The 72,089-nt window shown below is 37.1% G+C and overlaps 1 protein-coding gene across 1 annotated transcript; it reads left to right on the top strand.

Moving 5' to 3' along the window:
• The first annotated feature begins 18,917 nt into the window (after window positions 1-18,917).
• Window positions 18,918-52,406, top strand: ELOVL4 (ELOVL fatty acid elongase 4). Its single transcript, XM_039216421.1, has 6 exons — window positions 18,918-19,235; window positions 43,288-43,475; window positions 44,611-44,691; window positions 46,283-46,454; window positions 47,735-47,862; window positions 50,358-52,406. The coding sequence occupies exons 1-6, from the start codon at window positions 19,136-19,138 to the stop codon at window positions 50,631-50,633; spliced, it is 945 nt and encodes a 314-aa protein (XP_039072352.1). The 5' UTR covers window positions 18,918-19,135; the 3' UTR covers window positions 50,634-52,406.
• The last annotated feature ends 19,683 nt before the right edge of the window (window positions 52,407-72,089 follow it).

The following is a 72,089-nucleotide window of genomic DNA, read 5'->3' as shown; positions in this document are numbered from 1 at the left end:
AGGGTACCACGTAGTGTTGCATACATGGTAGCCTTTGCAGTGCATCACCTCAGAAGACACAGGGCATCACTTTGTCCCTTATTGGTCATATAAACTTGATTATTTCATTAAGATACCATCTGTCAATTATCCATTGTAAAACTTTCTTATCCTTTTTGTAATTAATGTGATCTGTGTGAAGTGATGTTTCAGCTTATGTGACTATCCTGCATCTATTGATAGCTCTAGCCAGAATAGGCTATTACTACAGCTGCTGAAAAATCATGACTTTTCTACTCTTATTATTCCTTCTGTATTTACTGGTGAGCATTTGTGTCAAAAGATACAAAGACGTCCCTCATTTATGTTCATTTTATGGAAGTTGTAGGAATTTTACTGTGCTACCTCTGATGTAAGCTCCTTCCACTCATGTCTTATCATTATTATAATTTAATTAAAAGCCCATGGAATAGGAAGTGGTATGGTGGGAATACCCAAATGGTAAGTATGGTGGCATAGCTTCTTCTTTTCTTATGACTCACCAGCAGTGTTTCAGGATACACGCCATTCTTGTTGCATGATATCAAAGGGAACAGATGTTGTAAATTCATATTCAGGCAGGGCATAGAGAGGATCATTCAGAAAATGTACATAACAAGAAATCATTGCTTGCTTCTAGTTTTTCCACTGTCACAATGTTTTGGTTTTTTACCTTCCTCTTCTTTTTGACTTTGCTTATATTCAACTTTACTCTTTTGCCCCACATTCCTACTCAGAAGAAATATCTGCTCATTTACATTCGTAATGATACAAAATTTTGAATAAAAGGCTTAAGTATCAATTATAGTGAATAGAAATTTTTATAAATATTCATCACCCACTATAATCTATCTACTATTTCCTAGTAAGCAAATTAGTAAAGCTCAGTGCATAATAAATAACAATCTTTATGGTACTTTGGTCTTATTTATTTTTGCCAAATGATTATTAGGAGAGTGGGGTCTGGTACTGGTGATTAGAGAAAGACATAGCATGCCTGGAGTGTGCACGTATAGGTGCCTGGCTGTTATTCCCACCCCTGTCTTCAATCCTGCCAAGTTAACAACACTGAAAGAGATTATGATACATTGCTTTAGCCTATATTTTCTTTTCAAAAAAATGTTTACTTATTTATTTTGAGAGGGGAGGGGCAGAGAGCGAGGGAGAGAGAAAATCTGAAGCAGGTTCTATGCTGTCAGTGCAGAGCCCAGTGGGAGGTGTGGGGAGCTCAGTCTCACAAACCATGAGATCATGACCTGAGCAACAATTAAGAGTAGGATATTTAACCAACTGAGCCATCCAGCTCTCCTAGCCTATATTTACTGGGTAAATCTATTGTATCTACTTGTCTATTCATGCATCCATCCATCCATCCAACATTTGCCATCTACAGTGAATATCTACTCACTGTCAGGCACTGGTTACAGCATCACATATATAGTGATGAATAGGACATAGTCTCTACTCTTAAATAACTCCTATTACTATATAGGAATCTATCTACTTCTAAGGCCTTCTTTCTTTTCTGTCCCAGTAATTTCCTCCAAAATGTGAATACCTGCTGTGTTTCTCTCCTCCATGCTGGTGCAGATCAAGGTTACTTTTGCGGACTGTTATCCACATTGGCTTCATCTAGGAAGCTAAAAATCACTGTGCAACACCTCTTGAGCCATCCTTTTAAGACCACTTGTTAGAGGAATTATATATTTCTCTCACCTCCTATGAATTACTGAAAAGAAAACATAATAGAGAAAGAAGGGACGGAAGCATTTGTCATGAGAGGACAGGGAAAAATCCTAAAGAAAACTGAAGTTCCCCTTTCTCAATATACTCCTCAATAGCTCTATGAAAGAGAAAATAATATCTAATAAAAGATTAGAGAATATAACTCATGTTATTCTTTTTAAGAACAGTAAAAATAATTAAAAATTCCAAGTTATCTAGGGGATGGGGCACCTGGGTGGCTTAGTTGGTTAAGCATCCGACTCTAGATTTCAGCTCAGGTCATGATCTCATATGGTTTATGAGATTGAGTCCCATATTGGTCTCTACACTGACAGCACAGAGCCTGCTTAGGATTCTCTCTTTCCTTCTTTTTCTGCCTCTCTATCTCTCTCTCAAAATAAATAAATAAAAATTTAAAAAATAAAGGTATTGGGGGAGGTTTTTTTCAACATGAGAAAATGTAATAGAATACCTATAGGGATATACTTTTTCCACGTGGAAAGAAATATCAGTTATCCGTACTTATTTCCTTTTTGTACAAAGTAAATTTTTAGAACATTATTTATGATCTCTTAATTCAATTACTAATGAAGAGAGATATATCTTAATATCTTTTTAAAACTTTTTTCAGTTTTCCATGAAGAACTTAATTCTCTTTTAAGTACACTTATTAGTAACAATTTCAGTAGTAATAATGTTATGCTTTAAATATACTTTCATATTCATTATCTCATTTGACACATACAACAATTATATGAAGTAGATAGAGAATGCAGTATCTTCATTTATCAGATAAGGAGAACCATAAAGTGACTAGTGACTTGTCCATGCCCACACATCTTAAAGCCAGAGATAAAGACAGAAGTACGCTCTCCCTGATTCCTGGTCCAGGATGCTTTCCATTATAAGCTCTTAATATCTATGATCTGTTGCAGACAAAATGCCAAAGGAAAATTCTTTCAGTAAAAAAAGGAATCTACTAGTTAGGATCTAATAAGATGTGTTCAGAATGTGTGGATTTCCTTCAGTCTTATCCTTATTTACTCTAGATCAGAAATTTACCAAGAGACTAATTATTGCACAATTTTGTTAATTTTGTGGCCAGTGCTAATTCATGTGTCATCCTTTACTTGGAAATCTTCTGTATCATTCTAGACCAAAATCATACTAGTAATATAAGAAATGCTGCTGAATCTAATTCATCTTTGGCAATTATAGTTTGTGAGTTTGCTGATGAGTTAAGTTAGACCACATTAATTACAGATTTGACTTAGTTTCTTGGTTTAATGATCTTCTCAGTAGAACATGAGGCTTAATATTTCTTTCACTTTCCACTTTGACTTTATAAGTAGGGAGAATTTTATGATCACTAAGGTCCTATTCACATCCAAACCCCTGCAATTTACTTCTATATATGTCTGGGCCAGGAAAACACTTTCCAATTTACAGAAAAAAATTTTCTCCAAAGAATGCCCACTGGTTCCCGATATGATACTAATTTCATCTATTTTAAAGAAAAAGTACAAGTTGTAGAAGACAGCAATGTCATGGGGAAATCACTTTGATTTCTCAAAAAAAAAAAAAGAAATGATGGAGTAGTGCTTGACCTATATAGTAGTAACTCAATGAATGTTTGTTGAATGAATACATGAATCTGTTAACATTTATGCATGACATACATCTTAGCTATTTATCTTTTCTACAGAGCCACTGGCATTCCCAGTCTAAGGATATCCTCTCATTTCCATTGCATTCCATCATACTCTGGTCTTAAATTTGTCATCAAGGCTGTTGTGGTTAATACCATTATTACTACTATATTTACTGGGTGCCAGAAGCAGAGGCAGTAGATTACTCATTTACTTATCTCTCGATACACTGTCAGTTCTTTGAGGATTGTGCTTGAGTCGGAGTCAAAACACCAGCAACCAATATTTATTGAGTTCTCATACTACTCTATATGGCTGACCTCATTTAACTTTCACAACAACCTTATGCTATATGTACTACTGAAATATCTATTTTACCATAAGATAACCCAGTAGCTATTTCTTTAAGATAGATTCCTAGAACTGAAATTTCTGAAAAGGCTGTAACTATTTTTCCATGTTTTAATTATTTATTTTGAAAAATTTTGTTTAATGTGTATTTTTGAGAGAGAGAGAGAAACAGAGACAGAGCGTGAGTGGGGGAAGAGCAGAGAGAGAGGGAGACACAGAATTGAAGTAGGCTCCAGGATCTGAGTGTCAGCACAGAGCAGGTTTTGGGGGCTTGAACCCACAAACCACCAGATCATGACCTGAGCCAAATTCAGATGCTTAACTGACTGAGCCACCCAGGTGTCCCCCATGTTATAATTACTTATAATTTTTAAAAATCTTTATTTTTTAGAACAGTTTTGATTTAAATAAAAAAAGAAAGTAGAGTCCCATTACCCTACACCCAGTTTCCCTTATTATTAACATCTTACATTAGTTTGATACGTTTGTCTCAATTATTGAACTAATGCTGAGATAGTACTTTACTCAGATTTCTTTAGTTTTTACCTAATGTTCTTTTTCTTTTCCAGGATCCCATCCAGAATAATGCATTATTTTTAGTTTTCAGGTCTCCTTAGGCTCCTCTTGACTATGATGGTTTTTCAAACTTTCTTTGCTTTTGATGACCGTGGCAGTTTTAAAGAGTTCTAGTTAGATATTTTATATAATGGCCCTCAATTGGAATTTATTTGATGTTTTCCACACGATTCTACTTGGTTATGGGTTTGGGGTAGAAAGACCATTTTCATTACATCGGGTAAAGCACCACTTTCATTACATCAGAGCAAGGTATGTACTATTAATGTTTCTTATCATTGTTGATGTTGACCCTGATCACTGGGTTGAAGGAGTGTTTGTCAGATTTATCCATTGTAAAGTTACTCTTTTTTTCCCCCTTCCCATATTGTGCTCTTTGGAAATAAGTCACTATGTGTAGCCCTTACTTAAGGAATGGGGTATTCTGCTCCACTTCTTTGAAGGGTGGAGTATCTACATAATGATTTGGAATTCTTCAACAAGAGATATTTCTCTCTTCTTCCCCATTTATCCAGTCATTTGTTTATATCAGTATGTACTCATAAATATTTATTTTAAACACTACTTCATCTGTTTTGTTGCTTTCAGTTTTTAGTGATTATGAATAAAGCTATTATACACATCAATGTGAAACCTTTATAAGCTTTTAAAACATGTTTGTTTGTTCGTTTGTTTGTTTTGAGAGAGGTGGGGGGCGGGGAGGACAGAAGTTCTGCGCAGAGCCTGAGGAGGGGCTTAAACTCACGAACTGTGAGATCACAACCTGAGCCGAAGTCGGGCACTTAACCAACTGAGCCACCCAAGTGTCCCAAAGTGAAACTTTTTGTCGGAAATAAGTTTTCAAATTATTTGGGCAAATACTGAGGAGCACCATTTGTGGATTGTATGATAAGACTATACTTAGAAACTGTCAAACTGTCTTCCAAAATGGCTGTACCATTTTTTTTCCTCTTGCATTCATGTCAATGAATAAGAACTTCTGTTGCCCTGTAACTTTACCAGCAAATGGGTTTGTCAGGATCTTTTGGAATTTAGCCATTCTAATAGACATGTAGTATATCATTGTTTTATTTATTTTTTATTTTTCAGTGCTTATTTATTTTTGAGAGCAAGAATGCATAACAGCAGGAGAGAGAGAGACAGCAAAGAGCTTGATGTGAGGCTCCAATGAGCAAGTTGTGAAACCATGGCCTGAGCTGCAGTCGGATGCTAAACCAACTGAAACACCCAGGCACCCCCTCATTGTTGTTTTAATCTGCATTTCTCTATTGGAACTGCAGTGGAACTCTAATGGACAATGGAAAATGACATTGAGCATCTCATGTGTTTATCTGCCATCTGTATATTTTCTTTGGTGAGGTGTCCAGATCTCTTGCTCATTTTTAAATTGAGTTGTGTGTCTTATAACTGTTGAGTTTTAAGAATACTCTGTATATTTGTGTTTTTAAATGTTTATTTATTTTTGAGACAGACAGAGAGACAGAGTACAAGCGGGGGAGGAGCAGAGAGAGAGGAAGACACTGAATCTGAAGCAGGCTTCAAGCTCTGAGCTGTCAGCACAGAGCCCACACAGGGTTTGACCTCACGAACTGTGAGATCATGACCTGAGCTGCAGTAGGATACTCAACCGACTGAGCCACCCAGGTGCCCCAAGAATACTCTGTATATTTTATTTATTTATTTATTTATTTATTTTTAATATTTTTATTTATTTCTAGGAGAGAGAGAGAGAGAGAGACAGCGTGAGCAGGGGAGGGTCAGAGAGAGAGGGAGTCACAGACTGAAACAGGCTCCAGGCTCTGAGCTGGCAGTCAGCACAGAGCCCGACGCGGGGCTCGAACCCACCAACCGCGAGATCATGACCTAAGCGAAAGTCGGACGCTCAACCGACTAAGCCACCCAGGCGCCCCTACTCTGTATATTTTAAATATAAAGCTTTGTCAGATAAATGTTCTGCAAATATTTTCTCCAAGTCCATGGTTTGTTTTTTCGTTCTCTAAACAGTCTTCCACATAGCAGAAGTTTTTATTTTAATGACATCAATTTTTTTCTTTTACAGATTGTGCTTTTGTGTTGCAGCTAAAAAAGTCATCACCAAAACCAAAGTCACCTAGATTTTATACTATGTTTTCATCTAGAAGTTTTATTATTTTACATTTACATTTAGGTCTATGATCCTAATTTGAGTTAATTTTGATGAAAGATAGATGGTCTCTGTCTAGTTTTTTTGTTGTTGTTGTTTTCTTTTGTTTTGCATACGGTTAAGGACATACCATTTTTCTAGCACCAATTATTGAAAAAACTATTCTTTTCTCACTGAATTGGCTTTGTTCCTTTGTCAAAGATCAGTTGACTATATATGTGTGGGTCTATTTCTGGGCTTTATATTTCTTCCATTGTTATGATTCCATTCTTTCAATACCATACCATCTTGATTACTGTAGCTTGATAGGAAGTCTTGAAATCAAGCAGTGTACGTTTTCCAATTGTGTTCTCCAGTATTATGTTTACTATTCTTTTGCATTCCATAAAAACTTTATGATCAGTTTGTTAATAGTTACGAAAGTGTTTGCTGGGATTCTTTTGGTACTGCATTGAATGTCTAGATCAGTTTGGGAAGCACTGACATCTTAACAACATTTAGTCTTCCTGTCAGTGAACATGGAATATCATTTCTCTCCATTTACTTGTATATTTTCAAAATTTATTTTATAAGGGTTTTGTAGTTTCCATATACAGATCTTATATATAAATTATATACCTAAATTAGATTTATGCCTAAATATTTAATTTTCCTAGATACGATTGTAAGTGATACTATTTTTAAATTTCAAATTCCAATTGTTTTTTACTGGTAAAGCAATTGACTTTTGTATATTTTTCTTGTATCCTATGAACTTCCTCTATTCACTTAGTAGTTCCAAAAGATTTTTGTTGTGATTTATTCTTTGGGATTTCCCACATAATCAGTGTTATGTCTTGTTTTCCAATCTGTATACACTTATTTCCTTTTATATTCTTATTGCACTAGCTAGGACTTATAGTACAATATTGAATAGGAGTAGTGAGAAATGATATCCTCATCTTGTCAATTATTTTAAAAAGAAAGTGTCCAATTTCTCATTTTTTTGGCATTAATATTTTATTATTTTAATTTTTTTTGTTTTTTTTTTTTACAAATAGTTTATTGTCAAATTGGTTTCCATACCAATTTCTCATTTTTAAATGTGAAATTAAAATGTGTTGTTAGCTGTAGGTTGTTTGTAAAGATTCTTTATCATGTTTGGGAAATTCCTTGTATTTCTTGTTCGGTGAGAGTTTTTAATGTGAATAGATGTTGGATTTATGTCAAATACCTTTTAGGTATTAGGTGGTAAGACCAATAAGAACTTCCCCTTGGGGTGCCTGGGTGGCTCAGTCGGTTGAGCAGCCAACTTCAGTTCAGGTCATGATCTCACAGTTCGCGAGTTCGAGCCCCTGTCAGGCTCTGCTTTGGATTCTGTGTCTCCTTCTCTCTGTCCCTTCCCCACTTGTACTCTTTCTCTCTCTCAAAAATAAATGGATTAATATTAAAAAATAAATTTAGAAAAAATTTTAAAAAAGAATTTCTTCTTTAGTTTGTTGATATGGTGGATTACATTGATTTTTAAACATCGAACCAGCTTTGCATAGCTAAAGTCCACTTTAGAATAAGTCTAATTATTTTTGTACACTGTTGGATTTAATTCGGTAATCTTAAGAATTTTTACATCTATGTTTATGAGAGATTTTGATCTGTAGTCTTCCTTTAACATAATATCTTGATCAGTTTTTGGTATTGGGATAATGGTGGCCTCATAGTATGAGGCAGAAAGTGTTCCCTCTGGTTCTATTTTCTGGAAGAAATTGTAAAGAATGGGTATCATTTTCTCCTTAAATGTTTTTTTAGAATTTACTAGTGAAACCATCTGGGACTGGGGTTATTAACTACATTTTAAATTACATTTTAAAAATAGATATAGTTCCATTTACATTTTCTATTTCTCCTTGTATTAATTTTGGTGGATTTTTCAATATATTTTTAATTTTTATTTTCTATTTTACAGAGATGGGGGAAGGACAGAGGGGAGAGGGGGAGAGAGAGAGAGAGAGAGAGAGAGAGAGGGAGAATCTTATGCAGGGCTCAATCCTGTGACCCTGCGATCATGACCTGAGCTAAAATCAAGAGTCAGATGCCACCCACATGCCCCTGAATTTGGGTAGTTTGTGTCCTTCAGGAAATTGGTCTATTTCATCTAAGTTATCAAATTTGTGGACATAGATTTGTTTAGTGTCTTCATTTATTATCCTTTTAGTGTCCATGGAACCAGTAGTGATGACCACTCATTTATTTCTGTTAATTTGTGTCTTCTTTCCTTTTTTCCTTAAAGTTGGTTTGGCTAGAGGTTTATCAATTTTAGATCTTATTTGGCTTCACTAGACCTTTATCAATTATATTTTTATTTTGAAAGATTTAGCTTTTGGTTTTGTTGATTTTTTTCTCTGCTGTTTTCTTATTTTAAATTTCATTAATTTCTCCTCTAATTTTTCATTTCTTCTGCTTGCTTTTTTACATTGCTCTTCTCCAGCATCCTAAATTAAAAGCTTAATGATTTTAGATTTCGTTTTCTAATACATTCATTTAATGCAATAAAAAACTCTCTAAGTACTGTTTTTGCCACATTATACAAGTTTTAATGTTACATTTTTATTTTAACTTAATTCAGAATATTTAAAAAAATTTTTTTGAAACTTTTTCTTTGATCCATGTATTATTTAGAAATATGCTGTTTAATCTCCAAATATTTGAGGTTTTTCAAGTTATTTTTCTATTATTGATTTCTGGTTTGATTGTGTTATGGTCTGAGGACATTTAAAGAAAATTTTTTTATAGTTTATTTATTTTTGAGACAGAGAAAAACAAAGCATGAGTGGGGGAGGGGCAGAGAGAGAGGGAGACACAGAATCTGAAACAGGCTCCAGGCTCTTAGCTGTCTGCATAAAACCAGATGCAAGGCTCAAACCCACAAACCAGGGGATCATGACCTGAGCCAAAGTCGGATGCTTTACCAACTGAGCCACCCAGGCGCCTCTGGTCTGACATATTTTATTACTACTTCTGTTTAATTTAAGGTGTGTTTTGGGGCGCCTGGGTGGCTCAGTTGGTTAAGCGTCTGACTTCGGCTCAGGTCATGATCTCACAGTTCATGGGTTCGAGCCCCACGTCGGGCTCTGACAGCTAGCTCAGAGCCTGGAGCCTGTTTCAGATTCTGTACCTCCCTCTCTCTCTGACCCTCCCCTGCTCATGTTCTCTCTCTCTCAGAAATAAGTAAAACATTAAAAAAAATTTTTTTAATTTAAGGTGTGTTTATGGCCTAGAATATACTCTATTTTGGTGAATGTTCCATAAGGTTGAGAAGAAGACATATACTGTTGTTAGAGTATTTTAAGTCAGATCAGGTTGATTGATAGTGTTGTTTAGGCCAACTACATCCTTACTGATTTTCTGCCTGCTTCATCTATCAATTACTGAAAAGGGGTGTTGAGGTCTTCAACTATAATAACGTAGCTTTCAACTTCTCCTTGCAGTTCTATTAGTTTTTGCTTCATATATTTTGACATGCCATTATTCAGTGCATACACATTAAAGATGTTTTATCCTCCTTATATTTTGCTAAATTTGTCTCGATAAATTTTATTTTATTTTATTTTTTTAAACGTTTTATTGATTTCTGAGAGAGAGAGAGACAGCGTGAACAAGGGAGGGTCAGAGAGAGAGGGAGACACAGAATCCGAAACAGGCTCCAGGCTCCGAGCTCGCTGTCAGCACATAGTCCGACATGGGGCTTGAACCCACGAACCATGAGATCATGATCTGAGCTGAAGCCGGACGCTCAACCGACTGAGCCACCCAGGCACCCCCTGTCTCGATAAATTTTAAAAGGATTTTTATCTATGTTCTTGAGGAATGTTACACTGATGTTACGCTGTATTTTACATTTCTTGACAAGTCCTTGATAGATTTTGATATAAGGGTTACATTGACATCATAAAATAAATTGGGAAGAGTTATCTTCTTTAAATTCTAAAAAAATTGTGTATCACTGGCATTATTCCTTCCTTAAATGTTTCATAGAATTTGGTCACAATGCTACTGGCCTGGAGCTTTTTGTTCAGACATTTTTAATTTACAAACTTGATTTCTTTCATGGTTTATGGCTATACAGATTTCACATTTCTTCATTTCTTTTTGTTTTAATTTTGATAAGTTACATTTTCTGAGGAATTAGTCCATTTTATCCAATTTATCAAAACTTCTAGCATAAAATTGTTCATAATGTTATATTATTATTCTTTTTATGCCTGCGGGTTCTGTGATAATATCCTTTTTTCATTCTCCCTTCCCTTCTTTTTTTTTTTTTAAATTATCTTAGCTCAAGGTTTATCAATTTTCTTAACGTTTTCAAAGAGTCTACTATTGGCCCTGCTGATTTTCTCAATAGGCTATTTTGTTTCCTTTTACTTCCTCTTATCTTTATTATTTTATTTCTTTTAAATATTTTTATTTTACACTCTTCTCAGCTTTTTAAGTTAGACGCTTAGAGCAATGATTATAAATCTTTCTTTGTGTTTTAGAAAAGTGTTTTATTTTTTTTCTTCTCACAGTTGCTCTATCTACATCCCACACATTTTAGTATGTTATATTTTAATTGTTATTCAGTTTGGGGCATTTTCTAATTTCTATTTTGAATTCTTTTTTACTCATGTGTTAAGATCATGTTGCTTAATAAATAAGTAGTTAGCATATTTTTTAGCCTTGTTATTGATTTCTTATTTAATTCTCTTGTGGTCGGAGAACATAGGGTATATTATTTCAATATTTTGAAACTTGTTGAGAATTATTTGATGGCCCAGAAAATTCTAGATCTTTGTGACTGTTCTGTGAGCACTAAAAAGAATGTGTATTCTGCAGTAATTGGATTTAGTATCCCATAAGCCTCAACCAGGTCAAATGATTTATATTGTAACATAAATGTGTATTTTTGTCCATTTATTCTATTGAATATAAGAGATGGTATTAAATTCCCTGACAATGATCTAGAATTTGTCTAGTTTTTTCCTTAGTCTGTAAAAATTACTTTCTGTATTTTGAAGTTGTATAAAAGATGATTACCTTTTACTGATCTTTTTCTCTTGGTCAGTCTACCTCCTGACTTCAACTAAGTCATAAAAAAAAAAAAAACTTCTATTATGTTTTAGGCACCCTTATTTGCAGTTTTTCTGTAATATATATATCCATATACAATACTAAATGACATAAATAGTATGATAGAAAAGTACAAGAAACCATGAAGGTGTATAAAACCTAGTCATGGAAGTCAGGAAGAGTTCTCCATGGAAGTGATATGTTAAGAGTAATGTGGGAGTTAGCTCTATTCAGAGGTTGTGAAAGGAGCATTCCAAGAAACAGAAGGGGCGCCTGGGGGGCTTAGTCGGTTAAGCGTCCGACTTTCGCTTAGGTCATGATCTTGCGGTTCGTGGGTTCGTGCCCCTCGTCGGGTTCTGTGCTGACTGCCAGCTCAGAGCCTGGAGCCTGTTTCAGTCTGTGACTCCCTCTCTCTGACCCTCCCCTGCTCACACTGTCTCTCTCTCTCTCTCTCTCTCTCTCCTAGAAATAAATAAAAACAGTAAAAAAAAAAAAAAAAAAGAAACAGAAAACTTGTGCCCATAAGTCTTGAGGCAAGGAGAAGAGCGTGGATCTTTGAAGAAACTCAAAGAAGTCAAGAATAGCTCCATGTTTCACTGTAGAGTGAAGGCAGAAATGGTAGAGGAATAGTGGGCAGGGAGGCATATGTAGAGGCTTGGAAGCTTCCTGAGAGCAGTGGAAGTATTAAGAGGTTTTAAGTCAAGAAGCACCGTGATCTGGTGTACAATTCTTAAAAAGTACTTAAACTGTTGTGAGAAAAAATTGTAGAAAGGAAGAAATGGATACAGAGAGTTCAGTTAAGAGGTGATTGAGGTGAGTAAGGTGCAGGAGATGAAGGAGGCTTAGGTTAAAGTGTATATAGTAGAGCTGAGGTAATAGGAAGAAGACAAAGACAAATTTTGCATCTAGAATTGATAATTGGTCATGGATTGGATGTCAGTGGTAAGGGAGAATGAAGTGATGATTTTGGCAGTAATCAGTAAAAAATCAGTGATGATTTTGGCATGTGTGGAAATAGAGATATATGAAAGAAAAAAAAAGATGAAGGGGAAAATAGGTTCTAATATGCTGTAATTCAGATGTCTAAGGTACATCAAAGAGAAAGTATTACACAAGCTGTAGATATATGAGCTTGAAGAAGGATCTAAGCTGGAGATACACATTTTGGGAGTTATAGACAGATAGCAACTAATGCCAAGAGAATGGGTTAAATAATTTAGGCCAAAAGTATAATTATAAGAAAAAGAAAAGACTATAAAGCAACCAGAAAAAACTCTAACATTCAAAGGTCGGAAAGAAGGAGCTAATGAGAAAAAAGGAGAAAATGGGGACAGATATATAAAGTGATGTTATAAAAATCAATACTTTCTCTCTGCTGATGTGTTTTTGTTTTGTCTATGGATTCTTCAGAGTCAAGGCTGTTTATCCAAGGTCTGAAGGAGGTCACTTATTTTTGTGTAATTCATTTTGTGTGCATGTCCCAGTACACAGCTGTTGGGCCTAAAACATTACAGCTAATTACTAGAAAATGTCTTTAAATTCATACACAGCCATTTTCCATAAGGCATTCCCAGAATATCAGAATGGCTTATGAAAGATGGCTTCTAGAATTAGCTAAACATTGGCCTGGAACCAAGGGTCAGATTTTTATACTAACCTCTTGAAATACAGCTTCTTTCCTTTATATTGATGAATTAATTTCATCTCAAGAATCCTTCTGTCTTTTCCTACAATGAAACCAGACTGACCTTTAATAGTGGGAAGACAAAAGCAGTGTGAAGAGGCACTATGCTTAACACTTTCCATTTATTATCAGATTTATTGGTCAAGGCTTATATCACTGGTGAAGATGGAGATGTTTTAGGATATAGTAAATGAAGGAACTGGAAACCCAGACAATATTCAAGTGAGAGTGACAGAACTTTTCTCGGAGTAACCAAGCCTGGAAGAGTGGGCAGAAATACCATGGTTTGGCAGATTTATCACTACATTCTTGAATGCCAACTTGAAGTGTGGCTACATGGCCTTAAAGGATGGCTATGTGAAGGGAGAATGGACCAATGGCATTAACCATAAAGGGAAAGACTATAGACTGGTTGTACATACTGGATGATCCTGAAATTATGATCATCCAGTGCAAGCTTATTTACAGTTGAGATTCTTGGGAAGGGAACAGCGTATGCTCCTAAAAGCATGAATCAGAACTTCCAGGGGTTATACAGTTTGAAAATGATCACAAGACATTCGGAAACATAATTCTTCTTTTAAAATTTATTTATTTATTTATTGAGGTAATTTCTACACCCAGCATGGGGCTTGAACCTATGACCTCGAGATTAAGAGTTATGTGCTCTTACAACTGAGCCAGCCAGTCACCCATCTGATACATAATTCTGGTGGAGGTAGTGGTGTGTGCGCCTAACTTATTTCCAGCCTCCAATATGCCCAGTTAAAAATTATTACAACAAATCTAGCAAAAGACAAATAAACTGGGAAAATACACTCACAACATGCATAGCAGATAAACTTATTAATTTTATTACATAAAATATCCTATAAATCAATAAGATAAATAGACACAACTAGTAGACAAAAAAATGGGCAAAGACTGCAAATAGTTCTCAAAAGAAATAAGCTAAAATGACAATTAACATGATAAACCATTAAGCAGTAATGAAATAATACTTGCCTATCAGATTGGTAATGGTTATAAGGCATAAATTCAGTGAAGAGAATAAATTTAGGCTTGATGGTTTCTACAGCTTTTTCTATAACAAAGATGGCATCTTTCCTTACTTGCATGATATAATCCTTCCTTACTTTCATTGTGTGTTAACAACCCTTTCCAGAGAGTACCATGTGTAATGAGCCTTAAAGGTGCTTATAAATCTCCTCCCCACCTCCACCCCGCCATGTAGAGGCTGAATTAGAGACATTATGTTTGGGAGCAAGTAGACCACTTGAACACTTTTAGTGTTGAGCTCATGGGGTTCTGGGTGGCCAGAGGTATTATCCAATATCAAAAAAACTTTAAAAGGCAATCTCCTAAGAGCTAGGTCCGTCTTGACTTCAGAGACAAAGCACTAAGGGGACCAGTCCAGAAAAAGTGTTCTTGTTGTCCAGGCCTTTTTGTTGTACAACCAAAAACCCAGCAGCTGGTGCTTATCTTTTACCTTCAAGGCTCAGGGATTAGCAGGTTTATAGATAAGAGCAGTCCTGATCATAAGCCTGGCCGTATGTGCATAAAACAGTGCAGTTGACTTTTTCTTTCTTGCCTTCAATCCTGGTGCTCACTTCTCTTTCTTTCTAATAAATGTCTTTTGTGGCATTTTATTCCAGAATAGGGCACTTCTATCTGCATTAAAAACCTGTTTAGGCAGATATCCTCTCTCAAAGATTTCTTAATGGTTTCTGGGAACTCATATGCTGCCTCTTGATTGGCAGAAGTTGCTTCTCCTGTTAACTTGACGTTAGTAGCCAAACTTCTTTTTAAACTTATCAAACCATCCTTTACTGGCATTAAATTCTCCAGCATCACGTTTCACGTTCCATTTGCTTTAAGTTGTCGTATAATAACTTGGCTTTTTTCAAATAATATTAGAGTCTATAGTTATGCCTTTCTTATAGCAATCCAGAACCCACATAAAAGCTGCATTTTCAGTATGAGATAAAAAGGGAGTCTGCAAAAAGTTCAAGGTTTCTGCACCTGCTGGCAGAGCTGTAGCGACAGCTTATCGACTTGCCCTGTTTTTTTTTTTTTGTTTTTTTTTTTAACAACGGTCCTTACACTAGAGTCATTTGTCTTGAAATGGCAGGCATCTGCAGCTGCAGACCTCAATCTATGGTACACATCAAGCAATTCACCTTTTTTTGGTAATGTCATGACTTTTCTCTGCTTCTTGGGGGCACTTCCGGCATCACTAGTGACACTTTATATAGGTCACATTCAAGGCTTACAGTATTGCACTAAACATGATGAAAACTATGTGAGATCCATGAAAGATCACTTTTTACTATGATTCTCAGTTTACTGGACAGACATATTATTCACTCAGAGATGATTAGTATCACACAGTAGCTCTTTGTTTTTTTAATTTTATTTGAAAGAGAGAGAGAAAGAAAGAAGCAGAGGTGGAGGGGAAGAGAGAGAGAATCTTAAGCAGCATCCATGCTCAGTCCTGACACAGGGCTCTATCTCACAACGCTGGGATCACGACCTGAGCTGAAATCAAGAGTTGGATGCTCAACTGACTGAGCCACCCAGGTGCTCCTCACACAGTGTTTTATGAGGATACTGGTAACACTTGAGCTCACCACAATAACAACAGGAAGGGGCCAAGAAATTATCACAGTAGTACAGTATGTACTACAGTTAATTTCATGCAGTTATAACTTAATATCACATTCTTACATTTGTTTACATTTCTTTCAACTGTGAATGGTACCTTGTTTGGTCTGTAAATGTTTGTGTGGGTAAGTTTAGGTAAGTTTTAACTTTTTGTAATAGATTTGCATATGTTTTATTATAGCAAATGACAAAATAGATTAGCATCTACCTATATTTTACACCCTCATGACATACTTAACTTTTTTTGATATTTCTAGACTATGTGGCTCATCTGTGAGTCTTTCAAATTATTGTGAATCTCCAAAAATTTTTTCCAATATATTTATGGGGAAAAAAATCCATGTATAAGTGGACCCACACAGTTCAAAACTGTGTTGTTCAAGGGTCAGCTTTGTTACCAATGATTTTCTCCATTTCCTACAATTTACTTCTGTAACATTTAAGGTCTTTCTACAATTCTCCATCAAACTACTTGCTTTCACTCCTGATTCGACAGATTCCTAGGTTTGCTTCTTTTTTTGAAACCACAAGGTGCCAATTATATTGACAATGTGGAAAGACAGAAACACTAGGGAAAAATGGATAGCTTGATTTATGTTGTTAACTCTGCATGGGCTGTAAGAAATTTAAAATATTTTGCCATTTTATATAAAATCAATTTTTATTATAATCATATGCCCTCTTAATAACTATATATAACTATATCTTATTTGTCTTCAATCCACAACAAAGAACTCTAGGCTGCAAAATTTTGCAGATACTATGGATGTTTATATTTTATTTTTTTCATCACGATACCACCAACATCTTGGTTAGATGGCTGTCACTCTCGGTGAGTGAACATGCAGGTCTCCTTCCCTTTGCACAGATTAGGTAGCTTTGGTTTTCGTCAGCCATTAGTTTTATAAACCACTTGTGAATTGAGTATGTACTGGACTATTTGTCTCTATGTTGGGTAATGGAGTAGGTAAGTTCTAGGGCACTTTTCTTGGTGTATCCTTAGACAGCTCATAAATACAAATAAACATACTACTCTTCTAGGTACTGTGGAGGAAGTATAAGTGTCACTGCTGACTTAAGATTTCGTCATCACTTTTCTAGGATTTTCTTATATGTGACAGGCGCCCCCTAGTGAATAGAGGGGCTTACATTGGCCTCTATTACAGAGGCTAGAAAGATACCTGAAGCTGTTATAACAACTTTATACTGCATTAAACAAGTAAAGATGCTGAGGTTTTATGTCCATGAATGCGGGGGAGGGTGGGGACCTGTTCTCCATAAAAAAGTATCCAGGATTTCACTACATAGAGGTAATAATCAATTTTCTAGGTGAAGGTCAAACTAATCTGAACTTTGCCAGGTCATTAGATACATGAGTAGAAAATACTGATATTTATCTACTCTATAGGAATTACAGCTTGACTGGATTTTTAAAAAATGTGTGTGTATATACATAGATTTATTAGACTCTGTATGATACACATAACTTGGGGGTTGAGACTTGAGAAACCATAAATCTAATGCAAAAACTTTAATCTGGTAAATGTATTTGATAAATACATTTTATTTGGTTAATTTCAAGAACAGAGCACTAAAGAAGACTGTGGTTCCTTGATATAATAAATCAATTACATTTAATTACCTCTTCTCTCCCTGAAGCTCCTGCCACTTATAATACTCTTTATGTTCTAAAATAAGTATGTTATGATTTTGACATCATCATAAATATTCATTAATTATTATTTATAGCACTGGGATAGGTCCTCAATGAGGAACTAAAAATAATTCTTATCCTCTAGGATGCTTCCAATATAAAATAAACTCAAAGAATATATAACTAAATCAACTGGAAAACAAATCTAAATATGCTAAAAAACCCAGTACTCACATTATTTTAACAGTACCAAAGAGCAGAAGCAACCATACACTTGACTTAGTAACCTTTAAATGGAGCATCCTAAACCAACAACTGGAGAAAAGGTTAAACAAAAAGTAGGTGACATAACAAGTAGGTAAGAAGTCTACTGGACTCTTCTCGAAGGTCTTTATTGATGCCAGAAACTATCAAACTAAGAACTGTATATAGGGTGTATTTGCTACTTCTCAGGGGTATATTATACTGTTGCCTCTCACCTTACCATCTAAACACTTTTTAGAATAAAAAAACTAATGTTTTCCTCTTTCACCTAGATTGTCCTTTGTCTCCTGAGCAATTATCCTTGTACATTCACCTCAACGTCTTCAGGTCCAAGAGGACTTCTCTAACAGTAAGACTCTTCTGGGTCCTCCCTCTTCTCTGAAGCCATAATGACTTATTTAACACAATTATATTGCTTTGGTTTTTCCAGGTATAATTAATAGTCTACAAAACACATTCAAGCATTCATTCAAATTATTTGTAAATTGGTTAGTGAGTAGACCCCAAAGTCCATTCTCCATCAGTGTAGCCTGGAAGACAAATATCACTTCCCTAACTTAGAGGGATACCTTGTGCATTTCTCTGGTCAGGACAGGCATGTGCTGGGGTGAAAAAAACTGAACCCAAAGGAAACAGAAGTGAATGACAGGTGAAGACCAAAGCACCTCGCCTACCTCATCCTTGCCCACAAAACGCCCATTCTTCCCCGTCCTGTTTCCTAAGATGCATCGGGGTTGATGGGAGCTCACCCGTGGGAAGGCGGCGTACCCTCCTCCTGACGACCCGGACGGAGAAGGAGCCCTAGGGAGGCTCGCGGGGTGGGCGGGGGCAGACGGCCAAGCCAGGACCAGGGCTCCTGCTCCCGCACAGCGAGAGGCGCGGGGCGGCGCGCGCCTGCGCGGACCTGCTCTCGCCTCCCCGCGACCGCAGCATCCCTGCGCAAGAGTCCCCGCGCGCGGGAGGGAGGAGGGGCACTGGCCCCTCCGCCCCGCGCGCGGCCACGTGACCCGGGCCGAGGAGATTGGAGCGGCGGCGGCGCGAGGCGGCAGACTGGTGCAGCGCCCGGCGCTCGCGGCGGGATCTCCTCCTCCCCGTTCTCCTGGGAGCCTGGACTGCCCCTTCTCCTCCGCCCGGCCAGTCGGCGCAGCCGCCGCATCCCTGCCGCCGCGGCGCCCCGGGGAGGAGGAGAAGACGCAGCTGGGCCGCCGCCGTTACAGGGGTCCCCGGCAGCCTCTCACTCCCTCGGCCGTCGCCTCCGGGGTCCACCCGCCCGCGGGGTCTCCGCTTTCTCCTCCCGCTGCCGCCGGCTCCCGCTTCCAGCCGCGATGGGGCTCTTGGACTCGGAGCCGGGCAGTGTCCTCAGCGTGGTGTCCACGGCGCTGAACGACACCGTGGAGTTCTACCGCTGGACCTGGTCCATCGCAGGTAAAGCGGCTGGCCGCCCTGTCTGCGTGCGGCCCTGCAGCCCCTCGCTCCCTGCGGCTGGTGGGATGCTGCGGAGCAGAGGAGGGGCCGGGGCGAGGGGACCGCGGGCTGGCGCTGGTTAATCCGATCCGAACGTTAAGGCCTCCCCCTACCCCCCCACCCCGCCCCGACGCTCGCCCGCTTTCCCTCCGAGCTCCCATCTCTCGTCAGCTTCTCGGATGCTGGAGCTGACATATCAGATGGAGCCTGCGCTCCTAAGAGCTCGGCGCAGGAACCACTCCACCCTGTCCGGCTACATCTTCCAGACTCGTCTGACAGTTTTAACTTATGCACAGGATTGGTTTTAACATTTAGTCACAATAGTCCTTTTGTAGCGATGGCTGGGGGGAAGGAGGAGGGCTTCCGTGAGAGTTGCTTTTTTTTTTTTTTTTTTTTTTTTTTTTTTTTTTCCTCCTGGTTGCTTTGACACAGCCTACTAACCTGCTACTATTTTGTCTAGCTCATCCATCTATACTGTAATTTGGAACCAAAAGTAAAAAGCCATTGTTTGTCTTCTTGAACCTTGAAGAATGTTAGTTTCTGAGGCTTTTTCAACAGCAAATAGGTTTGAAGTGATTGTCTGTAATGGCTTTGCGCAGTGCAGTGCAGTCAGGGGGAGGGGGAGGCTAAATACCCGGAAAAGAAATAAGTCTTTAGGAACGGGGTCTGTCTCCAGCAGCACCTAGAGGTCGTCCCAGTAGCCTACAATGTATACAATTTTCTTAAACGAGCAAACTTTTTCCCTTTTAGCGGTTCCAGTTTGACAGGGATCGTCCACTGGTGGATTTATGGAGCTCCTCTAGTGGAAGCAGTTGGTCCATTATGTTATTTTTACACTTTACCATTTATTTTCTTAATTTGCTTCCGTTGCTTTTGGTTTTAAAGCGTTTAAAAGGTTTTGAAATTAGAAAAATATTAGCCTCGCAGGGTTTTAGGAATGATCTTATGATTTCTAATTTTCCACTTTTTGCAGTGTGGCACTGCATGTCTGGCAGTGGGGGACTGTAACCTTACACATGATGATGACTCTTCCTCCTTTCCCTAGAAATGAAAATATATTCCTGTAGTTTTGTACTTGTCGTTAGAGTAAATGGGACCATGGTTACAGTACAACATGTGGGATACATTTTGTAGAGAATATGTGTGCTGGAAATAATTCAGTGTGAGACAAAATGATTCTTCGACATTGATGTGGCTTTAACTTCTTCGGTTAGGAATCTCACGATTGGCACTGACAGATAAGGTATTTAATTAGCCATTGCAATTGGAAATGGTTAAAAAGCAGTTTTAAATGGAGTCTTTCTTTAAGTCTTCTATGTGCTGCTACATTGATGTTACACTGTACCTACAATAACTGGGAAAGATGTACCCTTCTCTTCATCTCTGATTTTGGTTATTTAAGCATTGCATCAGGGTTTCCCATTACACAATTGTACAGAACTAACCATCAGCTTTGGCAGATAATTGTACTTTGCATACTTTAGAGTTCAGACATTGTCAAGGTCCTCCAATCTCAATTCAGCCAGAGCCACACCCAGAAGTTCTCATTCCTGTCTATTATTCCCTTCCTATCTCAGAGCTTTCTTACTTCTCGAGTCTCACAAAGAAAAACTGAGCACAAATGTAGAATACACCTTTCTGTATTGGTTAATTCCTTCCTAATGATGCTGGTGTAAAAAATATCATGAAAGAGATAGGAAATTTTGTGCAGTTGCCTCATGTGAAAACTTGCTACTACTAGCCTGTGAAGGGCATAGAAGAAAATACTATAGACCAAGCCTGAGAAGTGAGAGTAGCCACTGGAACACAAATGACCTCTCACTAGCAAGTTAGAGGGAAGGTATTCACTCATGCCCTGGCTATCCACTTACGAAACCTGAGACTGCTTCCTTGCTTTCTGTAACGAGCTACCTACTGTAGGTAGATGGTATTCTTTAACCAGCTTAGAGGTTTAGTGGGATATAGTTTGCTCTACCTTGCTGCTGTGAGGAGAAATATTTTTTATATTCGGGTAGGACAGACCCAAACCCTGTGTTTTCCCATTTCCTTTCACCCCCTATCCTATGCTCTCTGTGCTCCCTTTTTTTCACTCATTCACACTGCTCTGATTCCACAAGGATCTTCTCTTGCTATAGTATCATGAAAATCTGCGTGAAGGAGTGTCAAAGTAGAAGAGTAGCTTATTAGATGAGGCTGAATAAAAGTTGATGAGTCAGATGTTTGGAAAGAGGGAGAAATAAAAATGGGTGGAGAGAAAAGACGGTCTTGAGAAATAGCGGTGAGTGATGAAAGGACACAGATTATTTAGAGAGAGCAAGATACGAACTAGGCTCTGTGCCCTTGAGTGCTTTCATTCCCAGACTGTAGTTACATGCTTTTATCTCCATTTTATTAGTCCATTAAATATTTCTCTCCACTGATGTTTCTACCTAAGTGTAAATGAGTGTATCTGCTTTAGACTGTCATAACAAGAATAGTTGCAGATTTGTAGAGTATATTTGGTGATTGAAGAGATTTTTGCCCTCGGGCAAACTGTTTCTGGAAAAAATATCATTTTGTGCTATCATATCAAATGGTACTATTTGATAAAACATAAAGTGATAGAGCCATGTATAAAAGCTGGCCTTTTCAAAGGCACATATCTAACAAATATAGAATATGACCCATAGAGTATTAACACAGATAATGTTACTTTTACTATAATTGTTAACACTTTATATGTTAGTATTGAAAAAGCACAATTTTTAGAAAAACAACCAAAATAATTTTCTACTTCCCTATATTGTATTTTTAGAGATTTTGAACAATGAGTTAGTCTCATATATATTATATAGGAAAGTATAGACTGCTGTAGAACTTTATACTAGTTGGTAGCATGGGAGTAGATACTCTGATGTCATTGTATTCTTTTTCCTTCTGTTCTTTTACTTTATGAGTACATTAAAATTATTAGGACTAGGATCCTAGGCTCAAAGTGTATAAAATCAAAGTTGTATGTAAATTTTTAAACCTGGTGACTCTATTCTCCAATTTATAAATACCCCAATTATCTACATTATCTATTTATGTTTATTAAAATAAATGGTTATTAGTAGGCTTTTGTGTAACTGAATTTATCATAGAAACAGCCTACGAAGTTAATAGCCAGCATGCCTGCAATAAGGCCAGCTACCTCCTGAACTGCCATATTACTTTTTGACCACCTGTTTCTAAACAGCCATTGTTCATGGAGTACGTTTGTGGGGGTGGAGGTGGTTGCTATTGCTCTCTGTTTACAGGTAATAGTAGCCCATATTTTGATGCAAAATTTGTGTCTATTTGGGAGTTGAACTTAGAGCATAAAAGGTCAGCTTAGCTTTGGAGGGATAGAAGGGAGAGGGGGATGAATGGTACAGGAGGAAGGAGGACTCCTGTAAGATGATGATGAAATTTGGAAGCAAGGCTTATATGATGATTTTTTCTTTTCTCCTTACCTACTGTGTGTAGGGATAGTTCTGGGCTCTGGAGAAAGAATGAGGACACTTGGTCACTGTACCTGTGCAGCTTATGAAGTCATGGCTATTCTACCTTGCTTGGTATCATGGTCCTTTGAAGGCATGGTCTGTGATCTGTCAGAATTAGCCATAGCTGGTGCCTAGGGAAGTCAGAAGAGTCCTTCTTCACTATTTTATCTTTACTTCTTTTACCTGCATCACAGTCTTAAGTTGTAAGAAGAATATACAAGCCCTATTTTTAGAATATTTTAGCTGTCACCATGTGGAGTTGATGTGAATATTGTCAGAGAGTATTTATATAGGTAGACTCAAGAGAAAGGCATCAAAGACTAAAAATTCATGAAATTGAGAATGTGTTTAAGGGTCAGTGAGTCATCCTGATTTGCTGAAACTGGGGGTGTGTGAGAGGGGACATTTAACTCAGCTCAAATAAGCTGGGGTGAAAGGTCTATCCCTGGCAGTGTTAGGTTGCAGAGGAACATATGTTTTAAACATGTTACAATTTGTTTACATTAGTTTTATTATTTGTCACAGTTAATGTATACTCTTTAATCTTTGTTATTGTCTAAAGTATGTTTTGTTTGTTTTTTTGGCCTAGGCTGGAAACCTAGTTACCATTTTTGATATTTCTTCAAGAAAAGACATTCTAAATTCCAGGCAGTTAATTAAAGATAAATATGTAGAACATCCCCAACTCCTAACATGGGATTTCCCTTAGCTAGTGTTTTCAGTGATGTCCTAGAGTTGTCCTTCTCTCTCATAACCTCCTTGAAGCCTCTAAGAGATCCATGGCATTTTAGAGTTTTTTTTGTTTTTGTTCTTGTTTTGGTGGTAGACTCTTAGACTTTAATGTCTGATACCATTCCCTAACAGCCTCATAGCAGAACATCCGATCACAGATAAAATTTAGGAGGGTAAAACAATGCAAATTCTAAAACTGGTGTCAGGACAGCTTTACACAGTTAGATTTTTTGGCTTAGGAAGACAAGGTTTTAAAAACTACAAAGATGATTATATCAGACAGTGCTTTTGTGAGCCACAAAAAAGTCGGTTATCCTTTTAAAATTGAATTTGTTAGATTTTTTTCTCAAGTCATATGATAATGTCATTAGTGAGCGATTTAATATTACTAGCCTAAGTAATTTTTGGATTTATCGAGTCATTTATTATTTTGAATTAGACATATAAGCACATAGAGAAGGATTCTATAACAGAGTCTGTCTTTTCTCACTTTAGATGGCTCTTTTTCCTCTTCATGGTTTGGACATTTCTCCTTTTTTAAAAAATCAAGGTGCTGGGGCACCTGGGTAGCTCAGTCAGTTAAGCTTCTGACTTCAGCTCAGGTCATGATCTTGCAGTTCTGGAGTTCAAGCCCTGTGTCAGGCTCTGTGCTCGAGCTGGAGCCTGGAGCCTGCTTCAGATTTCTGGGTCTCCCTCTCTCTCTGTCCCTCCCCTGTTCGTGCATGCGCTCACTCTCTCTCTCAAATAAATAAACACTAAAAAAAAAAAAAAAAAAATCAAAGTGCTATTGTTTTATTAGCCCTCAGAATGAGAATGAGTTCTAATGTTTTTAAAACTCACCAGGGGATTGAACCAGTGGAAGCTTTGCAGGAAGCCTGGCTGGGGAATGGGGAGGTGCTGGGGGGAGACCGATGAGGAGTTTAGTAGAAATTGGCAGAGGCACTATAGCACAAATGGACTTCATCCTCACTCATAGATTTAATAGTGGGGTCACCCACGCAGCAACAGACAGAAGCTAGTCTTAACAAACACATTATGTCTAAAGAACAGACGTTGTCATTTTGTGGGGTTTTTTTTTTTTTCTGCTTTAAACAGCTAACACGGTTGCTCCTAAAATTATTTTTCAACTTCTTAATGAATACAGAAAACATTGAAAAATGTACATGTAAGTATACAGCTGTTAGGACAGGAAATGAAGCCAAAACAAAAAGAAAAATCCCTAAGAACCACTTTTTGGAACCAGTACCTAAGATTTTGCATTTCTAACAGTGATGCTGATATTTCTGGTCTGAGGACCACATTTTTAGTAGCAAGGTCCTAGATCATGTGATTTTACAGACAAGGAAAATAAGGCAGAGGCTGAGGCTAAGTATGATAACCAGATTGGTGCCCCCACTCCTTCCCCCACTCCACCTATCACAGGGCATAGCTGGAACCTAGAAGGGCCACTGCTCTCAGTGGAAGAACTGAGGGAAGTGGAAGGGACTTTCTTCTGTGAAAAGACAGAAACTTTGAGGAAACTTGACTGACTCAGATTTTCTTGTGATTTGAAAATAGTTAAAACTTTTAATGAAAATTCTTAGCAAAAAAACACACGTGAATTATGGACAAGGATTCCTATCACCTGGGTGACTCATCCCACAAAAACCAGTCATCTAAATTGAGAGTAAATAAAAAATGAGAGTAAAAGAGCTATAAAAACAGTATCTGTAGACTTTGGATGCTCAAAGCCTAAAGATACGGGATTCCTCAAAAACAGAAAATAAATATATTTAAAGTATTCTTTTAAATAAAGAATTGAGGGGAAAAAATTCACCAGGGTTTTGACTTTTAGAAAAGAGAAGGGAGGAAATACAATGGCCTTTCAAAATCAAGTTTCTAAATTTCCTTTTCAACCTTGTCAGCCAGTAGTATTTCCCTACCCACAGACCAGTAGCTCTAGCCAACTTGGATAACTCCCTCTTGAGTAAATCATGCCCATATCTTTGTTTCTCAGTACACTGTTCCCTTTGCCTTTACTGCCCTTTCTCCTCTCTACCGCTCCAAGAGCCGTGCAGTAGAACTCAGCTCAATCGAACCTCTTTCACAAAGCCTTTCTTGGCCTTGGTACCCTTGAAGCAGTTCATTCCTTCATCTGATCGCATCCCCATGCATTTCCTTGCGCCCTTCCTTCTGTAACTCTATTGTCTTGAACTCTTTTGTCTTGAAAGGTGAATACCCTTTCACCTCTTCATATTTGTCTCCTCAACAGTAGGGAGTGTCCTTGTATTGGCTGATTTGGTATGTGTCAAGAGACAACCCCCTTAATCTAGCATAATTTCAAATAGTGATACATTCTGGTTGCTAAACACCAAAAATGTTTGGTGCCACACTAAATTATATAAATATTTTTTAATGATTTTTATCATAAATTAGCCATAAGTTCAATTGATGTTGACTAAATTTAATGAAAGAATCAAACCATTAAATCATTTATTAGCACAAAACCATTACTTTTGAGAAATATAAAATCAGATGTAATTCTTTCTTCCTGTCTATGTGGAGGTATCATGATGAATATGGAAGTGAGGAGGGCAGCATGGGCTCGACTGGGATTTATTTATTTTTTTAACTTAAAAAAATTTGTTTTATGTTTATTTATTATTGAGACAGAGAGAAACAGAGCATGAGTGGGGGAGGGGCAGAGAGAGACAGAGACACAGAATCTGAAACAGGCTCCAGGCTCTGAGCTGTCAGCATGGAGATCCGACATGGGGCTCAAACCCACGAACCATGAGATCATGACCTGAGTTGAAGTCGGAAGCTTAACCACTTAACCGACTGAGCCACCTAGGCGCCCCTCGACTGGGATTTAGATGACCTACACTTTAGTCTCACTGATTAGCTGTGAGAGTTTGGACAGGTCCCTTTTTCCTAATCTCAACTTTTGTCATCTGTAAATTGAGAGAGTTGAATCAGGTAATCTCTAAGATCTCGCCTGGCTCTTAAATTGGATATATATGCAATTAAAAAAAATTCTTTAAATAGGTCAGGCAATTTCCTATAAACATACATTGATTGGTAATTTAAAAACCTCAGTCTATGCAATAATTTTAATCTTTTCCAACAAACCTGTTACTAGTGTTGCTAAGATAGTAAAAATAATAAATACCAGATTCATATTTAATCCTTTTCACTTTGTCATCTGCTCCATAAGAAGTAGGTAAAGGATTAGAAAAACAAAGGGATACAGATATATAAGTACCTGCTTTGACATAGCACTGTGTTTGTTGCCATTATATGGTACCTATTTAATCATCTAGATATTTCTGGAATATTTAAGTTACCTATATTGTCAAAACTAATAGCAATAACATTAAAGAATTAGTTTATTGTACATTATATGTAATATATACAATTGTGCATAACATTGATTATGTAATATACAGTTTCTGAAGATGGCTTGTTATGTGGTTTGGGGCAAGTTCATGATTCTTTGGGTTTCATATTTCTACCTGTACCATGAGATGGTTGAAACTGTATCATCCCTTAAGGCCACTTTATTGAATCCTCATAATAGCTCCTAAAGTGATGGCTTAAATAGTCTAAACCTAATCTTACTTTACCTTCTTTTCTACAGAAAATGCAAAATTTTATCCTATGTCATTACAAGAGATTTTCAGTTATAGGTACTTTGTGAGTGTTTCTAAAATTAGGAACTATGGCTTAAAATTTTTGTAAAACTGCTACAAATATGTAGGTCTTAGTATATGGGGAAAACAAAAGAATTAAATAATTTTGGTGTAAGTATGTCCTTAACCAAATGTTAATTTAAAAAAACCTTAATTTTGTCATTTTTTCATGGAATATCATCATTTTTAAATACTTCTCAATACATTTTGATTACATTTTAATTAGAATACACATCTTGGAATTTGAGAGGCAAATGCATTAATTCCCTGAAGGAATCAGTCACTGTTAGGTGTAATCACAGACAGGCATTGATTTTGAACTGGAACATTCAAAGGAATAAGCTTTGTTTTCATTTTTATTTATTAAACAAAAAGTTAGGCACAGATACGTATTGTTAAATAATTTCATATAGTTTTATACACCCATGTTCATAGCAATATTATTCACAATAGCCAAGAGGTGGAAGATGTCCATTGGTGAATGAATGGATAAACAAAATGTAGTAGATACATACAAGGGAATGTTATTTAGCCTTAAAAGTGAAGGAGATCTGACACATGCTATAAAATGGATGAGCCTTGAAGATATGCTAAATTGAAAAAGCCAGCCACAAAAAGACAAATATTGATGATTTCAGTTACATAAGCTCTCTGAAGTGGTCTAATTCATAGAAATAGAAAGTAGAGTGGGGAGAGGGAAAGACGGGTACTTGTTTAATAGGTAGAGAGTTTCAGTTTTGCAAGATGAGAAAGTTCTGGAGATTGGTGGTACAACAGTGTGAATATACTTAATATCATTGAACTGTACACTTAAAAATGTGTAAGTAAATTTTGTTATTATGTGTTTTCATCTCAATTTAAAAAATCTATATTTTAACATTAATATAGCACCTATAGAAATTTCTTCAGTGTTCAGTGGTGCAACAGTTGATTCTGTGAAAATGTGTAAAGGAAAACATCATTAAAAATGAAGTTGAGAGGTCGTGAAGGGAGAACACTCAGGCGTGTACCGTTTGTCACAGCCTCCTTTATATACTCCCACAGACAAGAAGAGGCTTACTTTAATACCCTAGCAGGAGGAGGATTTTCTCCCTGGCTAGCAGCAACCCAGCCAATGAGAAGTTGCCACAACCTTGAACTCTCACCCCCTTCCTATGGACCATTCTAAACAACCCCTACCAACTTGTTTTTTCCCCTCTATTAAAAGGATGCTCTCCTCCGTTGTTGTCAGGACTTGCCTGTGGTTCACCATGGTTTGCATGTTCAAAATTGCATTTCCTCTGCTTTCCTCACATAAATTCATTTTGCTGGTAAACTAAATGGCTATTTTATTCTTTTTTTTAATGTTTTATTTATTTCTAGGAGAAAGAGAGAGAGAGAGAGACAGCGTGAGCAGGGGAGGGTCAGAGAGAGAGGGAGTCACAGACTGAAACAGGCTCCAGGCTCTGAGCTGGCAGTCAGCACAGAGCCTGACTTGGGGCTCGAACCCACGAACCGCGAGATCATGACCTGAGCCGAAGTCGGACGCTTAACCGACTAAGCCACCCAGGCGCCCCTTGCTATTTTATTCTTTAAGTTGATAATTCGTTTACTGTTTTATTTTTTCAGCTTACAATAAAATGGCTTTATAAAGGGAATGCATAGCTGTTGCCTAAAGAGTGGTACCCAAATGGCTAGAAAGTAGTAAATAACAAGGAAGACAACCTTGCCTTTGATTTTACTCTGCAAATTTAGCAGGAATTTCACAACCCTGGAAGATAGGACTGGAGGACATTATTGTTTTCATATGTTTAGAAGTCTCTGAGAGTCATAGAAGTTAAATCACTTGTGGATAAACATTGTAGTAGAAATATGTATTAACAGGTTGTTTTGTCTCGTAGCCAGTGCTCTTGTCTCCCATGACACTAGCCAAGCAGGAAAGCAATAATCAAACCTCTAACCTACTTTACCTGATCTTACACTGCTATCTTATCTATGTAGTGTCACTACTTAGAATACTAAATCTGAACAAAGTACTGAAAGGTACTGTAAGGGCTGTTGTATGAGATTAAACTAAAAAGTGATATTTATATAAACTTATATATTTAAATTATATATATGTAGAATATAAACAACAAGTATTTAAACTGAGAAGATGAAGTTGACTTCTATATGGTAGAGTGGGTATGGCCATTTAAAAAATATATTCAGGGGCACCTGGGTGGCTCAGTTGGTTGAGCGCCCGACTCTTGCTTTCGGCTCAGCTTGTGAAGTCATGGTGGTAGAATGGCAGGGCTGGGGGTAGGGGGGTTTGCAGGCAGGAGGCTAGTCCAAGCATGGGGCCTGCTTGGGATTCTCTCTCCCTCTACCACGTGCGCTGTCTCTAAAAATAAAAAAGTATGTTCAAAGTGAATTATGAAAATATTTGCTAAATTTCACAGTCTAAGAACATGAAACTATTGGTAATTAATGAAAAGGAATGAATTCAGGACCAATAGTATTTTACCCTTTGGATATTCAGTGTATAGAACTGTTACCAAGAGAAAATTATGGTCACAGTTCCCATTAAAACACATACACACGCCTTGATGGTATTTTCAATCTTTTTTTTTTTTTTTTTTTCTGAAAGGAAACACCATTTCAGTTTTCTTAAATCCTTAAGATCACTAGTGGCACTAAGGGGGATGTTTGGACTTTGAAATTCCAGGTTAGCACAGGGAGGAAGTTTTATGACTACTTTTCTGAGAAGTCAAGCAAAATGTGAAAATGGAACGAGAAGGAAACTACTTAACTGAATTTTATCTTGGCTTCCAGAATGTCAGGCATCATCTTCTTATATCAAATATATATATGATAACATATTCATAAGAGCCAGTTCGTAGGGAAAGGGAAACAATGCCAAAAGGTAGAGAGGGGGATTTGAAGCAATTAAGAGGTCTGGGGGAAAAATACACAACTGATTCTTATAATTCAGGAGTTAAGAAATGCTGCCCCCTTCCTAGTCAAAAAATCCATGTATAACCTTTGATTCCCCCAAAACTTGACTTCTAATAGCCTACTGTGACCAGAAACCTCACCATAACATAAATAGTTGATTAATATACTTTGTGTTGTATGTATTATATTTTGTTTTCTTAATGATAAAGAAAGCTAGAGAGAAATGTTATTAAGGTCATAAAAATACAATTACAGTTTTATACTGTATTTATTGAGAAGAATTTGTGAATTTAAGTGGACCCATGCAGTTTAAACCCATATTGTTCAAGGGTCAAATATATACATAAGTATATATAAATATGTGTGTATGTATATACATATATATTTTTTTAACCATGGATTTAGATGTCATTGGCACATAATGAAACTCACTGCTATTTATTGAGCTTCTAGAATAAGATCCTAGAATATAAAATGCTGTAGTATGCATTTTATACACCTTATTTAATGTTTATAGCGTCCCTACAAGGTAGGTATTATTTAACCATTATATGATGAAGAAACACACTTAAACAGACTTAAACAGCTTGGGGTCACCTGGGTGGCTCAGCAGTTCAACATATGACTTTGGCTCAGGTCAGATCTTATGGTTCGTGAGTTTGAGCCCCACATAGGGCTCACTGCTGTCAGTGTAGAGCCCATTTCCATCCTCTGTCCCCCTCTCCTGCTTGCGCGCTCTCTCTCAAAAATAAACAAATGTGAAAAAAAGCTAAATTCTTAGAAAAAACGAAAACAACAGGGGCGCCTGGGTGGCTTAGTCGGTTAAGCGTCCGACTTTCGCTTAGGTCATGATCTCACGGTTCGTGGGTTCGAGCCCCGCGTCAGGCTCTGTGCTGACTGCCAGCTCAGAGCCTGGAGCCTGCCTCAGAGTCTGTGTCTCCCTCTCTCTCTGACCCTCCCCTGCTCATGCTGTCTCTCTCTCTCCTAGAAATAAATAAAAATATTTAAAAAAAAAACAAAACAACAAAAACAGTTGGAAAGTAACAGAGCTGGGACCCAATCATGATCTTTCACCTTCCCACACCAGTGACTTTTTCCTAAGGCAGTACAAGCTTCCTATTCATCCAACCAACACTGTTTTACTGTCTAATAATAATAGCAAACATTTATTGGATGCTTACTAAGTGCCAGGCACTATGTCTAATGCTTTATATGTATTGTCACATTTAATCCTCATATTCCTTTGGGCTGGGTACTATTATTCCCTTTTTCCAAGTGAGTGAACTGACTTTGCTTGGATCTTCTCCTTCTAGTACTAATCTTCCCAAGTTAAACCTCAAAGGAATCAGTCTTCAGCTTGCCACACACAGTGATTCACTCGCCTCATCTTTGTTATTGTCCGTTCTCCTTTGCAGCTTCTGAATCCCCCCTATGAATCTGTTCTCTGTGGGAAGTTTTACCATTTGTCTCACTTTCTACCTTTTTCATGATCTCTGCTCAGGGAGACTTGGAACCAAAATTCTTCTTTCCTTTAATCTGTTTTTTTTTTTTTTTTTTTTTTTTTTAAACTCTGTTATCCATGCTTTCAGGCTCTTAGGTGACTGTTCTTCCCCTGAGATGCTGCAGCTTACCCTGGCCTTGCTGGTGGAGATCTCCGTTTCCTCCTGTCTGCCCAACACACTCTGACCTCTTCATCGTTTTTTAGCCCACCCTCTGCCTGTGCCACCTCTGTATTCTGCAAGAACCACCTTTCCTTACATTCATCCAGGCACTCTTCGCAACTCAAATCATCACCCTTTTTCCTGTGGATGTAGGGGAGGCTAAAGCAGAAAATTTCTCTGCTCCTTAGTGACTCAGTAGGAACTTACTACACTTTCTTTCATCCACTGCCTTCAGAATCTGTGTTTTACTTCTAAAGTGTATCTTGGATTGCTACCTGTCCATTGTATTCAGTTGTATGAAGACACTTTCTCCTCTAGTTCTGCTTTTTCACCCCACTGATACCCATGATATGACTTGGCTTGGTATATATATTTAGCATCACATGTTAGACTAGAACCCAGAAGAGGCCTTATGGTGTTATTTGGGTTACCCCTCTCATAGAGATAAAGTATCTTCTCAAACTCTTCTTGATAATAGTTACCTACATTTTTCATTAAAAATTTTCTTTTTAACAAATGTTTGAAGGTGCTTGAATCCTAGGCATTGTTACATGGACACATCAAGGAATAAGGACTGTGGCCCTGGCCCTCATGACCCTTACAGTAGTCATGCCCTCTACATAGTAGAGGCAAATGGAGTTTTAACAGTATCACTGGTATTGATTGCAGCTGTTGGTTCTAACTTATTAAAGAAGGATAATTGTTTTGGAGGATAATGTATAGTACATACTTCTCAATGTCTTGAATATACTCCGAAAGCTACTCAGTATCTCTAGTTGGTTGTTAGGTGTATGTTTTTCTTTTGTTTATGGTAGGTTAAATAGATGCAGATATCGTTACAAGAAAAATAAAGTGATTCAGGTAGACTCTAGGAACAAATAAATAAAACAAACTTTTACGACGAGATTGTACATTATGTAAAATAGGCCCACATTTATGAGTAAACCAGAGCAATTTTCTTAGATTTTAATGTGTAGATCACCTGGGAATCTTATTAAAATGCCAATTCTGGCTTAGTAGTTCTGGAGTGAGGCCTGAGAGCCTGCATTTCTATTAAGCTTCCAGGAGACACTTTTCTATTGGTGTACCACACTTTGAATAGCAAAGGAATGGAGGATTCATAATTTCTTTGATAACCTGCTACTTTGTACTAATATGGAAAAAGAAGAATTAAAAATATCCTTAAGCTATTGATTTAAAAATACATTTAAGGAAACCAAACAATGGCATGGATTTTTATAGAATATTTAGTTGTTTTTTACCCCAAAAGAGACTCTGTATACCTTTTAGAACCATATTGATCAATAACTTTTGCTCATTTTACCTGAATCAAAAGGGTAGTTGAGAAATGTCTTGAATGTCCATTCTCATGTTAGCAGTAGCCATAAAAATAATATTTATTTTCCCAGATACTTTGTGGAGTTCATTCAGTCCACTAGCCCTCAGCCATTTGTTGGCTACATCCACTGTTAAAAGCCTTTGTGGCTATAGAAATAACAATACTTCCCCTGTCCAGTCGGTATGGGATGCATTTAACAGACTAAAAGAACAATTGCATAGTATAATAGAGGCAATCATAGTGTGCTTTAAAGGTTTCCAAAGAAATACATGTTTAATACTTTTAAAATCAAAAAAGAATTAATGTTGGAGGGGCTTCTTAGAGAGGGTCATCAATTTGAGCCTCAAAGCAACTCTGTGATTTGGGTACTTTTATTATTACCCCCATTTTACATAGGAGAAAAGTGTGGCTCCAGAGGTAAGTCATGGGGCTAGCACATAGCCTGAAATCCAGGTGTTCTTAATTCAAGTCCTGTCCCTTGTCCCTGTACCACACTACTTCTGTTCCATGTGTGTTCCTAAGTCATCACCTGACTAGAATTATTTCCTAGTCTTGTGCTCACTCTTGTCAATTCTAGGAATTTGCATGTCCTAAAAATTAAAAATTTTACTGCTTTTTCTTTTGGAAGAGGATAACTAGCTTAGACTACTTGGGGAATAAAATTCATTTTGACTGGTAAAAACCCTTAAGAAAAATCAGCCATTCCAAAAAAATGAAGGCTATTTATAGATTTTTAAGAAAGTTATTTTCATATATACATAGTGATAAGTTGTGGTAAGAATTAATTACAGTTGTTTGTGTATAAGTAGAGATTTCTAAAGGACATGATTACTTCAAGACTTTTGGATTACAAATGTTTTGTTATTTATTAAAATCTGGTTTACATGTTACTTTTTCCCTTTCTTTCTTTTTTAATATTTTTAATGTTTATTCATTTTTAGGAGACAGAGGGAGACAGAGGACAAGCGGGGGCAGGGAAGAGAGAGAGGGAGACACAGAATCCAAAGCAGGCTCTAGGCTCTGAGCTGTCACCACAGAGCTTGATGCAGGGCTCCAACCCATGAACTGTGAGATCATGACTTAGACCGAAGTCAGACACCTAACCAACTGAGCCACTCATGCACCTCTGGTTTACATATTCTTAAAAAGAGATTTTTTTTTTTTAAGAAGCCTCTAAATAATTCAAAATTCAGATTAGACTTGTTATGTATTTGTTCTCCTGAATAAATCATAGAATGTGCTGTTTTCTCAGTATATAAGTCATAAAATGTTCTGTGTTCTCAGTTTAAACTCTTACACAATTTATTATTGATGGTATTTTTTCTTTAATTTGGTTAAACTCTTCTCTTGGCAAAGAGGATTTAGTGGTTTAATTATTATCAGTAATAATGACAGTGCCAACATTTATTGAGCTCTTATTCTGTGTCAGACACCTTTCACATAACGATATCTTATTCCTCCCAACAACCCTGTTATCATCCATAAAGCCAGAGAGACTTAAGTGACTTGCTCAGTGTATTTACCTAGTAAATTAGAGAGCTAGGATTCTAATGTTGGTAGACTGACTTGAGAGTCAATATTTGCAATCTAGAGAAATTTTTTTTTCCTTAAATAGCTTATTGTCAAGTTGGTTTCCATATAACACCCAGTGCTCATTCCCACAAGTGCCCTCCTCCATGCCCATCACTTTCCCCTCTCCCCCACCTCCATCAGCCCTCAGTTTGTTCTCAGCATTCAAGAGTCTCCCATGGTTTGCCTCCCTCCTCTCCCCAACTATTTTTTCCCCTTCTCCTCCCCCATGGTCCTCCATTAAGTTCCTCCTAATCCACCTATACGTGAAAACATATGGTATCTGTCCTTCTCTGCCTGACATATTTTGCTCAGCATAACACCTTCAACTTTCATTCACATTGCTATAAATGGCCAGATTTCATTCTTTCTCATTGCCATGTAGTATTCCATTGTAGATAAACCACATCTTCTTGATCCATTCTCAGTTGATGGACACTTAGGCTCTTTCCATGATTTGGCTATTGTTGAGAGTGCTGCTATGAACACTGGGGTACATGTGCTCCTATGCATCAGCACTCCTGTATCCCTTGGGTAAATTCCTAGCAGTGCTATTGCTGGGTCATAGGGGAGTTCTATTGTTAATTTTTTGAGCCTCCACACTGTTTTCCAGAGGGGCTGCACCAGTTTACCTTCCCACCAACAGTGTAGGAGGTCTAGAGAACTTTAGATTGGGAAGAAAAGGCATAGGAGACATAGCAGGACTTGACTTAAAAAAATTTTTTTTAATGTTTATTCTTGAGACAGAGACAGAGTGCAAGTGGGGGAGGGGCAGAGAGAGAGGGAGACAGAATCCCATGCAGGCCCCAGGCTCTGAGCTGTCAGCACAGAGTCTAATGCGGGGCTCAAACTCATGAATTGTGAGGTCATGACCTGAACCCAAGTCAGAAGCTTAACTGACTGAGCCACCCAAGCACCCCAGGACTTGACTTTTAGTGGGAGGGGCTCATGTGATTCCTGAAATAATACACACCTGTGTGAAGATGTGGCATGGATAGGGAATAGGATACAGCAGAAGGAACAACTTTGTGGTATTCATGTGTGCCACAACTTTTATATTTAATCCTCACATGTCAACCTGTGGTGTAGTTACTATTTCCTCACTGAAGAGAAAAGAACAGTTGATTCTCCATCTGTAAGCTTCTGTTACTCACTCCATCCTTTTGGAAACATCTGACTCTCTTGATCTCCATGATGTCATTTTCTCTTTTCCTTTTTCTCTGGTTGCTTCACTTCCATTTCTCCCACTCTTCCCTTAAGTGTTCCCCAGGCTTCAATCCTAGTTCATTTTATTCTCTTATTCCACTTGCTCTTTCCCTTGTGACCTCCAACTCGATGAGAGTGACTCACATTGCCGGGGGCTCTTCCATGTGCCTGTAGCCCTGGTAGTTCTCTGCAGCCACAAGGCCTACTGGATACATCCACCCAGGTGTCCACAAGTACTTCAGACATAGGATGTTTAAAAAGTCACCATGTCATCTCCTCCCAGGTCTGTTCCTCTTCTTTTATCCTCTGTCCTGGATCATGACATCACCATCTCTGCCACCAGCCATGCCAGAAATCTGGGAGTACTTCTGAATTTTCTTTCGCCCTTAACTCTTATATCCACATCAGTCACCAAGTCTATAGATTTTACTTTCGTATCTGCTTATGTTGTCCATCACCAGCGCAGCCCTCTTAATTCAGGTTTCTATCATTTCTTGCATTATAGTGGTGTTTAAGTCTGCCCACCAGAATCACCAGAGGAACTTTGAGATCACAGTCCTCGTCCCTATCCATGGAAATTTTGATTCAGTAGATCTAAGATGGGGCCTAAGAATCTATACTTTTGACAAGCAGATGTGGGTGGCCTGACAACAGAGATGTTTGAGAACCACTAATTCAGCTGATTTCCTTGCCTCTTGACGTATCCTCTTCCCCTTCAGTCCATCTCCCACTGCTTCTGCCATTATTTTTTATAAGCTAAATGTGATCTGCTGTTTTTAACCAATTAAGCATCTCCCCATTATCTACCAGAAAGATTCTAGCCTTTTCAGCATAGCTTATAAGGTCTGATCTGATACATAAGTCTCCAGTCATTTCTTGCCATCTTCTTTTGTAAATATCCTCTCCCTCAGACCTGCTTAGTTATCAGACTAAGTGCATTATTTCTTGCTTTGGGCCTATTTATAAGTATGGTTCTGTCTGCAGGAAGACCTTCCTCTGTGTTTGGCAAATTCCTCTTCTTTTCTTCAAGAAACCATTCAAATGTCTATCCTTGAAGTCCATCTTGTCCCCTCTCACCTGTCCTACCACTGTTCTTAACTGGCTTCTCTTATATTGTGCCCATCATCTTGCAAAGCAGTAGATTTTTTATGTGTCTCCTTTTCTAGTAAATGAGTTTTGACAGGTCAGGAACCAAATTACCTGCCCCAAATCACTTAGCTCAGAAGAGGTGCAGAGTCGTACTTCGAAGTCTGTTCTATGTATCTGTCATGCTGTGTAATTTTAAGATACAGGTCAGGTTAAGAATAAAAACCTGTTGGTGGAGCATGTTTGAAGGAAGCCTCACTTCAGATGGACCACTTTACCTCCCATTTGTATAAAGGTATAATTTATACATAATAAAACTAACTCTTTTTATTTAACAGTTTGTGAGTTTTGACACATCAGTTGTGTAATCATTACATGACCTTTTAATACAAATGAATTGTATGATTACTGACTGAACTAATGTTTTCAAATAAAGCATTCTCACGTGGTATGAGCTTTAGGAAACAATCAAAATGTTCTAAATGGAAACTATTTCCTGAGGGGAAAAAAATTAACCCTTAAGGGACTGAAAGAGTTAAGGTAATGCATCTTATTAATTCTTATTGTTAAAATAGTCTCTTGCTCCTGAACTTGATTTCCTATAATATGTAATTTTAGGTTTGCTTAAATTTAATTTAAAACTAGGATAAGGAACTCATAGCCAAAGAAGACAGCTCTTTCTGCTTACAAAAAGAAAGACCCAGTTCTTAGAAATTTTCTGAATTTAAGTGTGTAATTCAGCTTCCTAAAACTTCTTCTCATTGGTTCTACTACTATGCTCTGGAAATAGAGAATAAATCTGAGCTCTCTTTAGGTCTTTTAGTATTTTATGAGACCTGTTTCTTTTCTCCAGGCTGGACATCCTTAGTTGTTTCCCACCTTTCTTTGTGTCATGACTTTGAAAGCATTCATGATCCTAGACCAGGTCTGTTAGATGTAGCACCTAAAAAGGTGTGAAACTTGGTGTGAGTATCTTTGTCTTTTTTTCTACCAAGGGAACTTTTGTAGGTCTCTAACTTTCTTTGCCTTGAAAGAATATGATTGATAGTCACAGTTCTATCTTAACATACCATTTGTACCAAAAATTTGGTATCAGTATCAAATTGATGGAAGAAATTGATGGAGATCATCTCTCTTAAAATTAATGGCCATGAAGGGGCGCCTGGGTGGCTTAGTCGGTTAAGCGTCCGACTTTCGCTTAGGTCATGATCTCGCGGTTCATGGGATCAAGCCCCACGTCGGGCTCTGTGCTGACTGCCAGCTCAGAGCCTGGAGCCTGTTTCAGTCTATGACTCCCTCTCTCTCTGACCCTCCCCTGCTCGCACTGTCTCTCTCTCTGTCTCTCTCCTAGAAATAAATAAAACATAAAAAAAAATTTAAAAAAAATAATTAATGGCCATGAAAACTAAATGGTACTGGAGTAGCTGCTAAGATACATGAGGCTCTTGACTTCTCTGAATTTTGTTTTTAAGATAAAGAGATTATATCTAAATCTAAAATTCTGCAGCCCTCCTTTAGGTAAAGGTTTCCATGTAACACAAATGGCTTAAAATTGTTGATAAGCTCAAAATAAGAACAAAATCACTAAGACATGAAGGCACAAACATGTTAATAAACATATTAATAGATATAAAATATAAAAATAAGACAAATTGACAAACAGATCAACTAGAGTCAGTTTATATTTGTGCCATATTGACCCCCTCCCCCAGACTGTACAAATAGAGAATTCCTAAGAATGTTATATAAAACCCATTTGAATGTTGGGTATTCCTTGATGACAGAGTTTGACTTCAGTGGTGGCAGGAGGAATATGGTTTCAATTGAATTGTTTTCTCTCTTTTTTTTTTTTCTAATAAATTCATGATGTGGATTCCTGTCCACAACTGTGTAGAATTAGGATACTGACTGACAGCATATTGGAAATATGTCATCTTTTACTATAATGTGTATAATCTACATTTGGATTCAGTGTAACTCAAAATGAATAGAAGATTTAATGTGCCCTTAAAATATGCTATTTACACCAAATAAACAAACAAAACTCATAGAAAAAGAGATCAGATTTGTCCTTACCAAGGGAAGGGAGAAGGAGGTGTTGGAGGAATGCGGTCAAAAGGCATAAACTTCCAGTTATAGAATAAATAATCACTAAGGATATGATGTACAACATGGTGACTGTAGCTAATACTGCTGTATGATACACAGGGAAGTTGTTATGATAGGAAATCCTGGGAGTTTTCATCACAAGGAAAACACTTTTCCCCCTTCATTCTTTTCTTTCTGATGTATCTATATCGGAAGATAGATGTTAGCTGAACCTATTGTGGTAATCATTTAACAATGTAAATCACTGGGTGTTATATGGAAACCAACTAGACAATAAACTATTTGTAAAAAAAAAAAACAAACAACAGTGTAAATCAGACCAACATGTTGTATGCCTTATACTTTCATAGTGAAGTATGTCAACTATGTCTCAATAGAACTGGAAAAAACAAAAAAAAATCTAAGCAGATGCGCATATCTCTCATAGAAGAAAGGCAACATGTAAAAATGTTATTGAAACATTTGAGTTTATGAAAGGCTGGATAATTCATTATTTTAAGGTTATATAAAATAAATAAAAGCTTTAGTATCCATGATCTTCTTTTACTGTTCTAACTCCACACTTTTTTTTTCTTTTTTCTTTCTCTCTTTCTTTCGTTCTTTTTTTGTTCTTTCTTTTCTTTCTTTCTTTCTTTCTTTCTTTCTTTCTTTCTTTCTTTCCTACTTACTTACTTACTTACTTGTTTAGGGGACCTGTTAGTAATGGTGAATTTTCATATCATTGTATGACACTATTGTAACTCTCTCCATCCTTTTTAGTGGAAAGGGGAACAAGTAAAAGAAATATTGGATATTCACATCTTGTCAGAAGTACTAAAGGAAATATTTATGCAAATAAATTTAGAAAGACACAAGTAACTGCAGAGACATACAGAAATATGTGAATATCAACATAGGATGGGGTTTGTGATGATGTTCAGATTGCTGACAGTTACTACAACTTCCATAATGCTCATCGGAGGTGGAATTCTTAAGGGTGAACTGGAGCCTGGTGAACTGGAAGGGCTATTTTGAGAAAGATATGGTATGAACTGTGGACTTTCATAGTCTGAAAACAGGGTTTTGTTAAGTGGTTGCTAAATGAACGCATGACTTACATTGTTGGGTAAAGAAATTGGAGGGATCGAGAACAAAGGACTAAAATGGGGAAAAAAGTCACCACCCACTCATCATTTATGCATCAAATAAATGTTGTTTTGGCACCCTGATGAGCATTGCAGTACATGGACAAAAGACCCAGTCCCTGCCTTCAGGGGCATTGCATTTTAAAGGAAGGTACAGGACAGTGTGATGGGTGCCATAGTGGAATAGAAATGTGCAGGTACTCTGGCATGCAAAATAGGTTCCCTGACCAGTGAAAATTAACCATTTTTTGGACCCAGTTTTCCTCACCTTCAGTTTCATTCTTCTTCCTAATTATCATTTTTTAAAAGTAACAATTTTCAGAAGTTAAAATTTAAAAAAACCCTAGGAGGTTATGTAGCTTCTTGCTACCCAGAGAGTGGGCCACGAAATATTGACATAGCATCCATTGGAGCTTCCTAGAAAATGCATAATCTTCCTAAAAGTGGGCTGTACCCTGGACCTACTGAGTCAGAACCTGTGTTTTAACTATGCCCTTCCTCCTCATGATTCTTTTTCTCATTAAAGTTGAGAAAACACCAATCTAGTTCCCCTTCTCTCCAGTAGGTTTTATAGATGAAGGAGATGAAGACAGATTGTGCCCTTAAGGTCCTATGCACAGTAGCAGAGCTGCTATTAAAACTCAGCCCATTTGTTTACTGATAGAGTCTCAAATGCTTTTTCTAGTATCTCTGTTATTTCTTACCTACTCCCCTCCACATTTTTACTCTTCTGTTGGCCTCTGTTGTTTCATTTTGTCAGATCTCCAACTTCTTACTTGTGTCCCTTCCTCTCAGTGTCTTTTTTAGTTCTCTCTTTAAACTTCTCTGTTGAATAAGAGAATGGTACAGGCTACCCACACACTATACATCATTAAGAATGAGCATTTTTATTCATTCTTGATTTGGGGGAAAATTTTGGACCTATTTCTCTAATTGTTTTCTCCTTGTTGTTCAGAACTTACTTTGAAGTCAGCAGGAATTCTGTGTGTGATTAAGACTGTGATATAATCTGTGATGCTAGAAATTAGAATCTCCTGGGGCACCTGGGTGGCTCAGTCGGTTAAGCCTCCCACTTCCGCTCAGGTCATCATCTCTTGGTCCATGAGTTCGAGCCCCGTATCAGGCTCCGTGCTGCAGCTCAGAGCCTGGAGCCTGCTTCAGATTCTGTGTCTCCCTCTCTTTCTGCCCCTCCCCCGCTCATGCTTTGTCTCTCTCTGTCTCTCAAAAATAAATAAACACTAAAAAAAGAAAATTAAAAAAAAGAAATTAGAATCTCCTTTCAGATGAATTTATCTTCCTTTCTTTGCTATGTGGATTATCTCATAACAGACTCCTTTTGCTCTTTGTATCAAACACTTGGAAAAACAGTGTCTGCCTTCTAGTTTCTAGAGAGGAATAGGACACTACAGCTCCTAAGATTTAGGGGTTTGTAGTACTTTTTTTCCTGTAGAAAATAAATATCTAAGTAGATAAATATGCCATGTTTTATGGGGGACTTTGGCATAGAAAGATATGGTCATAGCAGGATAATATGACAATATTGAAGAAAAGCAGTCAATCAGTGATAAGACCATAGTGGCACAATGCCTTCAACAAAAGTCAGCCATTCATCTTTTAAGCCACGCCCTCTTTATAAGAGGATTATTCTCTCCTGTCTTGTGTTTTAGTTTATTTTTAACTATGTTTTGATTTGAGGGACAGAACCATTAATTTCCATGAATAGATAGTAAGCCTCTCCTTGTAAACTCTGAAATAAAATCAGTTTTTGTTTTTTGTTTTCATAATGTGTTTTTTGCAAGTCACTAGCCCATCTTTCTAACTCTTAATTCGTAGAAACCATAGTTAATGCCACTTCCTGATGGGAGACAATATGATTAAACGTTGTTCTACTTCCGTTCCCTTCCTTTTATCCTATTTTCTATCAATAGTATATAGAAACACTAATTTTAAGTAAGATCTTTTGAAACCTAATTATCTAATCCAGAACTCTTCTGCATATGTAGTCTTAGTAAAACTGACATTTTAAATGGTGGGACTTTGTAATGAGTAATTAAGTTAAATGTATTCAGCCTAGATTTTTAGGAACTGATTGAAAGGTAGGATTTTTTGTTGTTGTTGCTATTTTAAAAGAACATCCTTTCCCTCAGCACAGAACAAGGAAATGTTTTGCGTTACCAACCATAAACTAGACATTTGATTCACAATCTATAAAATACTGTTTAGCCTTTAGAAGTATAAATTTCAGTATCTTTTTATAATGTGTTAGAAAATTAATCTTTGTTAGCCCTGTATTCCATTATCATGCTTCTCTTAGAAATGTTACTTGTGACAGAACTCTATTATAAAATTGATTCAGTGTTGCATATTTGAATGTTAAAGACAGTTGACTCATTTTAAATGAAATACTTGCACATATGTGAAGTAAATGGCTTATAACTTTAGAGAAAAGCTCATAAGTTGGTTATATTTATGGCTTAAAACATAAGCTCATGCTATAAAAGAGAAATTTAGAAAAATGTCTTGAATATGGTGATTTCCATTTAAATAAATTACAGAACTGTAGTCCCCCTAAATTTAATCCCACTAATATAACTGTACCCTTGTTTTAGTGTCCAAAAATATTCCAGGCAATTGCTTCAGTTGCCCCACTTCTTCAGTTTATTAATTCTTTTCCTGCTTTGCGTTAGGCCGGGAGGGAGCAGCTTCCAAACTTCTTTGATACATCTCACATGTTTAATATGAAAGACAAGTTTCTCCTTAAAATATTTATTTTTTGTCTATGAAATTTTTCATTAACTTTTCACCCCAGCTTGTTCTGTGTTTTTAGCAGGTTTGATTTCTCGTCTTTGTTCTCTAGGTTCTCTATAAAACTTAGTGTGTGCCATAGGTAGTGAAACATTATTTTCAAAAGCTACTTACAGGAATTGGTCCAATTTCTTTGGTTTTGATGCCATGTATTTTTGTTGTGACTCAGAGAAAAATGATTTGCATTTGGTCAAATTGGGAAAAAAGCTAAGTTGAAATATAATTCCTAATAAGTTCATTTCAAAAGAATATATTGTTTAATGAATTTAATATTACTTTGTTCTTTCTGTAGATAAACGTGTGGAGAATTGGCCTCTGATGCAGTCTCCATGGCCTACACTTTGTATAAGTACTTTTTATCTCTTGTTCGTGTGGCTGGGTCCAAAATGGATGAAGGACCGAGAACCTTTCCAGATGCGCTTAGTACTCATTATCTATAATTTTGGGATGGTTTTGCTTAACCTTTTTATCTTCAGAGAGGTAGGTGTACTAAAGTCACCTTGTAATTCCCCAGGGTTATTGGAAATTAAGAAATTAGAATGTGTAAAACCACCATGTAATACTGTACCCCAAGATAACTGTTAGCTACTCTAAAAGGTAAATTTTGTATTATTGACATATTTCATGTTTGGGTAACAAAAATATGAAATGTACAGAAAGAATAGGACAGTTGTTTTAAAATGGAATTTTGAAGCAGACACACTAGATTCCAAAATAACCCTTATTAACTGTTCTGACGCTAAAAGTTATTTAACTTTTCTAAGACTTATTTTTTCCCATCTGTAAAATGGGAATAATACCTGCTTTCTAGATCAGAGACAAGTGAAATAATTTTTGATAGTGTTAGCACATATTAAATAGTCAGTAAATAGTTGCTGTTCTTTATTTATAATTCTTATTCAGCAATTTCAGATTTGGTAACTGATTAAAATATGCAGATATAAAATCCTGATTTCAAATGAAATCCTATTACATAATGTCATTGTATTTTGGGTTGCAACTAAAATGAGTTAACTGTTACACACCATGAATCATCATGTACTTTTTTGGGCACCGGCAAATTCACTATGAATTCTGAAAAGAAATCCTAAAGGCTAGATTGACACAGGCATTTTTTTAAGTTATAAGAGTGGAAGGATTTTGTTTCCAATGAGATTCCTCGTTAAAAGTCTGTATGAACTCAGAGAATGGGAGTGATTTTCCTTTAAAGAAATCTGTAATTGACAGCTTAGCCTATAGAATCTCAACTTCATAACAGTTTTTATGTAATTTGTTTGGATACTTTGATGTCATTTGTTAGATACAAACCACTCTGGAGCAAGAAATCAGTGCCACTCTTTGATCTGAGTCACGGCTAATTAAAAATTCTCTTGATATAAGCAGATAGAGTTGAAGTCTTAGTGAATTCCTTGTGATTTTTAATTTAGATTTCAATTTTAGAATAAGTTGACACAGCAAATTTTAGAAATTCTAACACATTAAATGTTTAATGCATTTGATTTTTTTAGACAATATTGCTTTTTAATATAATTTGAAAGGTTGCATACTGTATTTAGTGTTTTTTAAATTCTGTATCTACCAAAACCTTAAATATTATTCACTTTTCCTTTTCCAGTTATTCATGGGATCATATAATGCAGGATATAGCTATATTTGCCAGAGTGTGGATTATTCTGATAATGTTCATGAAGTTAGGGTAAGTATATTAAAAATACCATTCATCAGTAGAAGTGGGTTTAATTTTATAATCCGCACTCTGCAAATGTGCTTTTGTAGAGTGGTAAAAGTGGATAGGACTGTTGTGTGTCAGTAAAGCTGTGTGTTTCTTTAAAAGCATATAACTGGGGTGCCTGGGTGGCTCAGTCGTTTAAGCATCTGACTTCAACTCAGGTCAGGATCTCGTGGCTCGTGGGTTCGAGCCCCATGTCAAGCTCTGTGCTGACAGCTTAGAGCCTGGAGTCTGTTTCTGAAACTGTGTCTCTCTCTCTCTCTCTGCCCCTGCCCTGCTTCCACTCTCTCAAAACTAAATAAACATTAAAATTTAAATAAATAAATAAATAAAAGCATAGAACTGAAAATGTTTTCATAACCATCGTGCCCCATTTGGTTGTGAGGGAGTGCATTTGTGCTGGATTACCGGAATGCAATACTTAGAAAAGTTCCATGTTTAGTGTAAAGATGACATTTTGGATTTTTGTTGGTTCCAGTCAAGAATAGAAACTCACAAAGAAAGTCTAATTCATTTGTTAAGAGTCTGAGGGAAAACAAATGTTTTATAAACTATGTAATATTTAGTAAATTAAGCATAGCACAATCTGTATAGGCATAAACTCAGTTTTTTTAATTATATTTGCAGAAAAATAAACCACTGACAATATAATTACCATATTTGACTTTCCAGTCACCGTTGACACACAAAAGATTTATAAACAGTTCAGTTATGTACTGTCCTCTTTGTTGTTGGTACATAGGATACATATCAGAGAAAGTACCTAATGTACAAAAAGTTGAATTTAGGTTACTGGTATAGTAGGGTTCTTGCAAAATATTTTAAACGTTTACAGAGGTCACCTCTCACTGGATCCTTGGATCCTTAATCTCAGCATGTAACATAATCTTTCTGTACCATCTGGTGTCTTAATTAGAGCCCAGGAAAAGACTTATTCATGTAAGTAGGATTATATTTATGACCTAGGAAATAATTTGTTACTTTGTTCCTTTGTTTGTTTCAACTCACTACTTTAAAGATTTTACTGCCTGATAGGAAGTGCTATGATTAGGTATTTACTTTGTTTCACATGTTAAAGTGAGAGACAGACACTAACAGAGACAGGGGCTACCCAAACAATACTTGCAAGAGTATCTGAAATTTAGTATAGGCTAACCATGAACAACTGAAATAACCTTTACAAAGTAAATATCTCTGTTTCTCTACTGTTCTGAAAACCAGCAGTGTGAAGGTGTATATGGCTCTGCCTTCAGCAGTTTGGTACTTCAGGACATCTTGCTATGTAACAGACTAAAATTTTTCTCTAAACTGTTGCCATCTTTTAGAAATAAAAGATGAGAGAGAACTTGGTCTCTTTTTTTCCCTCCTTCCCTCCCCCACGCCATGGATAGATGCCTTGGTTTCACACCTACATAGGCAAAAATGATTCCACACCTCATACATTTTGTGCAATGAAGATTGTTTAGTACTAACTTAACAATGAATAGAAAGCCATGTAATATAGTGTCACTCTGGTGTTTATAACATGTTCCCCCACCCCCCCCCTTTCTTTTTACAGATAGCTGCTGCTCTGTGGTGGTACTTTGTATCTAAAGGGGTTGAGTATTTGGACACTGTATTTTTTATCCTGAGGAAGAAAAACAACCAAGTCTCTTTCCTTCATGTATATCATCACTGTACAATGTTTACACTGTGGTGGATTGGAATTAAGTGGGTTGCTGGGGGACAAGGTGAGCATTTTCAGGAGCATATCTGCATATATCAAATTATATAAATGTGTTGTGTGGAAAAGTAATGAGAAACTGGAAATTTGACTTGGTCTTTAACTTACTTTCATGGTTAGTTATTTCTGTGTTAATGTCATTTTAAAGAAATTTGAACAAAGTGAAGCTTTAGCTTTTTATCTGTGGCTTCTTAAATACCTAAATATTTGCCTCAGAGATAATCATAAACTAATCTTAAATGTGGTGAATAATATTTTGATAAGCAATTGTAGTTGTACTGATTTAAAGGGTACTAAGCTGTAACTCCTTAGTTGAAGATTCCGTCTCCAGTCTAAGCCCAGAGCGCATTTCTGCTCTAAAACAGGCCATAAGGGAACCTGTTGGATCTTACTGAAAGGAAATCATATATAGCCTTGTTAAAGAGGATCTGAATTCACAGTTTGGCCAAGATCTGTCTTCAGCTTTTCAGATGCTTGTAGATTGAAGATGATTTACATCGCTGAGCTGGAAACAGACTGTTGCTGTATTGGGGATCCAGGGTACAGGTCCTTACAGTAGGACAGTTCACCTTCTATTTTCATTCGTTTTACATTTAAAACTGGTTAGAAAACTAAGAAATAAGCACAATTTTGTCATAGATATATTTATGGGCACATCTTTTTTTTTTTTTTAATTTTTATTTATTTCTAGGAGAGAGAGGGAGACAGCGTGAGCAGGGGAAGAGGGAGTCATAGACTGAAACAGGCTCCAGGCTCTGAGCTGGCAGTCAGCACAGAGCCCAACGCGGGGCCCAAACACACGAACCGCGAGATCATGACCTAAGTGAAAGTCGGACGCTTAACCGACTAAGCCACCCAGGCACCCCTATTTATGGGCACATCTAAAGGCAGTAATGAGGCTTTAAAATCTACTTAAACAATTACATTTACCATGACTTTTTTCCCCCCAAGAATAATAACATGAAATATAATATAGGCAATAGCTCTATAATAGGGCATACTTAAGCCACTGGGGTACTCCATTTGGAAACTTGCCACTTTGAAAGTCTTTTACATTTGAAGAACACTCATTTTTTTTAATATGCTAAAAGCCTGAGTCTTAACTTTAAAAATACTTAGACTGATCTGAAGAAAAATCTTTTCCATTAGTACTACTTTACAATTTTTTATTCCTAATCTGTACACAAGATTAAATGTTAGAAAATAATGTAGATTCATTTATTTTATGTTCAGATGGTTTGTTGCCTACTAAAGTTTTCTGAGTCTTGTGATTTCATTTTTCTGAAGCATTTTTTGGAGCACAGCTGAATTCCTTCATCCACGTGATTATGTATTCATACTATGGGTTAACTGCTTTTGGCCCATGGATTCAGAAGTATCTTTGGTGGAAGAGATACTTGACCATGTTGCAACTGGTGAGTGAAATGCTTCTAAAATTTCTTGTGGTGAAACACTGAAAATATTTGAGTTTACTAATTTTAAATGCAGGTTTTTTTTTTTTTAATGTTTAATTATTTTTAGAGAGAGAGAGAGACAGAGTGCAAGTGGGAGAGAGGAAGAGAGAGGTTAGACACAGAATCTGAAGCAGGCTCCAGGCTCTGAGCTCTCAGCACAGAGCCCAGTGCGGGGCTCAAACTCATGAACCCCCAGGATCATTACCTGAGCTGAAGTTGAATGCTTAACTGACTGAGCCACCCAGGTGCCCCTGAATTTACTAATTTTAAAGGGTTAAGTTATCCTCGACAATTTTCTGTTACAAAGTCAACTTTCTCTGTGCTCCAGCTATGAGAGCTGAGGCCGCTTGGCTCTGAGCTTCTTGTTTCTAGACCTAGTTGTCACTGCCACTAACCTTTCAAATATTCTTAAAAGGCTAAACGCAACTCTGGTCTCTCTAAGAGAAATGTTCTAAGTACACCATAAAGTACGTAGACTCATATATAACCAGAAAAATAGTATAACTTCTTTCTCAGGTGATTTTTTTTCTAACTTAAAATGTTACTGTTACCTCTCTTCATCCTACCCTTGCTTAAATTTTGTTTTCTGTTCCACTTTTCAGTCCTTGTTAACAGAGCCCACACATTTAGAAAATAAAAGTTGAGAAGATAGAGAATCAAGGAAAGGGTGGGGTAAAGGAAGGGAACAGGACAAGAGAACTCCTTTTAATTCCCCAGCACATAGTCCTTAGAGAGCAAAGCTAGGTATTTTCAACACATATGCCTAGTGGGACTTCTTGTAGCAGCTGGATACATCAGTGAAACATTCAGAGAGAGGCGCTAGCCCAGTAATCAGACTGGAAGTCCAAAACCAACCTGGTAGCTATTCTTCAAGCCTTGGAATTTATTATAATTTGCTGTAATCATAGCATGTATACAATTTATCAGTGGGATCACATTTGGAAATACTTCATCTCTGCTTTAAATTGCCAAACAGTTGGCTGGCTAAACAGGAAATGCAACTTTTGGGGAATGCTGGGTGTGAAAGATTCATTTGTAACTAAAATGCTGCAGGAAACTTCCTCCAGTTTTTGTGTAAGCTGTTTATATAGTTTGTGTAATTCATCTCTTTCGGTCTTCAGTAAATGGTCACAAGAAAATGAAGAGATGACAGAAGTCCTCTGAACTTTGTATCTACTTTGTTAGAGTCTGCAGCCGAGTCTCCCTGAGTAATGCCACACTTAATCACACCTACATACACACATACTCCTTTTTGGTGACCTAGGTTCCGAGAAACACTGTGAAATCAACAGTTCTTAAATTCTGGATTATGCCATAGAGAATTTAAAGTTTTTTAAACTGATAAACTAAAGTTTTTTAGTCTGATATAAATGTAGGGCTTACATGGAATAAATTATTTTAATAATATTTAATATAATCAACTTGGATAATGCTGTGCTTAAAAGAGAAACCGTAATTGCCCATTCCAAATAGGATGTTAATTTTGTGAAGAGTACAATATTTCCAAACCAGAAGTTCTCATAACAATCATCTCAGTTAAATCTTGTAAAAAGTTAACCCTTGATAACACCATCAAATTCATAATTCTTATACTGAGAATCATTCATTTATTGGTATGTTGGATTTAAACTGATTTGCCTTATCTGAATTAAAAAGCTTTTTAATTTTGGCTTTTCTTCTTTTAAAAACTTTTGAAGTTGGAAGTGATTCTCTCTTTTTGCACCTATTCTCAAATATCTACTAAATTTTAGTTTGTAAAGGATAGTGTTAATTCAAATGCAGTTTTACCTGTGTGCTATTTTATAAGAAATAAATAACAAACCCTTCTGATGGTTTCAATTTTAAAAGGACTTGTACCATCTTGCTGACAATTTTATGGAATTGAAATCAGTTAAAATGTGAGAGGAAAACAAAATATCAAAAAGGGCATACGGTACTATTACTTTCTTCTGTTAGGCTGTTGATATTCTCTCTCATTAATAACATGATTCAGCATTACCAACAAATACTCACTGAATCCAGACCCTGTGCCAAGGACTCAGGAATCCCCAGGGAGCAACACATAGCCTTCCCCTCTGGAGTTATATACTAGTGGAAAGATGGACAATCATGAAGTTAAGAATTCCAGATAGTTTTAATCGTTTTAAAGAAAAAAGTGCACACAAAACAAAAACCCTGATGAATGGGATAGAGAGGGCCAGCTGGATTGAGATACTTTGTGCCAGCAGGTACAACAACCAAAAAAAGTCAGGAAAAGAAAAAGGAAAAAAAAAGGCAGGAAGCCCTAGGTGAGGGAAAGAAAGGGAACTAGAGTTAGGTGTGGGAGCCAAAGAACTTTGGACAGTGTGGCAAAATTAGGGCCTATCTTAGCCAGGTAGAGGATTCTGGTATTGTTAAAAGTTACTTACTATTTACAGTAAATGTATCCTGCATCGCTGTTTTGTTTTGTTTTTCAGGTTCAGTTCCACGTGACCATTGGGCACACAGCACTGTCTCTTTACACTGATTGCCCCTTCCCCAAATGGATGCACTGGGCTCTCATCGCCTACGCCATCAGCTTCATATTTCTCTTTCTCAACTTCTATGTTCGGACATACAAGGAGCCTAAGAAAGCAAAAACTGGAAAAACAGCTGTGAATGGTATTTCAGCAAATGGTGTGAGCAAATCAGAGAAACAGTTAGTAATAGAAAATGGAAAAAAGCAGAAAAATGGAAAAGCAAAAGGAGAGTAAATTGAACTGGGCCTTAACTGTTGTTGACAGTGAGGAAGCTCCCATTTCATATAAAATTTCAGGGAAAATAGAAGCAAATGAGGGTTTGGGGGTGGGGAGAAAAAGACAAATGTGCTCTATGTATTAATAACCTTTAGATAGAGTAAAGTGTTAAATACAATACCCGGATGTTTTATTTATGAAGTTTTATTTTAAACATTTTTTTTTATTAGCCTTGATATTGTCCAGACCAAAGCAATCATTATGTGACTTTGGAGGCTCTCCCTCTGTTCACATTGTTGTCTAATGCATGAGATTTTTCATGTATCTTATATACAGTCATTCTTTAGTCTGATGATCACAGAAACACAGTATGAATTTTTTGACTAAATTATTATTGCCTACTGATTAAAATCAGTTACCTTACGTTTTCTGGTCCAAAGCTGGAACTGTAGATACTTTAAAATTTGCACATTTGAATTCATTTGCTGACTGGAATGGTCGAATCTCTCCACCTCTAGTCTGAATATGCCCTTTTAGTTGTAATTAAATTAAAATATCTGATGATCTCTGTAGACTCTTAGAGGCTTGATGATGATGGTGTTGGTGAAAATAAGAAAGAATTACAGTAAAATCCTGTCTAGTGACCCAAAGGTCACCTTGACTTGTGGCACAAATCACTGTGGGAAACAATTTTTGTGATGAAAAGGCAGCCTTTTAATACTCCTGTTACCATCATAAGTATATTATGAAAATTAAGATTATTGTCTGATTGGAACATGAAACAACTCATGTCTTTAATTACTAACATCACAAAAGAGTTACATTTATGTGCTGTTAGAAGAGAGTATGTTGATTTTTATCAGGCTTTCCTTGTTTTGATTTGTGGCTGTTACTGATTTTTCATATGTGGAAATATACCTACCTCTTCTGTTGGAAAGAACATTTAAAATTAAATAAATTTTAATTAAAAAATCAAGGAGTCCTCTAATGTAAGTTTTAATAACTTTCGAATCTGCTAGTAATTTTTTGCTTTTTTTTACAAATAGCATACACCCAACTTTTCATGAAACGAACCTTCTCTTTCATTGTGTTTAATTTTGGAGTGATATTTTCCTTGTGACAAAGTTGCAGGATCTTATTTATTTACTAGATATGAAGTGTATTCCCATTTTGGTGCAATATTCTTGACTCCTTGGTGCTAAAGATCGTTAAATTTAGTGTGTGGTTTTTATAAGGTGTTAATTAAGACACAAAATGAATAAAAGAGTAGTCAGAACCAGAAAATTAAATTTGCTGTTGACAAATGAAGTGTTTCATGTAATATAAATGAACAACTGGAAATACAGTAGGAAAGAAAACTTGTACGTTGTCTTATTGCATAGGTTGAATTGTTAGGGGATGTTGACCAAGGATCATTGTAGAAAGAGAAAATATGACAAAAAAATAAAAGCATGAATATTTCTAAGTATCTCAACATGTCAAAACTGCATGGTGCAGGATGTATGCTGTTTGTGCAGACAAACTATTTCAGAATATTTTGTAAGCTATAAAATATTTATTGTGCGTTAAAAGTACACACTTTTTTCCCCCAAAGGCATGAATCATGAGAAATACAGAATATTTGCAAAACTTATAATAGTTTGGCCTGAGAGGATTCAACACCTTTGTCTTTGCTGCTGACTGGAGATTTGTAAATCTTTGTAAACGTTCTGTACTGCTTTCCCAGACCTATTCATTCCCTGCTACCTGATTTCAGCACAATAAATATACTACTGCTTTGGGAAAAAATGATTTTCTTTCTGTTAATCAGTTTATTACATAAATTATCTGCTAGATATTTATTTGATTCAGTTGTTAGTATTCTAAATTCTCTTCCGCTGCCAATTACTAATGTAGAAAAGAGGTGAAACTAGAACTTGGGTGTCTAAAAGTTCTGGTGAAAAGCTTTTTTTTTTTTTTTTGGTGGGGCATATTTTTACTTTAAAAACTGGTTGCCTTTGGAAGAGCCTTTGGATCCAGACATGAAACATACCATTTTCTTCTAAAAAAATTTTTTTTAATCTTTATTTATTTTTGAGAGTGAGACAGAGATAGAGTGTGAGCAGGAGAGATTCAGACACAGAATCTTAAACAGGCTCCAGGCTCCTAGCTGTCAGCACATAGCCTGATGCGGGGCTCGAACCCATGAACTGTGAGATCATGACCTGAGCCAAAGTCGGATGCTTAACCAATTGAGCCACGCAGGTGCCCCCATTTTCTTCTAAATTATCCTTACATTTGTTGCTTCAAATATAAGCTGCTTTCTCATGCTGTGGGGTTTCTTGGTTCCAAAAATAAAGTGGAGGGGCTCTTGTGTTCCTACATTACGTCACTCAGCTCTTACTATACTTTTTAAAGTTCCTTATCTAGGATAACTTTAAGATGTGATGTGCAGCCTGTTCTGGTAGCTTTCATAATGTCTCAGTCATCACACTGAGATGCATGCCTCATACCTAAAGTCAGTGGAGGAGAATTGCATCTTCTTTTAAGTAAAACTTTGTCACTAACTAAAGAAGTGTTTTCTTACACAGGAAACAGAATTTTTTCATGTTTGCAGTGGCTAGAAATACCTTAGGCATGTAACAGTACATTTTCCTAGTATAATCAGTGACTGTGTCTCTTCTTTCCCTTTTCTGTGATACTCTTGACTCTTTTGCTGATGGACACTGATGACTAGTTTCAGTTGTAGCACCATTAGTTTAGTCATTCTCTTTCTTTCCACACACTTCTTCGGTATTCAAAAACATTTTCATATGGATTTTTACACGCACACTTTCGAACACTCTAGTTTTTTGTAGCTTATTAGGAATATTTTAACTTACAGATTTATTCCATATATGAAATTCATATATGAAATGAAAGAGAACATAGAGGTGGAAGTGATTTTTGCTGCCCTGTCCATCTGATAATACAACAATGCAAGCATTTCATATTGGATATTGGGACCCAACTTTTGAGTCTCACCTTGAGAATGAGAGAGCATGCTGAGCTGTCCCCCTCTCTCAGCTCTTGCTTTGTTGTAGCCTAAAGTTCAGCCAACTGAATTCCTGGCACTGTCTTTATTGAGTAAAAGATGGGTACAGATTATTTAGGATGTCAGGTGCTTACTACAGACCTGTGACACATAGACTTGGGATCCTGCTGGATGGTGACTCGGGCTGCAGAGCTGAGGTGCTGAGCTACTCCCAGAGTAACCTAACAGCCGCCTGATAGATGGCTCACCTGCCCCTCAGTACAGAAGCAATTTTGGCAAGTCACCTTGGAAAGCAAGTCCTTAATAGTGTATTTTAGAACCCATGTTTCATTTTCAGTATTTTATGCCGATGCCATCTGAACAAGAAAAAATAGTTATGAAAAGGCAGAGAAGTGTAAACAGATTCACTGTTCCAAAACATGACAGATCATATAAGTTTTAGAAGTTAGTTTTCTAATTCTCTCCTGAATTTCCTAATTTCCCTCCTGAATTTTAGAGGGAAGGCACAGCTGTAAGTTTAAAATTAGGAGGCTGGAACGCCTGGGTGGCTCAGTCGGTTAAGCGTCCAACTTCATCTCAGGTCATGATCTCACAGCTCATGAGTTCAAGTCCTGCGTCGTAGCCCTCTTTGGATTCTGTGTCTCCCTTTCTCTCTGCCCTTTCCCAGCTCAAGTTCTGTCTCTCTCTCTCTTCCTCCAAAAATAAACATTAAAATTTTTTTAATTAAATAAAAATAATAAGCACCAGTTGCTTACTATTACACAACTTACACACCAGTTGCGTACTTACACAACTGCATTCCTGAAAGGGATTCAAAGGGATATGTTAAAAATTATAATTGATATATAGAACTGTTACCAGATGAAGACTGAGATTCTAGAATATATCACTAAAAGAGTATGTGAGTTACGAAGAAAGTTGCCAATAGCTGTCTTTGGATGATTCATTAATAGGAGTTTTAGGTTTGTAAAGGATGATCTGAGATACAACTTGGTATTCTTTTAGATTTATAACTCGAGGTTTTCCTTTGAGAAATTAAACTTCTTTCTACCTGTTAAGAAAAAAAAGGCCCAGAACTTAGGTCTTCTTTCCTCTTTGTCTTTTTCATTTTACCACATGGAAGCATGTTTACATGTCCACATGTGAACAGATTTCCTTCGTACTTTTACTCCTTTGAGATTTGTCTGGTCTTAAGTAGAAATTCAACAGAATTTTTTTCTCTTTTTCTCATTCTCATAGGTGAGATTCTCCAGAGGATTGTGTCTTAAAGTAGTATCTCCTTTGAGAATAAATACATGCTGAAACATATCACTTGATAACTATCTACCTAATTATAATAATCTTATGCACCTATCAGAAGGTCACATTGTAATCAAACATCTACACAGAGAATATGTCCAGATTAAAAGCCATTCTAAAATTAGAAAATCTTGGAAGGTTTAAAGAATGTATCCATTTCTAAAAAGATAGGGTCTGGAAATTATTGGGTATTTCTCAATTTAAATACAAGACTGTGAGGTATAAAGAGAATTTGTCAGTCCCCATGCATCTTCTGTATACTCTGTCAGTCTTCATGAAACCCTGGATTCCTTTTCTGCAATTTTAGAGAAGCCAGTTAGATTACTCCTTTCCTCAGTTTTAAAATATTTCTTTGAATTTGCCTTTGGGAAAAAGCATCCAGTTGAGATTCTTTCTTTGTCATCCCTGATGCATCATATTTAAACTGAGTTTCTCCTCCCTGTGAGGAAGCTATCCTAAGAACCAGTCTTTCAAGAATAGTGATTAGTTAGCTATTTGGTAATGAGAGGGTGGTAGATTATGAGTCTTGCACAGGAGGTAGCATTATGTTAGTGACACTCCTACCTCGTCTTTGAAAGTGGCTGTGTTCTAATTTTGTTAATAAATCTGGGAATCAAATATAACGTTTACATTTTTATAAGCATATTATATAGTTAGGGTATGTCAGTTGTACATAAAATTTAGATTTTAAATACTTTTTGAGTTCAGTCCTCACAGTGAAATGTAATAAAGATGTTACATGGTCACAAAAGAACAAATAGCCATGCTCAAAGCTGTATTTGTTCATGAGCATTTAAGTGTTTTTCTTATGTTTGAATTATTACTGTCAGTCCTTATAAAAGTAGGGTCTGGTCTTTTTTCCAGAAAGAAAAGGAGTATGGGAACACATTTCTAATTTATAATTACATTTGAGATTTGGAGTTTACATCTTAGAGTCTACCCTAAACACTAACTACTTGAGAAATCCAGCACCATCTTGATTAGTGTCTAGATGTTTATTAGTTCTATGGATCCAATTCTGTCCCCTCAATATGTCTCCCTCATTCCCTCCTCCAGCGTTACAGAGTCTAAAGAGCTAAAAATTAAATTTCTCAGAGTCCCTCACAGATTTAGGTTTTGTCAACATGAGGCATTCGTGACATTTTTGGGAGGTAGAAAGGAGGCCGATGCCATCCTTCTGTAGTAACGCCATTATATAAATGGGCTCCTTACAGACATAAGTGTTGGCAACAGCTGAATTACATGTTCCACTATCTTGACACCATTTTTGTAAATGCAGGCAGTGGTAATGGTGATATTGATCATGGCAGATGTGGTCATACGAATGTGAAGTTAAAGACTAGGGGTGGCCTCCTGACTCATTCCTGTGTTACCAATAATCTTATAAGCATCTAATCCTTTGAATTAAAGCACTCTTCTTGAAATACCTTAGTGGTATCTATTTCATGCATCGAACCTTACCTAATTTAGTATTCAGCACCAACATTTGATCAGGAAATAGACTACCAAAGATAATAATATGAAATTGGTTATCTGACCTAGTTGAGTTTACAGGCAGTGATAACTTAATAAGCACTGGGAAATGCAATACAGCTTTCCGTGTGGTTAGTAGCTGAATTTTCACCTATGGCCATCTAGAATGACATAGTTATTGCAAGAGGAACTTTTGGCCGAACAAGTGGTAGCTACATTGTAGTATTGTGATGGAAATGAGGAATACAAATAAAGATTAAAGTGAGATAGCTGCCTCTGACTGCCCTGCAGAATTTACATGAAAAAAAAAAATTAGCTTGTGTCTTAAATTCTTGGCTGCCCTACCAGGCCCCGTTATATCTTACAGGTACAGATCTGAAAGAGCTTAAAGTAAGATCCAAAGGGCGATCCCAAGTGGGTTGCAAAATTACAACTTCAGTTCTCAGCCTCAATAGTTTCCTAAGTGAAAGTTGTGGCATTAATCGAGAACAGGGCCAGGAAGGGGGAGGAACCCAAAGAATTGGAATGGGGACACAAAAATAGATTTGGATGAAACTTCGAACCTGAATCTTTAAATCCTATTAAATATCCCTGGCCAAGGAAAGCAGCCCCTCCTCCCTTGTCAGATGACCTTAGTTCATTGCTTGAGATCCTGTGATGGTTTGAATCAATGTAGTTACCTTCCAAGGGAATACTGATCTTCCTTATGGCTGTCTCTTGTTCTTTCAGTGCCATCAGATCTGTAAAGATAATTTTAACACAGGATGCCTCAAGGGACAAGTTCAAAATCTACCCTGGGAGTAGATAGCTTAGAATGACAGGATTTGGTTAATTTCCACCTGCAGAAGTGTGTAGAAATAGACTCCTTTAAGAGTACTAATTAAGCAGAAAGAAATATACCTTTAGATTGGACTGAAATTATTCATACAGGTGCATTTACCAGAGATTCTTAATTTGAGGTTATAGCTCAGCAGTGAGAAGTAGCTTTTAACTAAAGCCCGAAATCATTGGTGGCCTACACTAAAATGCAATATATGTTAGAAATCCATTGGAATAATGTGAAGAAGAGAATCCAAAGGCTTAGGGAGTAAGGAATGTTGCAGATGGTTTATCACCTGCAACCCACTTGACCACGCCCTCACTATGTTTGAGAAATAAGTAAGTAAATTACATTGGTAATAGGTCTTTGAAAAAATTCTCTAATGGCTGTTTTCTGTAAGCTGAGGACTATAGGGAGGAAAACTTTACCCCCACCTTCTTAGGTTAGTGACTGAGACTTGTGAATTACTGACAAAAGGCAAATTAATAAGAGGAAACATTTATAACTTCCATTGATCCTAGTATTTTTATTTAATGTGCATGGGGCTTCATGGAAAAGAAGAGAAAAACTCAAAGAAGTGGTTAGCCTTATGGACTTTTATACCATTTTAACAAAAGGCAGTAAATTGTGGAAAACTGACTAGACAAGGAAAAAGAGTCTGGTAAATTGTGGGACAGTGAGTAGGGAACATATGGGGGAAACTAATGGTAGATAAGGGTTATTTCATAAACATTATTTATGTGCTCATCTCAGTGCCATCACTGCTTGCAGTGATAAAGGTTGTTATCCATTTCTTGATACAGCCTCACACATTTATGCCCTGCTGTCAGGCAGATAGAGGGAGGACAAAGAGCTGTTCTGGTGTCTGCTTTTTCTCAATTCCCTTCAGCTCAAAAGCATCTTTGTGTCAAAGTGGTATATTTTTGGGTGGCATATTCTGATTTCCTTCAGGATGATGAGGGAGGGAGGATGCTGTCTCTGAAATGGGCTCTGTGACTTCAGTAGGAATGATGGCATTAGAAATTGCTAAAGAACAAATGGCAGTACTTAAATGCCAGAGATGAAGTGGACATGGTTACAGTAATGGAAGCAAAGTCAGAGGGGTTGTTGAATGGCTTAGTAACATGAGTGTCTCTGATGGTGGCTAATTTTTTTTGATGCCTTTAGGACTGAAATAGATAAGCAACCTACTAAAGTCCTACATGATCTGTATACCTAACTTTAAAGTTAGTGAACACAGTTCGAGTCACCACAATAGCCCAGCCCCTCCTGAGTCAGTTCATAGACCCAAAGCTCCTTAAATGAAGGAAATCTTGGATTCCTATGAGAAAATTTTCTGTGATGATAGCACAGGGAGCTATAGCACAAGGCTATATTATAAATCCTCATCCTAGCTTTCAAAAGGGAAGGGAAGTAAGCAGACTTTGGGAGCAATGCTGGTACATTGAGCTGATGCTGATCATTGGGCATCCAAATTTCTGCTGTGGTCACCAGTCAAAATGGAGGCTTGTGGAGACCAGGTGATAAGTGCACTGTTGGCCAGAGTCCATGTCACAGTGAACCCAGCGGGTCCCCAGGAACTCTTTCCAGTTCCTGAATGTGTTTTTAGATTAGATGTACTTAGCTTCTGCCTAAATCTTCACATTGGTTCCCTGTCTCATGCATAGGGCAAGTATGATATGAAGACCCAAGTCAAAGCTCAAAAAATTTAACCTCCTTAAAACAATGAACCAAAATTAGTGTCACATTTCTGGGTAAATGTCAAAGGTTCACACCAGCATCAAAGTCATGGAAGATTCAGGGGTGATGATTATTTATCAGACACCCATTTAACTTTCTTGTTTCACTTGAGTAGAAATTGGAGCATCTTGGAAAATAACAGTGGATTATCATCAACTTCATCATGTAATTATAAGTTCAATAGCTGTTCCAGATATACTCAAATAACTGAAGCAAATCAACATAATTTTGGCATTTGATGTTCTTCAATCAGTCTATTAAATGTTTTCTTCTCCTTTCTGATAAAGATATTACAGAAGAAGTTTCTTTCACCTGCATTCCTTCATGGTCCTGCCTCAGGGTATATCAATTATTCAGTATTCTTTAATAATCTAGGAACCTTGTTTGTCTCATCATGCCATAAGACACTGCTTTGGCCCATCATGTGAATGCATTTGGTGAGTAGGAGGTAGCTAGTGGCATAGCTTCTTTGGTAAGTAACATGTACGCCAGAGGGTGAGAGGGGAAAATAACCATGAATTTAAAGGCCATGACATCAGTAAAGTCTCCAGTGGTCCTGTGCTCTATAGCAGATTGAGACTTTTCCTCCTTAGTGAAAGACAGTTGCTACACCCATCACTGTTAAAGAAGTGTATTTCTTAGGCTGGTGAATCTCACTGGACTTTGGAAACAACTTTTATACATTTCAGGGTACTCCTTTAACTCACTTATCAAGTAACCCATAAGACCACCAGTCCTGAATAAGGCCAGAGTAAGAGAAGGCTTTATTACTACTATGGACCACAGTGCAAGTTATTCTGCTATTTGAGCCTTGAGATCCAATAGATCAAATGGTGCTTAAAGTGTCTGGCAGAAAGCAATCCTCTAGGGGTCTCTGCCAAGACTTGATTTAGAATTACAGTTTCGAGCAAAGCCATGACCTATTCTCCATATAACTATTCTTTTAAGAAACATATCCTGGGTTGCTTCTGGACCACAGTAGAAGTTTGTATATCTGACCATGGAATATCAAATAATCATGTAAGCTAAGCTGCCTGTCATGGACTGGGTGTTATCTGATCCACCGTGTAATAAACTAGGGCATGAACAGCAGCACTCTTTCATCAAGTGGAAGGTTATGAAGACACAAGTAAGTGGCATGAGCCATGTCTCAGACTACCATTGCATCACTCCTGATGCATTATCACTTCTCCCTCAACCTACATGTTTCACCTTTTGAAAGTTGCTATGAAATGTTGGCTGACTGTGTTTGCACACCTCTGATTCATTCTGCCTTGTTTTCTGTCCTAGGATGTTGATCCATATGGACACTGCATCACCTTGGCTTCCTTGCCAGCTGGCTTCCAGTTGGGTGCAGTGAATAGAAGATCAACAGGTAGATGTATAGAGTGGCCACAGAACATCTCTTCTGTGCTCTCTCCCTACTTCGGTATTGTATCTCTAACTCTAGCTACTTCCCTCCACAATCATAGCCCCTACCATAGTTTTAATTCTCATTGAGCTCCAGGATCATTGTTTCTTCTCTTGTTTCTTTAGTTCTGGAGACGATAATAACACCACACTCTTGCTAGCATCTGGGTACCTCACTATCCTTTGTTCCTTTAACCTTGCGTATACCTCTGCAAGCAATTCTTTATTAAAGGATCTTTATTTAAACCATATGGGATACATTTTAATTTTTGCTGGAACCCTGATTGAGAAACTGGAAAAGAAAATAATTGATCCTGGTTTACATACTATTCCACATAATATGCAAACAGAAGCTGGAAATGGACCATGGCAGCATTATAGCTTTACTTAGGAGTGGCCCTGAGGGATATACTGAAGGAAAATACTCCCAATGAAAGGACTTTGGGCAGTAAATCTGGTTGCCCACCTTTCCCAAAAGGAAAAATAACCAGCACTCTAAATATAAATTAGCTTTTGGATAATGGATAATGGTTTGGCCAGACGTTCAAAGACTTGGAAGGGATAATTTTGAGGATTGGTGACAAGAAGTTCTGATCTCTGGGTGTGACATTATTTGTTTTTCATGTAAATGCTTACCAAAGGCACCCACCATAGATGAGGAACAGAGTGACTCGCTCTATGTATAGTTGTTAGCCTCTTTTCCTAGCCACCTCATGTTTACTCAATGGGTTCATAAATGAAATGAGCAAGGCACAATGTAATGGGCTGAATAGTGACCCCCCCAAATAGCAAGACCTATCCCTAAGATCAATAAAGGTTTGGAGAGAAAAGGCTTTTTGGATGTGATTAAGTTGAAGATCTTGAGGTGAGGCAATATAACCCTAGATTATCTAGGTGGGCCCTAAATGCCATTGTCAGTGTGCTTATAATAGATGTGATACACAAAATGGAGAAGGTGATGTGAATACAGAGGCAGAGATGGAGTAATACAGGTCAGGAATGTTGGCAGCTACTAGCAACTGGAAGAGACAAAGACCAGTTGCTCCTCTAGAGCCTCCAGAAGAAATATGGCCTTGCTGATACCTTGATTTCAGACTTCTATCCTCTAGAACTGTGAGTAAATAAACTTCCGTTGTTTAAGCCAGTTGTAGTGCAGTAATTTGTTACAGATGCCACAGGAAACTAATGCACACAGGGAGGGAGGATATATCGGAGCTCAGTCTGGATTTCTCAGCAAGGCTGCTGTGACTGGGAGCACTGCTGAGTGCCCAACCTGCCAACAGCAGAGACCAATGCCAACCCTGTGATATGGAACCATGCTTAGAATAGCCTGCCACTTGGGTGGCTTCCATTATGGAAACAGCATTGGTTAATTCCTACTAGAGTAACACTTATTCTGAAATGTATTTCTCAGGAACATCCTCCATCTGTGGATTTATTGAATGCGTTATTCAACACAATGGTATGCCGCAAAACATTGCTTCTGATCTGGAAAATCATTTTATAATAAAAGAAATGAGGCAATGAGCTTACACCCATGGGATTTTAATTATATTTCCATTTATTATTCAGGATAGGCTAACTACTAAAATAAGCAGATTCCAATGAAAGGATAACACATAAATGCAATAAATTGATAATTCAGTAAATTCTGTGTAACAAGTCTGTAGAACTCATCAGAGCAGGGCAGTAGAGGTGGAAGGCTCTGCTCCATGCAGCCATTCGGGGATCTGGAGTCTCCTTCCTTCAACTGGTCTTCTGCATTCAGTCACAGAGATGAGGTTAGGGGGAGATCACTCTGAGGATTTTATGAAAGGAGTGGCCAAGTTTGGTGGTGACAGTCATCAAATACAACTCTAACTCCATTGGCAAGAACTTACTCAATTATAGCACTTAAGAGCAAGGGGTACTGAGAAATGTTATCTAAATGTGTTTCCAGGAGGAACTGTGTTTGTGAGCTTCTAGACTATCTGCAACATACCATACACTCAGACTCTATTTCGCTGGAGCATGTGACCTTTAAAAGAGTAAAGTCTTCTATTCAAGACTATTATGACTATAGCATGAAGACAACAGTTTGAGAAGCTGGAGTGCTTTCCTACCAGTATATGCTCTGAACCCGTCACAAATGTATGGCACTATTTCCCCCTTAGCCAGAATACTTGGATTTGAGAAACAATAGATTTGAAAATGGATCTTTTCACTATTACACCTACATACAGTATTAATTTTTTTTTTACTTTTGCAACTTCATGCTGTGTTAGTTGAAAGAGCTGAAGAAGGAAAGTCTTTACTGAGGGATACAGTTATGATTTTACTACACCTGAAGTTGAAAGTGCCACCTGGAATTTAGGGATTCTTATGCCATTGGGCAGGTAGGCAAAGAGGGGAACACGGTACCAGCTGGGGTAATTGCTGCTGCAAAATGGAGGAAAAGAAGAATACTTTGGTAAGCCAGACCTTCTTTGCTGCCTCCAAGTATTCATGTGACTGGTGACAAAATTGACTGGATGCCTTTAGTGATTCCATGAGACAGGACAATCCAAGTGCTCCAAGTTTTCAGCAATAAAGGCTCAGGTTACTCTACCATGTGAAGAATCCTGTACAAATTAGGTTATGACTGAGGCAAAACATAATTGGAACGAGCTGTGGAAACATTAAGTTAACTGTACTGTTTATGGTTTTATGACCGGTTCTTGCAGAAACATGATCTGGGAAAGTTTTGCCTATTTTTCTTGCTTTCTGTTTATGTTTGTATATCTTAACCAAAAATTTCCCCCTCGCTCTTTCTCTTCATACTTGATATAAGGCATATTAATGGTGAAAAAATCTACGATTTCTTAATATAAAGGCTAGCAAGCAGCGCCTTGGTGGCTCAGTCAGTTAAGCGTCAAATTCTTGATTTCAGCTCAGGTCATGTTCTTACTGTTCATGGGTTTGAGCCCCACGTCGGGCTCCATGCTGGCAGTGCAGCTCCTGCTTGGGATTCTCTCTCTTTCCCTCTCTTTCTGTCCCTCCCCTGCTATCTCTCTCTCTCAAAATAAATAAATAAATTTTTAAAAATAAGGGATATCAAGGTGGGATTATATCAGACCAAGAAGAGAAATGAACAAGGTTATATTGTTGGGTACAGTGAATAGCTTTTGGATCTTTTCTTTTAGGAGACAGTGAGCACATTTTTGTTTTACATGCAGGCCAATTGTATTATGCAAGATAGGGAACATGTTGGTTTTGCTCTGGTGCTTGTTTGGAAGTTAAACATGGGTAGAAGATTGTGGATGCTGGGTAGCTACACAGTGGATCGTGCCCAATATTGCCTGTTGGTACATAGCATCCATTCTCCTCCCCCATATCATACATTGCTAGGCCTGGGGCACTAAAAGCCACACTTGGCAGACTTCCCTGAAGTTAGAGCTCTGGAGCTAGGTTATAGTATGCTATGAAATGCACTTGAGTGACTGAATTTTTTGGAGAGAGAAGGCGGTCCAAACAGCTCAGATGAACTTAACGTTGATAACAGCTAGATCCCATGTTCCAACATTTATCATCAACTTCATTAGTGTGGAAGAGCTGTGAAGTCATCAGTGGTGGTAGCAATGGCAGAAGCAGTTTCTTGACCCTGAATCCCAGTCAAAGAAGTGGTTCCTTGGATTACAAAATATAATGGTGGCCTCTTGACTTTTCTTCTTCTAGATTCACACCATTATGTAAGCACATAATTTCTTCTATTAAAACCCTTTCTGCTTTGGGGCGCCTGGGTGGCTCAGTCGGTTGAGTGTCTGACTCTTGATTTTGGCTCAGGTCATGATCCCAGGGTCATGGAATTGAGACCTGCATTGCTGATCATCGACCCTGCTTAAGATTCTCTCTCTTCCCCTCTGCCCTGCTCATACACTCTCTCTTTATAAAACAAACATACAAACAAAAACAGAAACTAACCCTTTCTGCTTGAAAACACGAGTTACTGTTTCCTGCACAGAACCCTAAATAGTACAGATGAATGTTAAGAAATCTCACAGGCACTTAAATTTTAAGTATGGTATGATAATGAAATATTTTAAGAATACAACAGCAATATAATTACATATAGATTTAGCATTCCAAAATGGTCATTCTTACCTTTGGCATGTCGTTTTCTCTTGCTGCGCCCAGGCGTTCTGGTAAATAAGTATTAAAGTGTTTTTCTACATTTGAAGGGGTACCAAATAATTGGCCTAACTTGAGCACCCTTATGTCTCAGCACAGCCTTGATTCCTAGACCTCTTGTGTTTTTTGGGTGGGAGGGGTGTTTCCTGAAGAGCCTAAGGCAAGGTCTTTGATACAGATAATTTGAGAGTTGATTCTGGAAAGGTGGAGTGAGTGTGTAAAGAAAGTAAGATCGGCACAGAGGAAAAGCCAGTAAAGGATATGTGTTAGCTTAGTTACCACTGTGGGTAGCTGGGATACATGTGCTGGGAACTCTCTGACAAACCATAAAGAAATCTTAGAATTTTGTATCTGGAGGATAGGGAGACTGAGGCATCTCTGCATTTCTGTCTTCACTGGTTACACTGGGAAGTATTCTCTGTATCTGCACCTTTCCCCTTAATTCTGGAATATACCTGTTAGCCAAAGAAGCTCTGAGGCAGAAAACAAAGAAAAGCAGCAAAAATGAGCTTGAAATGGGATATACTGCCCGTTTTCATGGAACTGTCCATTATAGCACTTAAATGAGAGAGAGACGAGGAAATATGGTTCAAGCAACAAATGCTTCTACGTCTATCTGACTTGACCATTAAGAAGTCTTTATTTTTTTTAAAGATTACTCTCACTCTATTTATAGTATAATTTCTAATATGTACAGTTGTTTATAATATTGTCTATAGTTGTTTGCAGAATTGTCTATTACAATCTTGTCTAGGTAAAAAATTCATTGTGTAGCACATAGTGCTTTTTAAGAGTCATACGGGTGGTGTGACGGTTAGCTAATCAGTTAGAGAATTTGTGTAACTCTCACAAATTTGTTGCTTGTCACAAGTAGTAATCTGATAGGACTGAATACCTGAAAAATTTTAAGATATGAATGTACACATATAAAAATAAAGTATACACAATCTTGTAATTTTAAATCAAGAGTTTCTCATTTCATTCCTCTCCATCCTCAGTTCTGTTCCCCAGAAGCAACTCTTTTTAACCTTTCAGTTTAATTTCTTCTGGTGGTCTTCTATTTGTGTTTCTAAATATCTCCTATCTTCTGGTGGTCTCATATTGATGTTTCTAAATAATAAATATGTGTTTCTTGCTATTCCTAGACTTGTGAACTTGAGATTATATACTGAGTCTTGCCATCATAGATAAGGGTTCAGCTCTGTTGTTACACCCCACGCCCACCTGCTTAAGTCTAAATGATATACTTGCACCTCTACTTCTCATGAGCTATAGAAAGTGTCTTTGATCTCACATTTTGTAAAATGTGAATATAAATGCCCCTATGTCCTTTCTCTCCACTCTTCCCCAATTTGTATTCTGTATCTGTATTTTTTAGCTCATATTGTCAATGGTGATAATATTTACATTCTGTTCTATTATCAGAATTAAGTCTCTTAATTAGGTGTTTTGTCTTTAAGATTATTCTAAAAGTTAAAAGATCAATAAAAGCCATTTACCTTATTTAGACTATGTAAATTCTGTGATCTTCAGAACCAAGTACTGTGTCCTGATCACGTTTCCTTTTTATATAGCTTTATGTTTTTCTTCAACTTTTGGATTACTTTTTTGTTTTCTTGAATTTTCTCTTTATTTTCCAATGTTTCATGGAATCTCCTTTTGTCCCTAGCTGGCTCTCTCACACTGTGAGATATGCAGAATGTGTCTTCTGTAGACCTTTGTACAGCCATCATTCTAGAATTCCCTTCATTGTGTACAGGTGTTGAAACTGCTGCTTCTTGGGCCAATATCTTCCTCTTCCTTGGTTTATTCTCTCATTTTTCTGGATTTTTATCCTTTCCTAAGACAAGCTATGTGGGTGATATATATTCTAAGTGCTTACATCGGTCAAATTGTCTATTCATATGTTTACTAATTTGGCTGGGTGCAGACTTGTCAGGTTGAATATCAATAGTTTTTCCTCAGAAATTTGGGAAGAAAATATCCATTGTCTTCATGTGACTAATATTGTTTGGGAAGAAATCGAATGTCAGTCTGAATTTTATTCCTTTGTTAGTGACATATTTTCCCTTGTCTGACAGCATTTCTTTACCCTCAAGTTTCTGAAATTTCACAGTGATTTGTCTAGGTGCATTTTTTTTCCATGTATTCTGCTGCATACCTGAAAGTTTCTTTTACTTTGGCAAATATATATATATTTTTTTCAATAAAAGAAAGTTCTCTCTCATTATTTCTACATTCCTTCCTCTTTCATCTTTTTCTGGTCTTTCTGAAAATACTATTATTTGCATGTTATAGCACCTGAATTGATCCTCTGAATCCCTTATGTTTTCACTAATATTTTTACCGTTTATTTCTTCTCCATTCTGGGAGACTTCCTTAACTGTATATTTCAATCCTTCTATTGCACTTTTGTTTCATCAATCACATTTAAAATTTCTAAAAACATTCAATTCTCTGATTATTTATTTTCCCCATAGCATTTATTTTTGTTTTATGGGTGCAGCATATTCTTTTTTAAAAAAATATTTACTTATTTATCTTTGAGAGAGAGCAAGAGAGAGTGAGTCAGGGAGGGGCAGAAAGAGAGTGAGACAGAGAGAATTCCAAGCAGGCTGTGCACTGTCAGCGCAGAGTCCATGGTGGGGCTCAAGCCCACGAACTATGAGATCATGACCTGAGCCAAAATCAAGAGTTGGACACTTAACCAACTGAGTCATGCAGGTGGTCCTGGGGACAGCACATTCTTGGATATTTCTAACATTCTTAAATAATTTTTTAAAACTATCTTTGTTCCTTGAATTACCTCTGTTTCTTCTAGGGTCAAATTTTCAGTGTATCTTCAATCTTAGAGCTATGTAATCCGTGCTTGCCATTCATATTTGAGTTTGACCCAAGACAAAGGCTGATTCAGAATTGTGTGCTCGTGGCAGGGTGTGTTGTCTGTTAAGCTGTATTTCACTGTGAGCTGGCAAGGACCTAACCATTACACGGGGGGCCTCTCAATGCCAGAATAATGAGGACTATAATTTAGAGCACCAACACCCATACTACCTGCCTTCGTTGTCCCCATAATTTTTTTTCAAGACAAGAACTTGGTTTTTGTTGTTGCTGTTGTTGTTGTTTCCAGTGAGGGAGTAAGAAGTAAAGGTTGGTGCTGTAAGGCTATAAATGTTGTGGATGAGAGTGCTAGAGGGGAATGAGAGTTTTGACTGTTCCATATAAAGGCTTTCCAACCCTCTTTTTTCAGCTCAAATTCTCATGCCCAATCTCCATCAGGGTGGCATTTTCTGAACATTATGGAGGGAATTTTGGCTCCCTTCTTCATTAGATCTACCTCTGCGTGTAACTCAGAAACAGCTTCCTCTATTCTGCCTCGTGCTTCAATAATTTAATAATTATATTAGATACACAGGTATAATATATAGATTATAATATAATGTATAATATAATAGATACACAGGTAAAAAATATAGGTAAAATAAAGATGTGAGCTTGTTCTACCGTCTTGTCAGAGGACTCTTTAATGTTTCTGAAGAAGAAAACATTCATGAAAACATTAAAAAAATTTTTTTTAAATGTTTTATTTATTTCTGACACAGAGAGAGAGACAGCATGAGCAAGGGAGGATCAGAGAGAGAAGGAGACACAGAATCTGAAGCAGGCTCCAGGCTCTGAGCTAGCTGTCAGCACAGAGCCCGACGCGGGGCTCGAGCCCACGAACCATGTGATCATGACCTGAGCCGAAGTCGGATGCTTAACTGACTGAGCCACCCAGGCACCCCGAAAACATTCTTTTTTAAAAAAAAGTTTTAACATTTCTTTATTTTTGAGAGATAGAGTGAGAGCAGGGGAGGGACAGAGAGAAAGAGAGACAGAATCTGAGGCAGGCTCCAGGCTCTGAGCTGTCAGCACAGAGCCAGATATGGGGCTTGAACCCACAAACCATGAGAACATGACCTGCCAAAGTCAGGCACTTAACCAACTGAGCTACCCAGGCACCCCTCTTGAAGATGGTCTCAAAGCAAACGAGAATCTCAGATCTGAGCTTTGTCACTGATATGACCTTGAACAAGTTATTTAATCTTTCTGTGTCTGTTTCTTCATCTGTAAAGTGGAGATAATAATATCAAACTCAAATAGGTAATATCTAAAAATTAAAGGAAAAATGTATGTAATATACTTAGTACAGCGTGTTGCTCATAGAACTTGCTTAATGTGAATTCCTTGCATATTTCTTGGCATCTCCTTGAAATTCATTCATTCTCAGATTTGGTAGAATTGTTGTATTTTTATGTCTTAATCTATTCTGTGGCAGTAATGGGAGAATTAGGTAGTTTTCAGGGCAGTTTTTTTTTTTCCACAGTCATAAAAAGAAAAAGAACTACTGCCCTAGGTTTTTTTCTAATTGGAAGTGATCCGCAATCTATTTTTATATTCACCTCTAAAAAAGGCTATTTTTCCCTTCAAAGAACAAGCTAGTCATTATTTAAGACAATTTATTAGTTTCTATTTACAACTTAAAACCTACTCCTAAAATGGCTTTGCTATAGTTGGAAAATTGTAGAGTCTTTCTTACGGATTTATTGTATTAAACCTTTTTAAGATAACATAATACACTGTATATATTAACTGCTTAGTAAAAGATTCAGTGCACTGTTATTTGCAGAGCATAGCTAGTGTATTATGATTTATCACAAACCAGTTACAGTGATGCTCTGAATTTAGGCCCCCCTAGGAAAATATTTATAATGAGATGCAAATAATAAAATCTCTAGTGCAGAGAGAGACCTTCTAATTAAAGAGCGATTGGGGTATTAATTGTACCTTTGCTGTCTTGATATTGTTGATAGTGGATTAATATATTATAATTTGAACTCAGGCAAAGAAAATTACTAAAGGAAATAACATGATTTATTAATCAAGTACTGAGGCATTTGAAGTTAATTTATCAGTGCAATAAATTTAAAGAAATTTCTATATTAGCTCTCATTGTTTTATATTAGGAATTAATTTTCACTTGTTATAAGACAGTGCTGGAATAGATGTGGTTACAATAGCAGGAGAGATAATCAGATTAAGGGCTCATGGCCAGGCACTGTGACAATAATAGAAATTAATGACTTTAAATCCAGAGGGACCTGCCACGGATCCCTGGATTAAGAAACATACTAATACCATGCCCATCCCTGTGTACCTCTATAAATCTCAGTCTGAATGTAAGCGTAATTATGAATAAAGCTCCTCTAAAATCCATGGGTAGGTTTTTGTGTGGATGTAAGTTTCCAAGTCTTCGGTAGATAACTGCTGGATCAGGTGGCAGGAGTATTTTTGCTTTTGTAAGAAACTAACAGTCTTGCAAAGAGCCTGGACTATGTTGCACTCTCACGGCGTGAACACGGAGGGAGTTCCTGCTGTTGCTCCACATCCTTGCGCGCATTTCGTGTTGCCAGGCCATTCGAATAAGTGTATAGCGGTACTTCATTGTTGTTTCAAGTTTGCAATTCCCTAATGACATATGATGTGGCGCATCTTTTCATACCCTTATTTGCCATCTATACATCTTCTTGGGTGAGGGAGCTGTGTAGGTGTTTTGCCTATTTAAAAAATTAGGTTGTTTATTTTCTTATGATAGGGTTTTGAGAGTGCTTTGTATATTTTGGATAGTAATTCTTTATCTGATGTGTCTTTTGCAAATATTTTCTCTCCATCTGTGACTTGTCTTCTTGCTGTCTTGATAAGTCATATTTTTTGGATTAAGTAATTTATCATTCTTAAAGGGATACAAACTGGAACAAATATATTCCAAAACTGTGATTCTTGCTTATTAGGGATAAATTGTGATTTTAGAAATATATCCTCAAAGGGGCACCTGGGTGGCCCAGTCGGTTAATCTGACTTTGGCTCAGGTCATGATCTCACAGTTCGTGGGTTCGAGTCCTGCATTGGGCTCTGTGCTGACAGCTCAGCGCCTGGAGCCTGCTTCAGATTCTGTGTCTCCCTCTCTGCTCCTCCCCTGCTCGTGCTCTGTCTCTCTGTCTCTCAAAAATAAATAAATGTTAAAAAATTTTAGAAATATATCATCAAAGCAAACTTAGACTATTATTAAAGCAATACCACTTGCATCTCTGAATAATTGGTCACAGATATTTAAAGTTAATTACTTACATTCCCCATTTATTCATTTCATTTTATGTAGATATTACTGATTGAATCATTTTATGCCATCAGTGTGATATAGACTGGGTAGGGAAAGGGGTGGAGGAATTCTTTTTTCCAATGAGAAATTGAGGTAGCTTAGTTCATCTCATATTTCGTTTTTTTAAAAGTATGCTTTACATCTAGCTGTGGGACTTGAATTCACATCTCTGAGATCAAGACCTGAACTGAGGGGCACCTGTGTGGCTTAGTCGGTTAGGCATCCGACTTTCGCTTAGGTTATGATCTCACGATTCGTGGGTTCGAGCCCCGCATCGGGCTCTGTGCTGACTGCCAGCTCAGAGCCTGGAGCCTGTTTCGAGTCTGTGACTCCCTCTCTCTCTGACCCTCCCCTGCTCACGCTGTCTCTCTCTCTCCTAGAAATAAATAAAACATTAAAAAAAAAATTAAAAGGAAAAAAAATGACGTGAACTGAGATCAAAAGTTGGACACTTAACTGACTGAGCCACACAAGCGCTCCCCCATATTTCATTTTTGTATTTAAAATTCATGTCAGTGTTCCCACTTCTCTGTCATAACTGAGTGGCTATAGTTTTGATGAGGATTCAATGAGATATTGTTTGAAAAACATTTAGCCTAGGATTTGACACACATTAAATGCTCAAGAGTCAATATTATCATAGGGTTTCCATCATATTATTGCTATAGTAGTAACCCTTATTATCACTGTCATTTAATTGTAAAAGTACAGAATAATTATTTTTATTTATAACCTGTCTCATTTTGATTTACATTTATCAACATAATTATACTTGAAATAAACATAAATAAATATCAACATAAATAAATTTGGGGAGCAGTGCTCATCTGCTATAGAGTTTACAGCACTATGTGGCCAGCAAGGTTCAGGAAAGGGATTACCTTCAATATACACTGGACTGGGAGCCTATTTTAAGCAGTAGCCTCAGACACAATCAATAAGTATATCATATGCAACTGGAAAAAAGTTCTGTTTTTCCTATTCATGGAATTATATAAAGTCAGTCACCATGACATATGAAACTTCTAACCACTGTGGATGTACAGTGTTAACTATTTTCTAGTAAGGGGAAAGGGACAATAGTAACATTGGAGAAGAATAAAACAAAATAAAGCAGATATGCATGTCATTTAATAATTTTCTCATGGATTTGCTAAATATTTAGTATAAATTAATATATAGTTTCAATCTTCAGAAGTTGTACTTATATATAAAAATTTTATTTTGAAAGCTTCATTTAAAATATATATTAAACTTAATATGTATATAAAATTATGGTGTAAGTGCTTCTTAAGATACCTAGACATGGCTATGGAGTTAACTAACTTTCAAATTAACTATCTTTCAAAGACTTAATTTTAAACATCTTCAGCG

Source organism: Hyaena hyaena, unplaced genomic scaffold, assembly GCF_003009895.1.
Source record: "Hyaena hyaena isolate Hyena2069 unplaced genomic scaffold, ASM300989v1 scaffold_633, whole genome shotgun sequence".
NCBI lineage: Eukaryota > Metazoa > Chordata > Mammalia > Carnivora > Hyaenidae > Hyaena > Hyaena hyaena.
Note: the sequence above shows the minus strand (reverse complement) of the source record. Positions and strands in the feature narration are given on the sequence as shown.

Excerpts from the sequence above, each read along its gene's own strand:
- ELOVL4 (XM_039216421.1), top strand. The coding sequence starts at position 19,136 with ATGGGGCTCTTGGACTCGGAGCCGGGCAGTGTCCTCAGCGTGGTGTCC. Across the intron at positions 44,692-46,282 it reads ATAATGTTCATGAAGTTAGG|ATAGCTGCTGCTCTGTGGTG; the intron begins GTAAGTATATTA and ends TTCTTTTTACAG. Across the intron at positions 46,455-47,734 it reads GTGGGTTGCTGGGGGACAAG|CATTTTTTGGAGCACAGCTG; the intron begins GTGAGCATTTTC and ends ATTTTTCTGAAG.